At 35.8% G+C, this 69,195-nt stretch overlaps 1 protein-coding gene across 1 annotated transcript; it reads right to left on the reverse strand.

Moving 5' to 3' along the window:
• Positions 1–27,154: 27,154 nt before the first annotated feature.
• CUNH6orf58 (chromosome unknown C6orf58 homolog) lies at positions 27,155–43,733 on the reverse strand. The gene is made up of 6 exons (XM_017533315.2): positions 43,395–43,733; positions 42,119–42,205; positions 40,458–40,642; positions 39,623–39,723; positions 28,628–28,866; positions 27,155–27,406 (listed from the first exon to the last, which is right to left on the reverse strand). Exons 1-6 carry the CDS (start codon positions 43,693–43,695, stop codon positions 27,327–27,329), a joined length of 993 nt encoding a protein of 330 aa, XP_017388804.1. The 5' UTR covers positions 43,696–43,733; the 3' UTR covers positions 27,155–27,326.
• Positions 43,734–69,195: the final 25,462 nt, after the last annotated feature.

The following is a 69,195-nucleotide window of genomic DNA, read 5'->3' on the forward strand; positions in this document are numbered from 1 at the left end:
CTGCAACCTCTGCCTCCCAGGTTCAAGTGATCCTCCCACTTCAGCCTCCCTAGTAGCTGGGACTACAGATGTGCACCACTACACCTGGCTAATTTTTGTATTTTTTGTAGAGATGACGTTTCACCACACTAACCAAGCTACTCTGAACTCCTTGGCTCAAGGAATCTGCCTGCCTTGGCCTCCCAAAGTGCTGGCATTACAGGTTTGAGCCACCATGTCATACCCTGAACAAACTTTTTGATATGACATTCAACTACATTTTTGACATCGGGAAATTTAAGATTTCGATCTACAACATAAACTAGACTGGATATCCTTGTATCCTAAGTCTGTAGGCCTTAAGATGCCTGAGTCTTCAAGTCTCCATTATTTTTGTATTTTCAAATACAGTTATTTATTTATCTCAACCAGATAGGAAAAGTCATCCAAGGTAATGTTTAGTCTATAGAACAATCTGCCTATCTAGTATGGCTGCCCTGGCTTACTACTTGTGTAGGCCTATGCCTAAGTGTTCTGTATCTTTCCTTCTTACAGATTGACTGATCAATCCATCCTCACTTCTTCTCCTCAAAATCCACAACATCACTAAATATTTTCCCCCATATTTTAATAACATTTGATTTTTATGACTATAATTTTACTTATTTCAAAAATCTATTCTATATATGTTACCACAATTTCAATTGCTACAGAAAGTTATTAAATGCAAATAAAACTTATTCTCTCCATCATCACCTCCTAACCTTCTTATGCTGATTCTTGACTGATACATACAGCTTTATGTTTGAGGCTCACTCCTACAAAAAATCTTATACACATTAATGAATATAAATAAGAAAATTAATAATTTGATAAAAGCTTTGGTGTTTGCATAAATAAATTATATATATATCACAGCTCTGTGTTACACTATTTTCATTAACCAGGTATCTTTGGGATATTAGTAAGTTGGCAAATATTTACACATGTCATTGTCATTAAGTAACACGTAACTTTCTATTAAATGAATTTATATTTTTCCACTTTGAGGCAATGCAAAGTGTCATATAATGTGACTTTTATTAGCTTAACTTGTTGGAAAAATGACACAGTAAAATACTTAAAATGAATGTATGAATCAGGTATTACCAAGTAGCAATTAAAGACTATGCTATAGCTTATGTTCTTGCCAAAACATAAACAAAAGACAGGACAATGTGAACCATTTATTAAGGTTTATACTTCTATGTAGACATCAAAAATGAATATTAGCAAACTTTAATTTGCAACAGTCTAAAATGTGAAAAATGGCACTTCATTTTTTACAGGTTTTCACTTCTTTAATTATCACTGTATTTATCATCTTTTATTCTTTTTAGCTACTTATGTGTCTTATCAATTTAAATTTTAAGGCATAATATATAATTTAAAAGAGGAAAACATTTTATGTTTTATTAAAGAATGTACATGAATATGTTAATTTGATACTAATTAAATTGAATTTTGTTGCAAATCATTTCAACATTTGAGATCAAAATAGAAATTTTTCCTACAACTTTTAAACATATTTATTATTTTTCTAGAAACATTGTTTCTTACTATATGGAAATTCTCGATGAAGTTAAGAGTTGCAGGAGAACATTTTCTAGCGATTTTGAAATTTATCCTTCATTTTTTAAATTAAACGTTTCTAGATCTATAATGAAATAAAAATCCACAAAGGTAATTTATTGAGGAACAATTCTCTCAAAAATTTGTCCTTGGCTTTTCATGTTTAGGTAATTTTGTCATTATCTATGCCTGCATTTTAAAATTAAAACTAACATTGCTGCTAATTTGCCTAATTAATAATTATTGAGTTAGCATCAATAATAAGTAAACTGTTTACTATCCAATGTTGATTCAGTTGGGTAACTGACAAGTGCTGATAAAATAAAGTCATAAAACTTGATTGAGCTTTTGGGTGTTATTCTGCCTAAATTAATTTTATGAAAGTTGGAAGAATAGATTTTATGGCCATGAGTCAAAAGGCACTTTATTTAAATAAAAATTTGGATAATAAACTTGGATTCTAAAACACTTAAAAATGAACTGATAGTTTAGAATGTACTACTGATTTATCAGTATTTTGAGAGGTTGTTAGTGATATAGGATTTTTTGCGCCTTAGTTCAGCTAAAATCTCGGTTCTTGTCACCTGATTTATCAGTATTTTGAGAGGTTGTCAGTGATACAGGATTTTTTGCTCCTTAGTTCAGCTAAAATCTGGGCTCTTGCCTCACAACCAGAAAGAGTTAGGAGGGTGACGAGAGTGGATTTATTAGACAAAAAGAAAACTCTCAAAAAAAAGAGGGGTCCTGCAGGCAGGTTTTCCATCTCAGAAAACTAAACACCAGGCTACCACACAAGAGCTGAAGAGGCCCAGTTCCTCCCCAGCATAAAACAGGAATTCCTGGTGGCTCCACCCATTCTCCCAGTGCGCATGCGGGCCCTCAGTCTAAGCCACTCCACGTGGATTTATTTCCCTTACTGCTTATGAGTTAAGGGATGGAATTTTTCACCATGGGTATGTTTAGGCAAGCCCCTAATGCACAATGACCTGGGCCGTGTTTGGCTGTCTTCTGCCTGTATTATCAGTTATCTCAAGGTTCCAAAAATTATGTTATGAATATCTGCTTTTTAGCACATACTTTTTTGGAGTATTTCAGAGTCACAGAGGGCAAAATTTCTCTCCATTAAGAAGACACAGTGTCCACTGACAAAACGGTAGCTCTCCCTCTTGCTTGTCTTCTTGGTAACTTTCTTTCAATAGCTATTACAAAGATTGTTTACATGGATTTACAGAAAGTCCTATCCACAGGCAAAATACACAAACACACTATTTGGAAAAATAAAAGGGTAAATGAGCCTAAGGGTAAATAGTGTCATAAAATAATGCAAGTGCTGATGTCAGAAAGACGAGTTTGCATTGACATTCTGCCAGTTTCCACCTGGTGTCAGCTGTTTAAACCTGAGCAACTTAGGAAATTTGTCTTTACTTCAACATATTTATTGAAAAAATTAACATTATTGAAGAGTTTACAGATTTTGATTACAAAAAATGACTAGTTCAATAATCAGAAGGTAGTGAGCATCCAGTGCAACACATACTATACAGTAATTGTTACACAGAGTACACATGTTTGATGAACAAGATACCAATAAGATATCAAAAATTAATTATTACTATAGCATTCAACTCCAGGAATCAAAGAACATGAAACATACTTATATCAAATTATAGCAACTTCACTGCTAAAAGAAACCTAACAATTTTGAACCATTTGTATTAGTTTCCTTCTGCTGCTATAACAACTTAACACGCACTTGGAGGCTTAAAACAATACACATTCAATATATTACAGCTCTGGAGATCATAACTCTGAAATGGGTTCACTGGATGAAAATCAAAAAGTTGATGAAGTTAAGATCCTTTTGGAGGCTCAAGAGGAGAATCAGTTCTCTTGCTTTCTGTGGCTTCTGGAGGCCGTGCTCATTCTTTGGCTTATGATCCCTTTCTTCAAAGCCAGTAGAATAACTAATTCTGACTTTCTTGCCTCTCATTTTCACTTAGAAGAAACACCATGATTATAACTGGCCAACCCAAATTATCCAGGATGATCTCCCACTACAATATTTAACTTAATCACATCTGCAAAGTTTCTTTTGCCATGTAAGTTAACATATCATGTGTTCTGGGTATTCAGGCATGGCTATCTTTTGTGGGCCATTATTGCTACTACCAAACCATTCATAAGATTATCTCTGCCTTGTATATATTCAAGGATGATATAAGAAAATGGTACATAAGTATTTGCACTATGATGAACATATGATAAATTTTTGAGTGTCTCATTACAAAGTAATATTCAGTCGACTCTTGAACAACACAGGTTTGAACTGCATGGGTTCACTTATATGCAGATTTTCTTACCACAGCCACCCTGAGACAGAAAGACTAACCCCTCCTCTTCGTCTTTCTCCTCAACCTTACTCAACATGAAGATGATGAGGAAGAAGACCTTAATGATCTGCTTCCACTTAATGAATACCAAATATATTTTCTCTTCCTTGTGATTTTCTTTACATTTTTTTCTCCAGCTTACTTTATTATAAAAATGCAACATATAAAACATATACATGAATGTTATATGTTATATATAGGTGTTAACCATTTATATTATTGATAAGGCTTTTGGTCAACAATAGGCTTTTAGCAGTTAAGTTTGGGGGAGTCAAAATTTATACATAGATTTTGACTGCAGGGGGATCTAGCAACCCACATTGTTCAAGTCAACAGTATGTGTTTTCTACTGATGGCTTTAAGACAATAGGAATTGTTCTTTTTGTATTAGAAATGGTAGTTGGCAGTATCTTAATTAATAATTAAAGATTACAGTAATTTAGTTTCGTGAAATGAATAAGTAAAGCAAATTAGAAAACCAAAGGAGATAATTTATAATTTATGTGAAGAGTACAATAATGTTGCTTGGAAACAACAGGATGAAAAAGCAAACAGTTTCCACTGAATATTATAACCAAAAGCTGAAAAATCAGGAGCCAAATAAAATGCCCCATTTTTCTTGAGCTTTATGAAAATTCATTTTCATTTCTCTCTGTGCCTTGCATTTATTTTTCTCCTGATTTATATAGATTGGCTTCCTTTACTCTATTTGCATGTGATTCATCATTTCTTCCCATAGCTCTAGAGTCCACATCAGTTTATAAGTTATGGGCTCACAGCCTAAAACTGATTCATCATTTTCAAAACATACATTCCCTGGAGGTACATATGATCTAGTTGAATGTGGCCTCTGAATTAGTTTCCCTATATTTGGTGTGCACACTGGCTCCAACAAGCTGTGGAGAACTAACACACATACAGTCACAGACTAGAAAAATCGGCAGTACTGCCTCACTTTATTCAAAGAATCTGTGGACTGTTTTCAGGAAGTAATATACAAACTGAATAATTATGTCCAAACTGTTCACGGATGCCCATCCAAACGTGAGGTTCAAATCAAATAATGGAAAATTATGAAGTGAATTATTGGTTGGGACAAATTATTTTTTAAACTTCACAATGAGAGTAAAGTTTATAGGATATGCAGCCTAAAAATCTATGAAAGATATGTTTAAAAATGCTTTTTATGTGTCTTGTGTTCTCATATTTGAGCCATTATTTTAAGAAAGATAAGTTGCTAAGTAGAAAATTTTAGAGACTGGAATTCTCACAGAATCAATCTCCTAATTATCCTGTGTTTATATTGATAGCTAACTTATGCTTACAGTGTATAATTGAGTCCATTTTTTTTAATCTAAACAATCACAGTCTTTAACTTGTATGTTTAGGTCATTTATATTCAATCTAATTTTTATATGTTTAGATTGAATCTAACAACAACAAAGAGGTATGTCCCTTAATTATTGCCTTCAATCTTTCTGCCTTGTTCTGCAATGAGTACTTTTCATTATTTCCTTTTATCTAAATAGCTTGCTGTCATTCAGGTCACTTTAAAAATCCACATTGGTTGTCTAGGGACTGTAGCATTTTACCTTTATATGAAAATTTTTACTTTTACTTTTACAGATGGAATAAACATATTGCCATCATATTTGCTTTACATAGTCAATGGCCTGCTAAAGTTATTTATAAGTATGTGAACTTTATATTTACTTTGCTTTTTATTATATTCAGCATTCTTCATTTTTTTCAGTATTTGCCTGGTACTAAAGTTCTTCTTCCTGAAGAACTTCTAACATTTTCTTGTAACATGTTTATGCAAGAAGCAAATTATTCATTTTGTTTTTGATATTGATGACGTTCATGGTAGCAGTTGTGGTGGCATTTGCCTTGGTTTTTCACTGCAAAATTATTTCTCATGTGCTTAATTTTTCTTTCTTCTTTTTTTTAAATACATAGGTTTTACTTTATAGTCTAGTGATCTATATAGTTTCTGATGAGATATCTGTTGAAACACTGTCACCTTTTCTGTGTAACTTGTCTTTTGTTAACCTTTAATGTTTTCTTTTTATCTTTGGACGATGTCAGTTTGAGTATGATATACCTAGCTATGTTGGAAGAAGATATTTATCCTGCTGGGTGTTCTTCAAGAGTCCTAGCTCTGGGGAATTAGAATCTTTCATTATTTTTGGAAAAGTCTCTTTATCAATATTTTTGAAAATATTTCTGCCCTATTTTATCTCCTTTCTTCTTCTGAGACTTAAATTATACAAATGTTAGATTGTTTAGTATTATCTTACAGATCCTTTGTTCTCCGTTCTGATTTCGTACTATTTTTTTCTCTAATTTTATTTAGAATAATTTCTATTGACCTATCTTTTGAGTTCACTGATCTTTCCTCAGCTACGAGGAGTCTGCTGATAGACTCCACATAGCTATCTTATGCTTACAGTGTATAATTGAGTATAATTGAGTATGCTTACAGTGTATAATTATATAATTATATATAAATATACAATTATATATTTATATAAGAAATAATATATTTATTATATAAATATATAATTGTATATTTCACCTCTATACTGTTTGAGGGTCTTATTATTAATTTCTGACATTTCTTGATTCTCTCTTATAGTTTTATGTCTCTGTTGAAATTTTCCATCTATTCATGCTGCTATCTACCTTTTCCACTAAAATCTTTAATAATTTAATCATAGCTAATTTCACTTCCCTGCCAGACAGTTTCAACATCTGTGGCATATATGACTTTGGTTCTGTTAATTGTTTTTGTCTCTTGACAGTAGATTATTAATTTCATAACGTTTTTATGTGACACAAATTTTGGTTGAAAGCCTAGCAACACATGTAGAACAGTAAATAGTAAAAAATATGCTTGTAAGGGGCAGGTGTCTAATTCTGATGGGCTTTCAATTTGGAAGGGATGAGAAAATCCTGTGGAGATTTGAGCTGGCTTTGTGTTTTGCTGCTGTGATTACACTCAGTGCATCACTAGCTTAATCTGTCTCTAGTGTTCTCTGATGCTTAAGGTGAAATCTAGCTTGCTGGAAAATTGTTCTAATGGCCATTTTCCACCCTCAACTTCAGGCTTTTTCTGCATCAGCCTTGCCTCAATGGGGGTCTCTCTCCATGAGTTTATCTTCTCCCAGTGTTAGAAGTTTGTTACTTGTTATTTGATGCTTGCTATCGTGGAGTAGGTAGTCAGGGTCATCCTCTATTTTCTTGTTCATCTTCAGTTCTATTACTTCATCCTCAGTCATACTCAGGCTCTATGTATCCAACTCAGGACTTTATCAATGACTGTGTCCCCTTCTGGAGGTACGGGATTTCTAATTATCTAAATTCCGTTTGGCTTCCTGCCCTTCCACCAGGGTTAGGATTTTCCTTTCCTGTACCCTTTTCTCAGATGAAGTAGGTTAATTGGACTTGCTACCTCATTAGTAGCAGTTTAAATACGTTGTACCATCAAGGAGATGTAGGGAAAATGATCTAGGTGGGATGCACCCTTTCAGCTTCTCTCTTTTCCGCCAGGTATATAGCAAGAAGGAAGCTTTTTTAGTTCCCCATATACCCCTGAACTTTCCAGCAAATACCCAGTAAGGTCCATGGAGCAGAATATTCTACTGTTACTTTAAGAAGTTATTTTATGTGTGTGACTCCCTCATGCTGTTTCCTCATGCTAGCTCACACTCAGCAATGTTCCGTCCAGACCTCCCTGCTGAGTTGGCTGAGGCTTTGTAGAGCTGCACTATAGTTCAAATTGTGTCTTTGTCCAGTTCTGCCTATTTCCTCTCTTCCTTCCAGGGTGTCAATCTCTATAAATACATAGTGCACCAAACTCCATCTCAGTATATAAATCCAAAAGACCCAACACAATATTTTCAGAATTTCAATTTTAAATTTTTAACTTATTGTCCTTGTTTAATTTGGTGGAATAAAAACATATTTGCTTGTTCTATTCCATAATGAATAAATCTAACTAAAAAAATTAATATATATATTTTTGCTAACACCAGGACCCATTTAGAAATCAAATTACTTAGCACAGATGCTTCTTGAGGGGCTATGTCCCAAGAAATCCATTATAAGTTTAATATATTGTAAGTCAAAAATGCATTTAACCTAACTTATCTAACAACATAGTTTAGCCTAGCCTACCTTAAATATGCTCCGAACACTTATATTAGCATACAGCTGGGCAAAATCATCTAACGCAAAGTTTATTTGATAATAAAGTATTGAATACTATACACAGATGAGCATTTTGTAGACATCATGGGAAACAAAAACAGAACACAATATTCAATAAATTGAATACTGGCAACATAGTACACTATAAAATGTCAGTTGTTTACCCTTATGATTGTGTGACTGACTGGGAACTGTGGCTTGCTGCCACTGACCGTCATCAGGCGAGACTATAGAGTCATATATCGCTAGTCCTAGAAAATTTCAAAATTCAAAGTACAGTTTCTATTGAACATGTATCTCTTTTGCACCATCATACAGTTGAAAAATCTTAAGTCATCAAGCCATCATAAGTCGAAGACAATGTATATAAGAAAGGAATCTAAGGGAGTAAAAATTAAGTAAGGGAGAAAGAAAGTTACTAAGAAAAAAGCAAGGAAGAAAGAAATAAGGAAGAAAGCAAAGAAAATGATTTATTTTAGGTATTAATGAAATCATTATTAGCTGTCAATTGCAGGAAAAATCTCTGAACACTCACTGATACCACATGTATCAGGGAGGTAAGTACTAAATAAGAAAACACAGCTAGGCAAACTTATCAAATGGTACAGAATTCAGGAGACTAGACTTGCCTTTCAATAAGTCATTAATTCAGGAAGTTATTGATTTATTGATCAATTAAAATGAATATTGAATATTTATTGAATGCTACAGTGTGACTCTAATTACGATGGTTTTGTGGGGAAAATGAATGAATAATATATGATCCCTTGGTTTACAGTTTAATAAAGAAAAGAGATTACACAGAAAGTTTTTTTTAATATTTTGAATGTATTTTATATATAAGAAACTTTATCTCATTTAATTTGAAAAACATTCTTTATTCAAGAAATACTAATTTTTACTTCCTTTGTGAGGGACAGTCTTAAACCCTAGTTCTATTGTACCAGGAAAAAAAAAGATAGAAATCTGTCATTTCATTGAGATTACATTCCCATGATAGGCTTAGTAAATATACGATGCTAAGGGAAAAAGGATTTGAAGAAAAACAACAAAAAATACTAGAAGATATTGAACCATCTTAAATTTTGAAAGGTTTGTTAGTGAGATCTTGCTGGGGAAAGTTATTTCAGCAGAGATCTGAAGGAAGAGAGAGAAAGAGTCAGGAAGATAACTGGACAAAGACTATTTGAGGCAAAGAGGAAGCACAGCAGTTGGAAATTAGAAGCTGGTCTGGCTTCCTCAGCAAGATCATTAAACCAGGCAAAAAAAAAAAAAAAATAGTTGTAATTAGAGCAATAATAGGTTTGGGTAGGCCCTTGTAACCCACTGTAAGAGCTTTTTTTTCAAACTTGGAATAGAATGGAGAACATACAGAAGGCTTTTGAGCAGAGGAGTGACCAAATCTAGCTTCGCTATTGAAACTGAACGATAGAGGTAATGGCAGAACAATATTTTAACTGCAATTATACTGTATATTTTATTTATATCTGTATTCATATTACTGTTTGTTGTTATTGCTTATGTTCCGTTTGCTACCTATTTTTGTTATATTTCTTTATATTTAATGTGTTCCTATGTTGTACATTATTATTATATTTTATATATTATGTACATGTATTAAGATGTATTTGCATGTATATTTATATATTATATAGCATAAATATGTATTGTAGATGTATATGTGGAAATTCTTTGAATCTATGTAAACACTTGGTTTCGCATCCAAATTTAAAACATTCATTTATTTTTTTAATATCTCTCTATTCATGTTTTCCATTTTATTCATTGGATTTCCGTGCTTTATTATTTATTTTTATACTCCATTTATTTCAGTCTTGGCAAGTGGAAGCTCCCTTTACAATATATCCATCTATTTTTGAACACTTTATTGCTTTCTGGCAAAACAGTGTATTTTATACTTTACCTGTCTTATCCTTAGAATTATCCATTTCTCTAAGGTACTCTTGTTTCATTTATTGAAAAATAATATTTTGAAGAAGTCAAGTTCTATGTGGTAGCTGTGTTCATGACTTATAGGATATTCCTGCTCATAGACTCTCTCAGTAGATACATACATTCACCTCTATATTCATATATCTATGTATCTATCATTTATTTATTTAGAACACGTCATCTATCTGTTCTATGTATATTACAAGTTATGAGTTCACACCAATATTGCTAGTTCCAATCCAATGGCACAGCAATTGGTTACTGTAGTTATCACACTTTTCAATGTTTAAAACTTCATTCTCTAACAGTGAAAGAATGTGGCTTCCATTAGCTTTAAATATGCACTTGTTTCATTTTTCTGTATATAAATCCATCCATCATCTGTGCCATAACCTCCTCATCTTTATGGATGGCTTCTCATCCTGTTTGGACGCCAATATCTTATACTACATGGCCTCTATTGCCGAATTTCCTCTTCACACTGCTTGTGTGTTGACTCCTCATGCTGGGCTTCCCCTCTCTGACGCTACCTTCCTATCCAGGTTTATACTCTGTTTTCCCACACAGCCTCACCTTTTGTGAACACAACTTCTTCACCTCGCTTAGGCTCTGGATCTCCATGTTTGGTCACCATGACTCCCTTTCCACAATTTTTTACTCTTGTCTACCAAATGGATTTGGCACTGAATTGTTCAGAAAAAGAAGGGAAGAGAAGGGAAGAAAAATATTTATCATGGAATCACTTATGCCATCCTTCCTCCTTTTATACCTTATACCTGATCCATCAAGAAATCATGTTGGTACTACATTCAGATATCCAGAATACAACCACTCATCACCATTTCTTCTATTGTCAAAGGTAACACTATAGTTTTCTTGAATTCCACAGATATTACTATGGAAAACTTGGAAACGTTGGCCCATTCTCAGAAAGGGAGATGTTACCAAGTTAAAGTTCATTTAACATAGGAGATAACACTGTTGTGCTTGGAGATTTAAGTGAACACCTATGATTTGTTGATAGGTTTTTACTTGTGATTTTTAATTATTTTGGAACCACAATACCCTATTGCAATGACTTAGAGAAGGGTCAATGAACTCAAACGTTTTACTTTTAATAAATGATCCATAATCTCCTGGCAGCTGTGATTGTTCCCTTGAAATATTAAAAAGGAAACAAAGTCTCATATATTGCCCAAGGAGAGGCCATACAGTTTGGACAATCTGTCTGCTATCTATTCCCATCAGCCTTCTGTCCTCTTATAGAATTTCTTCATAACATACAAAAATTATATCATACATATGTGTGTGTGTGTATATATATAATTTCAAGTATCATTTTTTCATGTATATGTAATTTCTAGCAGGAAAGAATATGCCTCTGGATCAGAGAACAGAACATTTATTACTGACAGATTGCCTTAGCATCAGTTACTCATGCTTAGTTTCACGGGGTAATGCAATAGGTGACAGATGTTCACTCTGGCGTGCAGTAGCATTGCATCACAGGAGATGAACCCTGAAGTAAACTTGGAACATATATGGAGCAGCTGGTGTATCATTCTATTCTGCATGTGTGCATGTGAGAGACAAAGTATTACATTGGGCTGGAACACGTTTTAACTCACAGAAGTTTCTTATTATCCAGCTTCTGAAGCCTAAATCTGTTAATGGAACACACTCGTTCTCCATCAGGCCTTGTTCGCTTGTTGATGAGGAACTGTGATCCCCTGTAGAGGGAGAGGCATTCTGATTTTGGGTATTCTCAGCCTTTTTACGCTGGTTTCTTTCCATCATTGTAAATTTATCCACCTGTCATCTTTGTAATTACTGACTTTCAAATTAGGTCTCTGAGTGGACATCCAACTTGTTGATTCCTAGGACCGGAATCTGAGCAACCCACTGCGCCGGGCAAAACAGCGGCGTTAAGATTCGTGGTGCCTTTCTGTTCGGAATCTTCAGTCTAGCTTCCTTCTTGAGTCCCTTTTTCAATCAGCTGAATGGGCGACTCTGCCTTCCCGGAGCTCCAAACGTCGGCCAAAAGGGGACCCAGTCCCGTTTAATCTGCACCAAGAACCGCCGCGCGGGCCACAAGAGTCGCGCTGGCGACCCATGGTGCTACTGCACTGGGAATCTCCAGGTCCGTGAGCAACAAAAATTCGTCTAAAAGTGTGGCGTCCTCTCGTTCTCTGTGCTTTCACTGGGAGCTGCAATCCCGAGCTGCTAGTGATCAGCCATCTTGGATCTCTCTCTGTAAAAATACTACTTACACTTTATTACCTTTTGTATCTCCACACTTTTGTACAAATTATTTTCTTTTCAAAAAATGCAATTTCTGGCTGCCAGGCAAAGCAAAATAGCCGAGTAGATCTCTCCAGCCATCTTATTCCAACAGTGACATCAATTTGAACCACTATCCACAAGAACCTTCACAAGAGCTAAGGGAACCTGAACATGCGAATGAGATTATGAAGCCCCCTAGATGGCAAAGATGAATACAATTACTGTGGGATAGTAAAGGAATTGGTTCTCAGTGACCGTGTTGCTTGTCCCCTCCTAGCCATTACGGAAACACATGCAGAAAATCCCCCTGGACTCACAGTTTCTACAGTGAAAAAATGAGCTAGATAGAGGTGAACAGTAGGCTTCTCCACTATCCTGGGTCCCTCAGTGAGAGATTCACTGTGCATCAGCCCACAGGGAGCATTGCAAGTACTGATGGGGACGAACCACTAGAAGTTGGTTCTAGTCAAAGGGAGGGGTGGGGCTAGTGGCAGCCAGCAGCGGAACTTGGCAGTGGCTCACCATCCCAGCCAGAGGAGATCCCACACCAGAGTGGCTGTTTATGGGTGCCACACTACGGGAAGCACCGTCCACAGATGCTCTGGAAACTAAAACCTGACTGGCTCTCCCAAACAGCCTGGAGGGTCCTATATAAATCTATCAGCCCATCCAGCTGGAACACATTTTAGTGGTAGAATCATTGTGAGACTTTCATCTAACCTGGTCATCAGGTGCCCTCTAGTGGTTATACAGAATACAGAGGCCAAATTGCTCAAGCCCACTGAAATAGAAAGGTCACAAACTCAGACGCTGAAGAATAGATGAAGAAAAAGTGCTAACAAACCACCCCCCCAACACACACACACACAATGTACAACCAAGAATACTGTGCTTAGCAAAAGTATATTTGAGAAAAGTAGGAGAAATAAAAACTTTCCCAGACAAACGAAAAAGCTGAGGAAATTTATTGCAATCAGGCCTGACTTAAAGAAATGCTAAATGAAGTTCTTCAAACTGAAACCAAAAAATGCTATGTTTAGCACAATAACATCTGAAGGTATAAAGAAAATTCAGAATATTCTAATAAGACAATTGTGGAACATAAATCACTTACATTCATCATAGGAGGGTTAAAAGACAAAACAAATGAAAATAATTACAAAACTTTGCAAAAAGATAAGCAACATAAAAATATATAAATTAAGACATCAAAAATGCAAAATGTGGGAGGTAATGGAGCTAAAAAGTAAAGCGGGTTTCTTCTTACGATCAAAATTAAATTGTTACCAATTCAAAATAATCTATTATAGCCATAAGACATTTTTAGTAAGCCTCGTGGTAACTGCAAAACAAAAACATTTAATAGATACACGAAAAATAAAAAACTAGATCAAAACGTATAAATAAAAATATCAATCACAAAGGAAGACAGTAAAAGAAAGAAACAAAGATTCTACAAAACAACCAGAAAACACATAACAACATAACAAAAGCAAGCCATCACCCACCAATGATTATCTTTAATGTAAATGAATTAGATTATCTAATTAAAAGACATAGACTTGTTCAATTGATTAAAAAATAAGGCCCAACTTCATGCTGCCTATAGAGATGCACTTTACCTTCAAGTGAAGGCATAGACTGAAAATGAATGGGTGGAAAAAAATATTCCATGCAAATGGAAATTTTTTTAAAAAGCAAGAGTAGCTGTACTTATATCAGATAAAATAGACCTCAAGTCAAAACTATAAGAAGATACAAGGCCATTTTATAATTATAAAGGGGTCAATAGAAATAAGAAGATATAACAATCATATCTATATACATGCAGTTAACATTGGGGTGCGTAAATATATAAAGCAAACATTAATAGATCTAAAGAGACAGAGAGCAACACAGTAACAGTAGGGAACTGCAATACCCAACTTTTAGCAATAAATAGATCATCTAGGCGGATAATCAGCAAAGGAATATCAAATTCACACTGCACTCTAGACCAAATGGACCTAACAGACATTTACAGAACATTCAACAGATATAGAAATTCACATTCTTCTCAAAGGCAAATGGAACATTCTCTAGGATGCATCACATGTTAGCCATGGTAAAACAAGTTTTAAAAAGTTCAAAAAAATGAAATCACATCAAATATCTTTTCTGACAATAATGATACAAAAATAGAAATTAACAACAGGAACTTCCTGGAAAACTGTATAAAAACATGGAAATTAAACATCATGCTCCTAAAATACAACTGGTCAATGAAGAAATTCAAGAAGAATTCTAAAATATTCTTGAGACAAATGGAAACAGAAACATAGTATACTAAAAATAAGGGAAACAGCAAAAGTAGTTTTTGAAGGGAAAATTATAGCAATAAACATCTATATCCAAAAAGAAGAAAGATCCCAAATAAACTAACAGTACACTTCAAGAAAAGAAAAAAGCAAGAACAAACTAAGCCCAAAATTAAGAGGAAAAAAATAAATAAAAGACAAAGCACAAATAAGTAAAATAGAGGTAAAAACTATAAAATCTCAATAAAACAAAGATTTGTTTTTAGAAAAGGTAAACAAAATCAACAAATCTTTAGCCAGTCTAAGAAAAAAATGAAAGACGTCTCAAATACAATCAGAGATGGAAAAAAAAGCATTACAATTGATACCACAAAAATACAAAAGATCCTAAAAAACTACTATGAACAATTATACACCAGAAATTTGAAAAAACCTAGAAGAAAGGAATAAATTCCTGGACACATACAACCTACCAAGATTGAATCAAAACGAAATAGAAAATCTGAACAAATAAGAAGTTACAAGATTGAAGCAATAATAAAAAGTCTCCCCATCAAAGAAAAACCCAGGATGTGATGGCTTCATTGTTTAATTCTACAAAACATTTAAGAAGAACAAATATGAATTATTCAGCAATTATTCCAAAATAAGTGAAATGGAGGGAACTCTCCAAACTCATTCTAAGGGGCCAGAATTGCCCTGCTTCCGAAACTGGACCATGACACACACACACAAAATAAAACTACAGGCCTGTATTTCTGATGAGCATAGCTGCAAAAATTCCTTGACAAAATACTAGAAATCAGGATTCAACAGCACATTAAAAAGATTATTCATCATGATCAAATGGGATTCATCTAAGAAATGCATGGATGCTTTAATATACACAAATCGATAAATGCAATATATTACATTCACAGAATGAAGTATTAAAAACCCATAATCATTTCAAAAGATGCAGAAAGAGCATTTGACAAAAATCAATGTATCGTCATTATAAAATCTCTCAACAAATTAAGTATTTTAAATGATTCTTCATGAGAGAAAATCTCTCAACAAGTTAGGTATAGAAGGAATCTATCTCAACATGATAAAGGCTATATTTGATCAACCCACAGCCCACATTATACTGAATGGAGGAGTAAAAACCTTCTCCTTTAAGATCTGAAACAAGAATGTCCATTTTCATCACAACGATTTAACTAGCACTGGAAATCTTAACCACAGCAATTAGGGAAGAGAAAGAAAAAATAAGGCATCCATATTGGAAAGAAGAAAGACAAATTTTCCCTCTTTGGAGACAATACAATCTTATATAGAGAAAAAAACTAGACTCCAACAAAAAAAGACTGTTAGAACTAATAAACAAATTCAGTAAAGTTGCAGGGAACAAAATCAACCTACAAAAATCAATAGCATTTCAAAACCTTAATACTGAACTACCTAAGAAAGAAATCAAGAAAGCAATCCCATTTGTAATAGCTACGAAAATACCTGAAAATAAATCTGACAAAGGAAGTGAAAGGTTTGTGCAATTAAAAATATGAAACATTGTTGAAAGAAGGGTAAAGAGAATACAAACAAATGGAAATATATCCTATATTTGTGATTGGAAAAATTAATATTATTAAAATGTCCATGCTACACAAATCTACAAATTCAATGCAATCTTTATCAAAATTCCAAATTCATTTTTCACAGAAATTTTTAAAAATCCTAAAATTCACATGGAAACATAAAAGACTCCAAATAGCCAAAGCAATATTTAGCAAAAATAAGTAAGCAGGAGGCATCACACTCTGATTTTTAAATAGACTACAAAACTATAATAAAACAGTGTAATGTTGGCATAAAAACAGACACAAAGACCAATGGAACACAACAACAAGTCCAGAAATAAACTTAGACATTTAGAACAATCCGATTGTTCACAAAGCTGCCAAGAACACATTGAGGAAAAGACAAACTCTTCAATAAATGATTCTAGGAAAATCAGATATCGACACACAGAATAATAAAATAAAATGTGATACCTATTTCTCATTGTATACAAAAGTCAAATAAAAATGGATTAAAGACCTTATTGTAAGGCCCAAAACTATGAAATAACTAGAAGAAAACACAGCAGAAATGCTACATGGCATCAGTCTGGGCAAGAATTTTTCAGACAAGACCTCAAAAGAAGGAGTGACAAAAACAAAAACAAACAAATGGGGCTACATCAAACTAAAAAGCTTCTGCACAGCAAGCGAAACAATCAACAGAGAAACAGCCTACAGAATAGGAGAAAATATTTTCAAATTATACATCTGACAAGGGATTAATATCTAGAATTTATAAAGAACTCACACAACTCAATAAAAATAATAATTATCATCTAATTAAAATAATGGGCAAAAGACATGAATAGTCATTTTTCTAAAGAAGAAATGCAAATAGCCAACAGGTGTGTGTGTGTGTGTATGTATACACATTTATAAAGAAAAAGAAGTTTCATGGGCACACAGCTCCACATGGCTGGGGAGGCCTCACAATCATGGCAAAAAGTGAAGGAGGAGCAAAGGCACATCTTACATGGTGGCAGGCAAGAAATTATGCGCAGTGTCTTTATAAAATCATCAGTTATCATGAGACTTATTCACTATCATGAGAACAGCATGGGCAAAACCTGCCCACATGACTCAATTACCTCCCATTGGGTCCTTCCCATGGCATGTGGGGATTATGGGAGCTACAATTCAAGATGAAATTCGGGTGGGGACACAGGCAAACCATATCAGATGGTATTTCTTATGGGACTTGAAACCTTGGGAAACACATAATAGTGTGATGGATTTCTATCTCCATAGTGGTCTTTGTTTTTTACCTCGATTGGTTCTAGATAGGTTCTGGGGTTGACTGGCAGGGGAGATCCTGATTCTTCTCAGTTCCACATGCCAATTATTCTAAAATCAACCATATAATTGGAAATAAAACACTCCTCAGCAAATGCAAAAGAAGGAAATGATAACAAACCGTCTCTCAGATTATAGTGCAATCAAATTAGAATTCACAATTAAGAAACTCAACATCACACAACTACATGGAAATTGAGCAACCTGCTTCTGAATGACTCCTGGGTAAATAATGAAATTAAGACAGAAATCCAGAAGTTCTTTGAAACCAATGAGAATAAAGACACAATTATCAGAATCTCTGAAATACAACTAACAGTGTTAAGCAGAAAATTTATAGCACTAAATGCCCACATCAGAAAGCTAGAAAGATCTCAAATCGATACTCTCACATCACAATTAAAAGAACTAGAGAAGCAAATCCAAAAGCTAGCAGAAGATAAGAAATAACTAAGATCATAGCAGAACCAAAGGAAATAGACATATTAAAAACCCTTCAAAAACAATTAGTGAATCCAGGAGGTTGGTTTAAAAAAAAAATTAACAAAATAGATAGACTTATAGCTAGACTAGTAAATAAGAAAAGAGAGAAGAATCAAATCGACACAATAAAAATGATAAAAGGGATATCACCACTAACCCCACAGAAATACAAACTACAATCAAAGAATAGTATAAATACCTCTACACAAACAAAATAGAAAATCTGGAAGAAATGGATAAATTCCTGGACACATACACCCTCCCAAGGCTAAACCAGGAAGATGTCTAATCCCTGAATAGACCAATAGCAAGTTCTGAAACTGAAGCAATAACTAATAGCCTACTAACCAAAAAAACCCCAGGGCCAGACAAATTCACAGCCAAATTCTACCAACAGGTATATTAAAAAGTGCTCAACTAACCATCAAGGAAACACAGATCAAAACCACACTGAACTATGAAGTACCGTAAATATATTAAATATTATAACTTTATCTAGACAAATATATTATTGTTCTTTTAGGAAAAGGAAAGGAGATTGTTTTGATGGTTATTTTTTCAAGAGAAAATCCAGCCTGCTAGTTTTCTTTAAAATGGTCTTGTGGAACTTAGGTGTTTCTATTGTATGCATCATTGAGCTAGATTTTGCTCTGTGAGTCAATTTAATAAACTTTCCTCATTTTATGGTGGATCAAGTCCCTTAACATTCATTGATATGTCTATATGTTTGTTTTTAACTTTGTAATATGTTTTATTTTGTAATCTTACTCTCTCTCTCCGTCCTCACCTCCTCCTTCCCCCTTCCCCCACCCCAACTTCCCACCCCACCTCTTTCCCATTTGCTTAGGTCTATCTTTTGGTGTGTAAAATATGTTCATTCTGTTCTAGTGGTTACATTTACAAAACACTCTTTAAATGCCTTTGGTCAACTCTTTGGTTTGACAGGTTTAAATGACATCATTTAACTCCCAATTAGGTGATGATCAATGAGGATTTTCTGATTTCCCCTTTCAGGTTTGCTTCTCCTTCATTAATTGCATTAAAGATTATGGATCAGAATAATATTTAAAATTATTCTTCAGCTGGGCACTGTGGCTCACTCCTGCAATCCCAGCACTTTGGGAGGCTGAGGTGGATCATCTGAGGTCAGGAGTTGAAGACCAGCTTGGTCAACATGGAGAAACCCTGTCTCTACTGAATATACAAAATTTAGCTGGGCATGGTGGTGGGTGCCTGCAATCCCAGCTACTCAGGAGGCTGAGGCAGGAGAATCACTTGAACCCAGGAAGGGGAGGTTGCAGTGAGCCGAGATGCGCCATTGCCCTCCAGCCGGGGTGACAGAGCAAAACTCCATCTCAAAATAAATAAATAAATAAGAAAAAATTATTCTTCATACTTGTTCTTGACATTTTCCTACATAATTCAACATATTTAATGTTCACTATCAGTCATTCTGCCAGTTTTACCAATATTCTTTATTGAAAGAGGTTTGTAATTTGGTAAATTCCTCAGAAAAGGCTAAAGATGAAACGGAGTATCTTCCAGTCTATACTCCCTAATAGATGTCAGAATCTGACATCTGCCCACTCTTTGCACAACAGTGGCCTCTAAGCAAAGTTATGTAGCTGATTGGATAAGAGATGCCAGTTGAAATAGGAAAACAATTTCATAGCTTTCTTCCAGATAAACCAATTCTATCATGTAAATTTAGATTTTGACATAGGTAGGTTAGTCATGTGGGCAAATTTAGATTTTGACATAGGTAGGTTAGTCATGTGGGCAAATTTAGATTTTGACATAGGTAGGTTAGTCATGTGGGCTATACTCTTGTAGACATATGACCTTATAAATAATATAAATTCCTCAATTTAAAATACATCTGGAAAGCAGTGATGATGAGTCAGGTGTAACTGCAGCACCAAAAGACGGACTGGATATGGCCAAAGATAAACAAAGAAAATAGTCAAAAAGAAACACAGAGAAGCTGGCATGTGGTCCCAGGTATAACAACTTATTAACTAATATTATCCATTTTTGACAAGAATGCGACAGAAAAATTGTGTGTCCTTCTCAGTGCACCATTTAGAGATTCTTAATGTGTTTTTACTGAAGATATTTAGCTTGGTCATTAGTTAAGGTAATTATTTTCTTCCTTTTTACTGAAGTGCTTTTTTTTTCTCAACAATGTGTACTGGAAATAATCCCATATAGTCATCATTATTTTTTTACAGATGCATAACATTCTCTTTTTTTAATGCAACCACTTTTCTATTTGAGTGTATATATTGTTTTCAATATTTTGCGATTACAAGTAACTGTAAGACATATAAATTTACATCTTTCTATTTTGTTATTGATGTAGGTATATCTTCAAGATCAATACCTAGAAATATGGTTGCTGTGTCAAATGATAAGTGCACATTTGGTTTTGCTAGGTCTTATCAACTTTCCTTACTGAAGGGTTGTACCAAATTACATTCCCATCAGTAATATATCATAAGACCTGGTTCCACCACAGCTTCACCGATGGAATGGTTATTACATATTCTAATTTTTATCAATCTGATAACTTAGAAATAGTATTTTAACATTTTAATTTGCATTTCTATAATTATGAGTGATTTTAAACATTCTTATGAGGACTTTTTAAAAACTTTTTTGAATTTCTTTTATGTCATTGTTGTATCTTGTTGGTGAATGCCTGTCTGTGACTTTTCCCAGTTTTTCTATCAGGTTTTTAATATTTGTTCTTCAAGCTTTTTGTTTGTTTGTTTCTGGTTTTGTTTGGTGTTTCTTTTTGGAGACGGGCTCTTACTCTGTTGCCCAGGCTGGAATACAGTGGCACAATCACAAATCACTGCAGTCTCTACCCCTGAACTCAGGTGATCCTTCTACCTCGATCTCCTGAGTAGCTGGGACCACGGGTGCATGCCACCATGCCTGTCTAATTTTTTTGTACTTTTTGTAGAGATGGGGTTTCACCATGTTGTCCAAGTTTATCTCAAACTCCTGGGCTCAAGCAATCTTCCCGCTCTGGCCTCCCAAAGTACTAGGATTACAGGCATGAGCCACTGATCCCAGTGAGTTTTTTTGCTTTCGCCCAATAAATTCCATTCCGCCTCACCCTTCAAAATGTCTGTGAGCCCAATCTTTTCTGGTTATATGACAAGAACCTATTTATTTTCTACAACATTTTCGGCATCCAACGTGGGACCCAAGAAAGGGGGACCCAAAACCTCTCACTTTCGCTTCTGAGCCTTTTGGTCCTATGGCATTCCTCTTCTTTTTTTTTAGGACAGTAATAACATCTATCTTTTTTTCTTTCTTTCTTTCTTTCTTTACAATACTGGAGGTGGTCCACACAAACCCAATTTCTACAAGTAGTTGCATGGATGACTGGGTGGGCCAGCTCCCTGCACCCCATTTTCCTACCAGCTGGGGTGCATGGCCATGTCTTCCATGTGTGTTCGATGTCTAATGGCCACACAGAGCAGTAATGAGTCATTTGCTGCCTGGGCCCCATTGGGTAGCTGGCATTCCCCACCATGCATCTGTGGACTGTCTCCCTCCCCAAGTCCAATTCTGTCACACAGCAATGAAGTTTCTCTCCCTGGTGGGGGAACCACTTGCATAAGAATAAGATGTTCTTCCCACTCATTTTATTTCTCTTCTCCACCCTGTCAGCAGTTAACACAGCCCTTCATTTAAGATGTCTTATCCTTTTCTTTACCCTGCCAGCAGTTGACTTTTAAACAATGTGATTTTTTGGGTTTTTTTTTTTTTCCTTTTGGAAGATGTTTTGCTGGGCTGGAAATGATAGGGATCATGGTTTATGTGTTCTGCTGAGTTTTAATTGTGAGAAAAAATTTGTGGGGCAGGTCTTAAGCTGTAGGCAATTGGTGTGTTTTGCATGTTTTTCTTTATGATCCATAGCAATCTTTGCTGCAGGCTTCCATCTCATTTTACATCCTTGTTGGGGGGTCACCCGTAGACCCATGGCAATGCTTTGTTTAGTCTCCATGCAGCCCAAATTCAATCCTCACTTAGGGAATGAGTGCTTTCAGGTTGATGTCTGTATGACTTTGCCATCTGCTGGTCCTTTTCTTCTCCATGAACTGCCTTGGATTTTCCTTTCTCTGGGAGTTTAGTAAAGTTTGAAAGCCAGAAATATTGGTTACCTTTTGGGTACTAAGGGAATTAAAAGGATTTTCTTAAGGAGTGCTAAGCTTAATTAAAAGTGGACATCAAGTTATAGTTACATTTAAAAGGTCTTCATATTTTTATTTTTGTGGACCTTGTTTTGCTAGTAAAAGGTATGTTTCTCAGTTAACTTAATTATTTTTCCTCAATTTTGCCTTGTCACTCTCAATGCATGCAGGAGAGGGGAGAGAGTTTTGTTTTCTTGATGGAACCGCAGAAATTAAAAGCAGTTAGATCCCTCTCAAAATCTGTTTTTTCCCATCTATGCCTGTTTATTAAGCCTTAAAAGCTGCATGTTTTCCTAGCACTGTGTTTTAAAGGGCTCCACTCAGGGACCAATAATCCAAATAGGACATTGGATAATCCACCTAGATGCCAATAATCCAAAAAGGAGATTGGCCTGTCTGTGTAGTTATATGTGTGTCATGTGTGAGATCTATGAAAAGAACCCTAATTAATTGGCCTAAAGGAAGATAAGCACTTGAATCAAATATTTTTTTAAAGGAAAGATAAAAGCTGTGGTACCTTTCAATTCACATGACTTTAATCTTTGGGAAATAAAAACAGCCCTAAAGATTTTTGGTAAAATGCCGATGTCATCAAAATATAAATAGGTTGACTAAATTAGGCAGGTGAGATACTAGGTTGGCTACATGTTTTAAGGTTCTAAACTGCATTTTTGGTTTTTGAGAACCTTTCAATTTGCCACTTCACAATTGATAAGGCCTAGGGACATATGAAACCAACCATCTTCTTAATTATGCCAGAAGGAGTCATACCTTGGCTCCACCTAGCACATAATTAAAACAACCTACCAGGTTTTACATTAAATTTTTTTTTAAATGCACTTTTGGAGGCCAAGGCGGGTGGATCACGAGATCAGGAGTTCAAGATTAACCTGGCCAAAGATGGTGAAACCTTGTCTCTACTAAAAATCCAAAAATTAGCTAGGCATGGTGGTGGGTGCCTGTGATCCCAGCTACTTAGGAGGCTGAGTCAGAGAATTACTTGAATCCAGGAAGTGGAGGTTACAGTGAGCTGAGATCATGCCACGGCACTCCAGCCTGGGCAACAGAGCGAGACTACAAACCAAGAAAAAAAATTTTTTAATTGCTAAAACTTATCATTATTACATGTAATTGAGACTACTGGAAATAGATTTCCATGCAAGGTGTGTAAGGAAAGTAAAATGTGTTTTTAATAAAAGGTTATAAAAAACATAAAAATGTAAACTTGCCTAGGGTTAAATAATTGTTTTAAATTAAATAAGAATAAATGTTCAAACAAGTGATGGAAGGATTATAAAAAACTGGTTTTGACTGGAAGCATATGCTCCCCTTTAAGGAGTCAAGCTCAATTTGCAGAGGTGATAAAAGCCTCTTGGGAAAAACTGGCCTCATACTCTTTTCTACACAATCTCTGTACAAAGTTCCTGACCTGTGGTCACTGAAAAATGTCACCTTCTAACAGTCCCAGGAGCTCCAAGTTTATCTTGGGACTTTAAGAGAAGAAGATCACCCAACTCACAGGTATTTAAGATAGAAATCCATGGCTGGGCTCAGCTTTAAAACTTATTATTAATTAATAAAAACATATTATTAATCTCTTATCTTAGATTCCTTGTGGAATACAGTTCCATCAAAGCCAATCTAAAAGGCCCATGTAGAGATAATTATTCTTGCTGCACTTTATGCAAATAGTCAGGTCAAGCATAAGACTAAAGTCTATTATGCAAATGACTCAGTCCTTTCATGATTTGTTTTTTTAACAAAAATGAGGACTGGAGAGAGAGAAAACTCATCATATATTTGTCATTAAATTCTAAACTCATTAGCTCATTAGTTTTTTTAAGTTTTTGCCTACATTTTACACTAACCCTGCTTGTTCTTGTGAACCAACCATCTCTGACTGCAGCTCAGAAGGAACAAAAGGAAATGGGTAATGTAAAAATTTGGATCAATATTCTAGTTCTGGACAATTATCCTGCAAATCCTGCCAGGTGATGGGAATAAATAGGGTGCCCATAACTCGGAGGTTTCCTTTTTGGGAAAGTAAGATAAAGGGAGCTAACCAAAGCCAACCACAATGCACTCAAATCCTAGGAAGCACAAATGTGGCTACCAGCTATTTGAGCAGGTCACAAGACATCCTTTTCTCTCCCTTGTTGGAGGAAGACTCAATTCCACAGCTTCACCTTAGACTTTGGCTTATGATAAGAAGTCTTTGCAACCCCCACGAGACACATTTTTGTCCCAAACTCAATTACCAGCTTCGGGTCAAAGCCCTAGAAAAGAAAATTGTATCTGAGGGAGCCAAAGCCCGATGATAACAGAAGTTAAAAGGCACAACACAGGTGAGTGTGACTGATTCCTGCCAATTAAGCCAACCCTCTCATTCCATGGATAAAGGCCACGCTAATATCCATGGCATAAATGAGGTCTAGGGAATTCAAGGCTACTGACAGTAGGGGTGATAGGGCACACATGCATAAGAGGGGTACTCCCATCCCCTACACCCCCCTATTAACATAGGTGAAAGCTGCTTTAACACCAATGGGTGGCACCCTGTTGAGGTCATCAAGACTTGTGAATACAAGGACAGAGGAAAGAAAGAGGAATGTCTCATTTTCCCTCTCTCATGTGCCCTGGGTATTTGCTAGGAAGAGAAAGGAACCAGGGAACCAGGGACACCTGCTCCCCTCTGTCTAGATGAGTAGCTATTCACTCATCTTTAGTCTGTACCCCTTTTGAATGCATCCTGAACCTCTGGGACTCCTCTGAAAAAAATCCTTCTTTTTTTCCTTTATTTTCATCTATCCCTTTCACTGATAGGTAATTGTGTTTCCAAACTACAGGACACTGCCCTCAGATGCATCCTTCAAAATGGGAAGAGTTAATTTCCCAAACCTTAAACTGGTTGGCTTAGAATTGGGCTCAGGGGAAGGGAACCCAGAAGCCTAACATGCTAACGAAAATGTAAAAAGCTTTTTGTTTTTTTTTTGTTTTGTTTTGTTTTTTTACCAGTCAGGCTTTTGGCCTCCCTCTCCCTGTGCAAACTGGTGAAAGGCCTCAGGATTTTTGAGCTGTCCTTAATCCTCCCTTCTTCTGTTTGGATATATGTTTTCTAATATCCAGTTTGTCTCTTCTCACCTCAGGCTATCAAACTCCAAACGATCATGCAACCAGAGCCTTGGTCCATGGCTCCTTTTGCCAAGAACCCACAGATAGGCCTCTGAGGGAGCTCTGACTGCCATTTCCCCAAAATAATGCCCCCTGTCAGCAGGAAGCAGTGAAGATCAGCCTTCATCCTTATCCTTATTCTTATACTAAGGGCAGTTAGATGTCCTTCTTTAGTTGAGGGGTAACTGTACTTTTTTAGAGGGGGGGATGATAGAGATAGGAGGAAGCCAAGGGTCCCCCATTCAAGTGCTGCCCTTAAACCTAAAACAACCCAAAGGCTGAAAAACCAGACTGCTGGTCTTGGAGAATCTCCGATTCAATCGGCCTGCGCACCAAGGGGATGGGATGGAGCCTTGGGAAGTTCGTGCTGTTTGCAGAGGGTAGGAGTCTGGCCTCCCTTGTTCCAGTGTGGTAACCTGGGATTTAATCTGTGAGATGGGGGTCTGTTAACAGGAACCCCTATCACTTTCCTTTTTTTGAGTTTTTGCCTTTTTGCCCAATAAATTTCATCGCTCCTCCCTCTTCAAAGTGTCTGCAAGCCTAATCTTTCCTGGTCATGTGACAGGAACCCAGTTTTTTTCCTACAACACTAGCCACCTACTATTTATGCTTTTATTGACTCCCCAAAATAATCTAGCAATGTAGGTTTTATAGTCTTCATTTTAATAATAAGTAAACTGAATCACAGACAGTGCTAGAGAAATTGTCCAAGCTCAACTCAACTGGCAAACCAGAGTTGAGATATTTTGTTTTTGTTTTTGAGACAGAGTCATCCTTTTGCCCAGGATGGAGTGCAGTGGTACAATCTCAGCTCACTGCAATCTCTGCCTCCTGTGCTCAAGTGATTCTCCTGCCTCAGCCTCCCAAGTGGCCAGGATTACAAGCACATGCCAGCATGCCTGGCTAATTTTTGTATTTTTAGTAGAGATGAAGTTTCACCATGTTGGCCAGGCTGGTCTCGAACTCCTGACCTCAAGTGATCCACCCACCTCGGCCTCCCAAAGTGCTGAGATTATAGGTATCAGCTACCACGCCCAGCCATTGCTGAGATTTAATCTACATCTTTCCTACTCCAGTACTGGTATTCAAACCAATTTGTTTGGACAAATTCCAATACTGGACAAATTCAAACCAATTCTCCAATTTCATTTCCCAATAGTTAGTGGGTAGATTTAGTCTGCGGATGAGACCCTGGGAAAATCTTTATATGAAAGCTTCATGTCAGCTCTGGAAATCACCACCTCCTGGCCAATGTATTCTTATTAATTATGTATTTTACATATAATGAATTCATTACCAAGCGTGCGTGAAAGGAAAGAAACTCTGCTGTATAATTGCTATAAGCTAGCGGTCAGCAAAAACACAGAAAAAAACTGACACATGAGTTAGTGTATTCTATTTTCCAGTTCTGTTTTATGAATTTTAAAAATTTAAACTGCCTGTCAGTATTTTATTTCAAAATGATCTGGATTTTGGTTATAAATCAGCAACATATTTCAGTCTAAATGTCATGAAATTTGAAAACAGGATAACAACAACAAAAAAGCTACATAAGTTTAATATGTTTGTTAATTTCTCAGTTATTTATTGGTAGCAAAATGCAATCTCCTTTTATCTTAAACATTTTATTTATTAATGAATTTAAAAATCGTGAGCAAAATAATCATTGTTTCAATTTGAATGCAATTAAGTTTTTAATGCATGTGCAAGATCTTAACAAGCATAAATCAAAAATAATAAAACTACATGGTCACGATTACATTAATTTTTCAAAATTACTGTGTCAATTTAGAGTTTTTCATTTTTAATTCATTAATCATTTCCTGAAGTTTCAAATTAAATGTTTCAGGAGTTATTTCCATAATCTCTAGAGCTAGATTCCAAGGGACCGCTATATTCACTAGGTTTTTCTGTACAAAGATAACCTGTAAAAGATACAAAATTATTATTTGTAAACTCTTGAAAAATTTGTTAAGTACCTTTTGGCAATATATGGTTCATAACTTTATTTTATTTCTACTAATGTAGTGGTAAAATCATAAATTATACAAAGAAAAGTAAACATGGCATGTCATTCATTGCATTATTGGTAATACCATTTGGCAATATCGGACTTATCAACTTTATTACATGTTTTTTTCTATGAATTTGGGGGTAAAATAATAAATTATGCAAGAAAAAATATATGAAATGTCATTGTTATATTTTTGGCAATAGCTAATAATAACACTATACATCTATTAAACAGAATGAGTTGGATCAACTCATTTTAAGAAAAAGGCTGCCCCCAAAATTTTCACAGAATGAAGGAGACTTGGTCTGCTGCTCGTTGTGTGAAGGAAAGCTGCCTACTGACAGAGAATGCTGTACTAGCACCAAAGGAAAAACTTCAATTGCATGAAGTCTATACATGTTTAGATGTTTTTGTTACTCTCACTGATTCAGAGGTTTTTAAAAATATAGATTTAATTTATTCATGCTTCATTTGCTCCATTTATATCTTTCAGACTTGATGTTTTTGCTTTGAAAAATACTAATAGAATAATTATGTTTTAAGTTTGGCTCAATGGTTCAGTGCATGTATGGCAAATAGGAATGATATGGTCATTTTCAAAGTGGTTGATAAAGAATCCTCTGTTTTTTTCACTCACTAGAAGATCTAGCATTTGAAGGTTGGAAATAAAAGCCTTCTTCCATGACTAATAGTATTGAATGAAGGGAACTCAGGTAAGCCAAATTGCTAGTAATTCCATTAATCACGGCAGGTTTTCTTTTGAAATGTCTTCATTTTCTTTAAATTTAAGAGCAGAAAAGAAGGATTTTACTTTAAAAAAAAATCTGATGAGTAAAATAAGGAATATATATGGGTGTGTAGAACAAAAAAAAAAGTGTTTCAGTTGGTTTGCCAACTTCAAGTTCAACATGGACTCCAGATGAAGGGACAGGCCATGAGTAAGAAGATTAAAATGTATGCTCATTAAGTGGTTCTATATATCAAGAGTGATTATTGCTAAAGAAATACAATAGATACTCACAGGAAATTATAACTTTAGAGTGCTGTAATGTATATATCACTGATTTGTTATTTCTTCCTATATTTTTCAACATAATACTGATTTTGAAAAGTATCTTTTTAAGATTCTTACCTGTAGATTTATCCATATTGCCAAGCATATTTAGAAGAAACAGGACTACATTCTGAAAAGTAGTAAAGTCACTGATGAAAGGGGCTACATCAGCAGTAACAAGAATTCGTGGTGGCAGGCCCTTCTGGAAGTTATATGTTCTAATCAAGGTTGTGGGAAAGTGGGCTGCAGCTATATATCCCACAGCCACTACCCAACTTCTCTCAAAATGTGCTTCTGTTTTAGAATAATAATCATATCTAAAAGACAAATGGAAAAGTATTTAATTACATTTAGTCACCTCAGAATTTCAACCTCATTGCCTTCGGAAAAAATTGGTTCTTGCCAAAAAACTGAATTCATAATTTTATAATTTAGAAAATAGGTTTGATAATGTGATGACTTTATTCCATCCCTCAGGAGATGTGAAGATGGCTTATTAAAATTCTAATTCTAGGGAGAATCGTCTCATAAATTGTTTACATTTTATATTGCATTTTATTTTCTTTCATTAGGCACATTATATTTGAATATCACCTAATAACCAAAAGTAAGGCCATTTTTAAATCATAGTCTCTGGCAATGTAGAGATAAATATCGAAGGTCTAAGACAAAATTTTTGCTAGACTCAAATATCTTTTGTGAAACTGTCGATTTCTTGAAGTCAGGAGATTCTAGAAACAGGGCATTCTAGAAAAGCAGATGTCTGATTTTTACTATCTAATTTCTAAATAATTGGAATTTTTCTACCACTGGGAGCCTCTGGTAGAAAAAAGCCTCTGTAATTGTTAGAAAAAGACTATAATTATTAGAAAAGCCTCTGTAACTATTTGTCCCCATAATAGGTGAGAAAGTTTAGTTTCTCCTAAGAAATGGGGACAAGTAATTACAGTAGAAAGATTAAAGGTATATTCAGTAGTTTTATAACTATAAAATTCATGTCTTCTGTTTCTATCAGCTGTCTAAGCATGCTAAACAACCTGTAATTTTGCAAACAGACTTGTTCTTCCTGAGACATTGTATATTCACCATATGGTTCATCAGGAACATTCTGTTTTAAGTCTCATCATAGTTACCTTCTTCACAAAAGTTTCCAGCCCACCTGAGGTGGAATCTACCACTTTCTTCTCTTCTATATTCCCATAAAACCATATCATCCACATAGCTGAAGATTTGCTCTCTAGTTATATTCTAGTATGATGTCTAGAAATTAGATTATCTGATTTTATTTTGACAGCAACATAGAAGGGATCCATTAAACAGAAGGTGCTTGCATTATGCCTGTCAAAATTAAACTATAACATAACCCAGATAATACTTGCTGTCTGTTTGACTCACATGCTTGTGGGATCCTCCCTGCCCTATACTTGAAAGTGGTACGGTGGGCAGAGTTGGATTGTTGATGACAGAAGTATTTGGTCTGGATTCAATGCCCCTTAATACATTATAGTCACCTACCAAACAAAGCTGAAAGGAAATGTGAAGTCATAAAGATTCTGAGCAATGGCCACAGAGCCCTAGTAATGGTGTATTTTTAAACAAATTTCAAGTGAGTCAGAATCACTGGGAAAGGAGAAAAGAGATGAGGGCACCAGTTCAATACACAGAAATCACAAGAGCAGTGAAGAAATTCAATAGGAACCTCTTTAAATGCATCAGCTGAATGATTTGTTGGTCAGTTCACCTAACAATCAGATAGAATGTGGTCACTAAAAAAGAATTAAAGTACATTTGAAATGGTTCACATAAAGTTGAAATGCAGGTATACATAAGTCAGTCAATCCAAGGATCCACAGCCACAGGATTTTATATGAGTATATGCAGGCTACAAAATATTCAGTATTGTCTCAATTAAATACTCCTTAATATGTATTTGCCTAAAGAAAGTAACAGATGAGCTTTTAGGGTTGGTTCACAGCATGTAACAGACTGCAACCATGGCCCCAGTTCTTCACCAATCCCTACAACTCTGTCTTCTGCCATGTAACTTCGAGTACTGGTTCTTCCTACATTGGGCGATAGGCAGAAATTCCCACTTCTGATTCAGTCATGCAACTTGACTTGGAAAATGCAATATTAACTATTTTGACATAGCATAAACTTAAAATGCATTTTTCACAATTTGGTTTTTCTTTCTTGCAATTCTGCCATCACTGTGGGAAACTCCTAGGTTTGTCTCATGTAGAATGAGATGTGGAACAGTGCTGAGCTTCCCCAGTCATCCCTGCTGGAGCCAATCAAAATCAACCAACATGAGAGTGAACCCATGAAAGATCAGCAGAGCTGCTTAGCTAAACCGCAGACACCTGAGCAATAAACACAGTTGTATGACACTGAGGTTCAGTGATTTTTGATTGGGGTGCTTTCTTTCAAACAAAGCTAACTTAACTCAGGGCCACACACATAGTAGATTGCAGGGCCCTGCCTTAAACCCTGGCAATGTGCCTTTAAGCCCATGTTCTTTACTACTCCTCTCTACTGCTTTTTGTCATGGTGATAACAGTTACTTTATATTGAATATTTCTCATTTGCCAGTAGTACATTAAGCATAACTTATAGATTTCTTAATTAATCCTCAAAATTGCCTTATGTGGCATGTACTATTGTTATTGCTATTTTAAAAATAAGAAAATTGAGTTTCTCCCTGTTTGAATTCCTAGGTCAAATGAGCCAGTATTTCAAACTCAGGTCTGTGGAACTTCAAAGCAAAACATCTTAATTTGTATATTATTATTTTATTTCAAGGAACAATCATTAGCCTTGAGTCTTTTAATATGAATTGATAGACCTGACAAACCAGAGACCTGATAAACAGGTAGATTAACAAATCAGAACACATAAGCAGGCATTTGAAATCTTCCATAATAATCATATTAAAAGATGTACCTTTCACCAATATAAAGCTTTGAAAATATTCAAATTGTCTGAGGAATTTTTATCAAACTTTCAGTGAGGTGAATTAATAGAAAACATGTAATTTTGGCTTTCTTAATAGTGTGTCTATATATAAATATATCCATAACACACATTATATTCTGAACTGATCCCAATTAAAGAGACAATAGAAGGAAATTTTTAGGTAAAAGAGTTTTTTAGTAAAAATGCTGCTTTTAACAAATACTTGTACTTTTGCAACCTACGATGTCGCCTTTAAAATGACACAAGAAGCGCCGGGCGCGGTGGCTCAAGCCTGTAATCCCAGCACTTTGGGAGGCCGAGGCGGGTGGATCACGAGGTCAAGAGATCGAGACCATCCTGGTCAACATGGTGAAACCCCGTCTCTACTAAAAATACGAAAAATTAGCTGGGCATGGTGGTGCGTGCCTGTAATCCCAGCTACTCAGGAGGCTGAGGCAGGAGAATTGCCTGAACCCAGGAGGCAGAGGTTGCAGTGAGCCGAGATCACGCCATTGCACTCCAGCCTGGGTAACATGAGTGAAACTCCGTCTCAAAAAAAAAAAAAAAAAATAAAATAAAATAAAATAAAATAAAATAAAATGACACAAGAAATAAACTCAGAACTTGTGGGGAGCAACAAGGTTTTAGAAGCTGAAAATCAAAAAGAACTAGTTGAAAAGATTTAATAGAATCCAGAAAACTAAATTCTAAGCAACGAGAAAGGAAAATAGAAAAATAATGCTGATATAATTTGTAGAATTCTCCTCGATTTAAGTCTCAGTAATACCCGCTGGGAGAAAGGAGATTGCTAAAATCAAGGAGACTAAAAGCCTTTAAAGAAGCAATCGTATATAAAGATGTCTTCCCAGATTTCAAATAGTAGATAACTGGCACTCCTCGCCCTGAAAAGGGTAGAACAGAGGGTCCTTGAACTGTGTGAACTAATCATGGTTGAAGGTAGGAATACCACCTTGGAAACGGGATATAAATGAAAATGATATACAAAGACACCCTCCTCTTGCTTTTTCCTTCTCTTCTGACTTCAATAATACTGGTAGCCAGGTCTTCACTTTTGAAGCAGGTGACTGAAAGTGTCTCTTCTGGAAACTGGGTGGGCTCAAGAGAAAAGACTTAAAGTTATTGGAACCATACTGTTGGGACAGCCAAATGCCTAGCCAGATAAAATGGGGTGGCCCAGAGAATCCCTAACCCACCCCACAAGTGTTCATATCAGCTGCTTTTGTGCGGATGAGGAAACCTGCCCAGGCCCTTGTCTGAGCATTTCCCCAAGTGCACTGGGGGGACGGGGTGAAGCCACAGGAAATTTGCACCTTGCACAGGGGAGGAGCCTGCTTTTTTCAGCTGGAGTATTGGCCCGGTGTTCAAACTGCGAAGTGGGAAACCTGCCAGCAGGACTCTCTCTTGGTTTGCTGAGAGTTATTTTTCCTTTTTGACCCATAAGTTCCATTCCCCTCACCCTTCGAAGTGTCTGTGTGCTTGACTTTTCCTTGTCGTGTGACAAGAACCCGTTTTTTTCCTACAACAGTGTCAATAGTTAAAAGATTACCTAAACAACCCAGCAAGATTACTCTAGAGGTATGTTTTTAGTAGAAAACTTCCACTCACGCAGTCAGATCTTCTAAGTGATTCTTTTTAAATATGAGCAGACACTCTACTATTACTAGATAGCTGAGGAAAACCTATAATGTGAATCGGAGACATCAAAACAAACAGACCTCTAGCAAGCCCCAGAAGCACCAAGTAACCAAGCAAAGGTCCTTTCCAGGGCTCATTGTGCACATTGATTTCTTACAGCAGCTGGGGTTGTGAGTGAGTTCTTTCTTAGATTCATGTTGCAAGAACTTGTGTTTTAGTCTCTTTGAATTCACTGGAGCATTTTTTTTTTATCTGAACTACATTTAAAAGTCATGACAGAAACAGGAGTGGGTCCTATAGAGAGGCCTCAGGTATCTGACTGCGTCAGAGACTGGACTGTGTTCAGTAGATAGGTCTGGTTATCAAAAGATAGGAAATTATGGGTTCATCTGGATCCAAGGATTCTGGAACTCCTCTATCTGGAACTTCAGCCAATTTAATATTATAAAAAAGAAAGAAAAAAAACTATGGACCCAGAACCTATGCTTTTATAGAGAAATGGGTGCATTTTACCAAAAGTAATTTAGAATTACATTGGCCACAGTGAGGAAACTCCTTACAAAATGCAAACAGGTGCTTATCTTCATAGTTACAACAGCTACAGGGACAAACAAGACTTATTCATACCTATTTTAAAATTCAAACCAAGGGCTCCCAAACTAAAGAAACTTGTGCATTGAGATGTTTGCTTTTATCGTAAGCAGCCAAGACATTAGAAAAAAAAGTCTATGTTTATACCAGCCATCTGATGAATCCACTTCCTTTGTACTGTTTCCCCACTAAAAGAAACCACAAGGGCTTCACTTTTGGTATATTGATCAACGATTCCCTCAGACAGAAAAACTCTCTGAATGGTGGATTTTTGTGGGAGCGGGGGTTCAAATCAAATCTGAAAAGTCCTTGTTTTCAATCCTAACTGATACTTTGACCATTTTCAGAAAAAACATTTGTAAGAATTAGCCCTCTCTGTTTTTTCAGTTTGACCCTGCTTCTCCCATGTTGACTTCTCAGTCCACTGAAACCTTGCTTCTAAAACCCTTGCTCATTATATGCTCTGCCAATTCTGTTTACCCCTTTCTTACTGTGATAATCTTCACTGTTTGCCCCAAAACTCTTTCTTGGAAAAACAACCATTTATTGGTCTGTCATTCAATTGTGAAAAAAAGCTAACCTAAAAGATGAATTAGTCTGTGACTATAAGATTAGAAATTTCTGTGCTGAGTACAGGCATAAAAAAAATCTTGTCTAATAGAAAAAAAAATCACATCTATAAGGAAAATCTCAATTTGTAAAAGTGTCTCCTTCTCTACAACAGGAACAAAAGGAGGACTAGGTCCCTAGAAACTGTTACAATGGAGAAGGCATTGGTTTAAATCTACATAACAAGCCTTGCCTTTGTTTAAGGTACTCTTTCTGGCCATTGTGTCTTAACTGGGCCTTTACACTCTTATTTGTTGGTTTAGGAAAATGATGTTATTTAAACCTGAAGTCTAAGCTCTTTATCTCTGAGATGTAAATTTTCTACCTGGCCTTATGTAGGAGACATTTCTTTGGAAAAGCAAATTTAGACAGAGAGCTAAAGAAAAAAAATGAACTATTTGGAAACTTGTAAGTGAACATTTCTAAAGCTTTTATATTTCTTTCTCTCTCTCTCTCTCTCTCTCTCTCTCTCTCTCTCTCTCTCTCACACACACACACACACACACACACACACACACACACACAAAGGAGGGTTTTGGTTATATCAGCAGATAGCCTTGCTTCATTGGCCAGAAAAAGACAATTTTGGATCCAGATATTCTTTAATAAATTAATGAGCTTGTATTACTGTACCTGGCATGTGTCTAAAACTTTTAGAATAAAATCATAATGATATAGACAGGAGGCAGGGAAATATTGGCTAGAAGAGGGCAATTCCCCAGCAAAGTCCCCTACCATAAGCCTGGTCCCACGACCCTAAATGAGAACTTCACATCTCTGTTTTCCCACCCAAAAGTTGCTCTTCCTGAAATTACTCTGGCCCACCATGCCTCCCATTCTGTACCCATAAGAACCCCAAACTCCACTGGCAGAGGAGCAGAGTGGTGTAGTAGAGAAGAAGAGAAGAAGCATATGTACATTAAAAAGACAGTAGGATGGTCGAAGAGGAGTTGTTATCTTCCCACTCCATTTCCTTTCTAGCTCCCCATTTATCCCACTGAGAGCCGCTTCCATCACTCTATAAAATCTCTGCATTCACCATCCTTCAAGTCCATGTGACCTGATTCTTCCTGGACACTGGACAAGTACCTGGGTACCAGGAGGGCAGGATGTAAAAGGCTGACACCCTGACTCTCCACTGAGCTGGTTAACACTTACCCATCCACAAACAGTAACTACTAAAAGATCATCAATTGTAAGACACCCCTAGATGGTACCGTGGGGCCAGAGTCCAAAAACACTTGCCCCAGCCTCCAGGCCCAGAACTGGCTCACTTGCGTGCTCCCCATCCCACAGGGTATTTGAACATGGTGGCCAAATAAGCAAGCCACACCCCTGTCAAAAGTCCTGCAAAGGGATCCAGGGAACTCTCCCATCTCAATAAGATCTGTTTGCGTCTATATGTTTATGTATGTCTATATGTATAATATATATGTGATATTTTTCTACTTTCTTATGATAGTGCCAAAATTAAATTATAGAGGAGCTGTATTTAATTGACTTCAAGAAAAAAAGTGCTAGAGAGAGATCCAAAATAGCCGAATAGGAACAGCTCTGGAGTGCAGTTCCCAGTGAGAACAATGCAGAGGGTGAGTATCACTGCATTTCCAAATGAGTTTTTGCTGCCCAGAGACCAGGAGATTCCCAGGCTGAAAAGCACCATGAGTTTCCAGCACGGCTGTTTCAGCCAGTGCCACAGGTCTCTGCACAAAAACTCACACAAATCTGGGCAGCCATTTCAACTGGCACCTGGAAGGCTTGGGAGACAGAGCCACCCATTCAACTGAACAAAAGGGGACTGAAACAGGGAGCCAGGTGATCTGGCTCAATGGGTTCCACCCCCACAAAGACCAGCAATCTGAAATGCTCTGGATTGAGAGTTTCACAGCAAGTGCAGCTGGACCCAAAATGGTCCCATTACCAAAGCAATCGCCATTACTGAGGCAGACTGCCATTACCGAGGCAGTTCTAACTGTACCTCTGTAAACAAAACCACAATGAAGTTCACAGCAGCTGGGCAGAGCCCATGGCAGCTCAGCAACACCTCTACTGGCAGACTGTGACTAGATTATCTCCTTGCTGGGCAGGACATCTCTGAAAAAAGGCAGCAGCATGTCAGAAACTTATAAATAAAACCCCATCTTTCCAGGACAGAGCACCTGGGAAAAAAGGTGGTTATGAGTTCCTCTCTAGCAGACTTAAATGTACCTGCCCAGCAGCTGTGAATGGAACAATGGAGCTCCCAGCTTAACACTTAAGCTCTTATAAGGGACAGACTGTCTCCTGAAGCAGCTCCCCGACCCCCATATATCCAAAGAGACACCTCATAAAGGATAACTCAAGATGACATCTGGCAGGTACCATTCTGGGACAAAGATAACAGAAATAGAGACTGGCAGCAACCGTTACTGTTCTGCAGCCCCCACGGGTGATCCCCAGCCAAGCAGGGGCTGGCATGGACCTCCAGCAGTCCTGCAGCAGAGGGGACTAACTGTTAGAAGGAAAACTAAAAAACAAAAAGAAATAACTTCAACATCAACAAAAAGGACGTCCACTCAGAGACCCCATCAGAAAGTCACCAACTACAAAGACAACAGGTAGATAAATTTATGAAGATGGGAAGAAACCAGTGCAAAAAGGATGCAAACACCCAAAGCCAGAACGCATCTCTTCCTCCAAGGGATCACACTCATCACCAGCAAGGGAACAAAGCTGGATGGAAAATGAGTCTGATGAATTGACAGAAACAGGCTTCAGAAGGTAGTTAATAACAAACTTCTCTTGAGCTAAAAGAACATGTGCTAACCCAATACAAATAAACTAAGAATCTTGAAAAAAGGTTAGACAAAATGCTAATGAGAATAAACAGCTTAGATAAGAATATAAATGACTTGATGGAGCTGAAAAACACAACACGAGAACTTTGCGTCATATTCAGGTACATCTATCAAATGTAGATTAGGTCTTTTCACATGATCCCATATTTCTTAGAGGCTCTGTTCATTTCATTCTTTTTTCTCTAATCTTGCCTTCTCATTTTATTTCATTGAGTTGATTTTCAATCCCTGATATCCTATCTTCTGCTTGGTTGATTGGGCTATTGAAACTTGTGTGTGCTTCGCAAAGTTCTCGCTCCCTTTCCTTTTTTGCCCATGTTTCCTTTCTGTTCATATATGGCAATATAATATGATAGTCAATATTTCATAATCAATTACTTCTACATGGAACTTAACAGTATTACATATGTCATATTAAACCTAAATCTTTGCATGATCTTAGAGATATTGTGGTTCACCCTGTAAGAAAGTTCATTGATATTCCAAATACAATATCTAGTTCTTCCTATACAGCTAGGCTTTTAGACTCAAATATTCAGATTGCCTGTTTAAATCTAACAGTAGGCAAAACCTATAGTGAGAGTTTTATAGTTAAGCCAGAAATTGAATTTGAAAAACAAAAGGAAGATAATTCAACATTTTTAGGCAAATTTATAGCCCTAATCCTTTGGTTGCTAGTATCTTCTAACCATACAATGATTAAAAAATGAGGCCTTAGACAAATATTACTAATGCTCTCTACTGGTGACTCATAATGTACAAAGCATCTCACACAGGAGGCTGTCTATAGTGTCCCTCCAGAATATATTTTTATTTGTGGAAGATTTAACAGCCAACCATATATGCTGGCATATCCATGTCTCAATAATGGCAAAATAAGGAGCCACTGGCAATTAAGGGATTCTGAGGGTACTGCTGTCACTCCATAACTAATTGGAAACTGGATATTGGTCTGCAGCTCTTAATTTGAACTATGGAATAATATAGAGGAATTTACCGGCAGGTATAAATTCTTCTTAATAGGCATTGTTGGGTACAACAGTCCTCCCCTGGCTTTGCATAAATGTAAATGAGGTTATGGTTAGAAATACGTCTCACAGATTAGTTACTATAGCTGATTCTACTACAGAGGCTATAATTGTCCAGCAAACTTCTTTAGATTTTCTTGCTGAAGGTATATTAGGTAACTAGATTGCTTTGGACTACCTGCAGGGAGGAACATGTGTACTAGCTAACACCTCCTGCTGTACTTTTAAGTAAATTCATCTGGTAGGGTAGAAACTCAGTTGTAAGAAATCAACAAACAAGTTACTTGATTAAAACAAGTAGATTTTTCTTCTGGATTATTATTTATATGTTTGATTTAGGTTGATTCAATTCACAGAGGCTAAGGAGTACTCTTCAGTCTCTTAGTATTAGCCTCCTGATAGCCGTCATAATAATCTCCCTGATGCACCTTAACTTCCCCAAGTCTTAAATCCTTTTATGCAGCTATTCATTCTATGTGAAATGATCTCACTACAGTAAGAATCATGAAAATATAAAGAGAACATAAATAATCAGTCAACTGTCCTGGTGTTAAGAACTGTGAATTCCATACCAACACCAAATAAGTCCATTATGAAAGTGAAAGAGAGTGGTGTCAATGCCCAAGATTTGGTTGACCTCTTAAATTTGAAAGGCAGACCAAAAGGTGGGGAATTGTTAAATTAAGTTTGGCCTAAAATTGCGACAATATGTAACAAACTGCAGCTTAATGTAGTTTGTAAACAAACTGCAAACAAATTTAGGAGTATTTTCTTGTAACAAATATGAGTCTCAGCCAATCATGGCAGCTGAGCTTCAGCCAGTCACAGGCTGCCAACTAATCAAACCATGCCCATATAAGGCAAATTTCTCACCACACTATATCCAAATAAGGCAAACGTTGAGCTATAACCAATCAAGGTGTTCCTACATGTCACTTTCTTTTTCTGTCTTTAAATACTGCCTGCCCACATCACTGGGTAAAGCTCTCTGAACCTCTATTGGTTCAAGATGGTGCTGATTAATGAAACAATCAATGCTTAAGTGAATTCTGCTACATTTATCTTATCTACAATTGTTCTTGTAACAGTGTCTATCATTAAATAATAAGTCATCTACATATTTACATTTCATTTTGTTTTCTACAGTTAGGAAAATGTGTTGCATGTTGCTCGTTTTTTCATACATGGCTGTTTTTCTCAAAATTTTCCCCTTCATAAAATACTTTTTTTAGCCTGATCATGTTAAAATATTTACACATATTTACTATAATCTCCAATGGTTAGGCTTATTATTTAATATAAAGATTGATAAACACTCTAGAAGAAGAAAAATATACAAATAATGCCCAAAATTATTTAGCATATTAAATAGAGATACATTTGATACACATTCTTACCTGTCTTCAAAGCTTTTGATAGTATCTTCCAGGGTTGAAGTATGTGCAGTCCATAAGTACTTCAACAGATCATCAAACTTACTGAAAGGTGACTGCAAATGCTAAGATAAAGAAGTCAAATTTATTAATAATTGAGCAACTGTAACAATCCTTCTCCCTGAAATTTAGTCATGCTCAGATATATAATTTAGCAATATTCTACATAAAAGGAGAATTTTATTTCTAAGAAATAATATGTATATGGCCTTAATGCCTAACACTCTTTAAAGAACACAAAAGTATTCATTAGTTTTAATAATAGTACATGCATCTAGAAATATTGAACTTCAAGTATTTTCAGGGTCTATATTTTATAGTGATCAGAAAGTCTTTATTTTTTCCTACCAACATTGTTAAAATTACCATAAAATCTTGAGTAATAATATCTTGTTAAAATGTTTCATTAAATCTAAACTAATGCAATAATCTACTGAAGTGCAAATAAATATATTTTTCTTCATTAATTTTAGTCAAATTTCTTCCAATATCCTAGTCAGCATGAAGTTTCAATTAATCAGAATAGCCTACCATTCAGCAAAGTATGCTGTATGCTCACCACTTGTGTATAATATATTTGAGCCAAGAAGAATGGATAGATTTATGGTAACGCTATATTGAGGCAGTAGGTGTTAATGACTCATAACACTACTATAACAGATATTATTAATACAACATGCATAGCAATTTACATTTGCATACTAAGAAGGATATTATGTAATGCACAAATAATCCTAGAAAGAATTATATGACAAAATAAATTCTCTTCCCATCTCCTAAGAGTATTAAAAAAAAAAACCTGGTAAAAGGTGTTCCACTTGTTCATTGTCTCAGGGAAGGATGAATGACAGCTAGAAACATTATAACAAAACTTCCTCTGATTCTTGGGTGGGGGCAAAAGACTGACTTGGTCTGATGATATCCCCATTATACCAGAATCAACCGCAGCAAGAAAGGGCAATGAAGACAGAAAATAATTCAAATCTGTAAGAACAAAAGACTTATTGTTACCACAAGGACTAACAAATTTCAAAGAGGATATTTTGATAAAAGCTAAGCACTAGGGAAAAAAAATTGACCAAAAATCCCCCTAAGAATCAAATATATAACTTTGATTGTGTTTCTGTTAATAACCCTATAATCATAAATATATATTGGCTAAAGTAGTTGACTATGATGTTTTAATGGATTGCACAATATTCATTTTTCAAAGCATTAAGTAAAAATGGAAGAAAGCTATCAACTTTTCCACAGAACGGTACAAAACCTCCCATTACGGTTTTATTGTGAATTGTATTTGCATTTTTTTCTAAAATATTTTAACATGATTATAGCTTTGGTAAATGAATGTTTTCTATTATATATATATATATATATATATATATACACACACACACACATATATGTAAGTTTAATTTGTAACCATGATATCACTAAGTTTTTGTCTTATTTTATGCCTTTAAAGCAAAAATTTTAGATAAGTTTTGACAGTAGATCATTGGATAACTGGACTGATAATCAAGTAAGGCTATTTTTAAATTGTTTAAAAATTTGCCTATATATAACCTATTCCAGCAGGCTCAAACATTTTCACTAGTTGGATATTAGGCTTATGCAGATTTCCACTAGAAATCTGTGATGTCGAATATTTTATTCTAAACAGGCATTTGTGAATGGAGTCATATGCCCCAGTGTAGCAGGCTGATCCTCCAAACTACTAAACCAATCTAAGAATAACAAACTCTGATTTCTAGATCTTTGACCACTACTATTTGTGGGTCTTTGAAAGGAAAAATTAGGGGCAGTAAGAGGAAAATGCCTAAGGTTACATATGATGTGTGTCGTTCTGAAAAAGTAAAATTTAATGTGATCATGTTTCTAATTATTGAGAAATACCTCTAAGGATTTGTGGTATAAATTGGTTTCATTACTAAAGCATAAAATTTAATGAAAGAATTAGAAAATACCTTCTGGTTATTTTAGCATTAAGTATTTGATTAAAGCCTGAGATTACTGATTGGTATAATGAATTGCAGTAGGTATTAATCTCTGGCATATTTATGGGTTTCCATATTAAACACATCTGGTCTGAGCAAAATGGAAAAGCATCATTTGTCTTGGTGTCTTATTTCTCATCCTTCCTTATTCTGGAGATTCTTTGTCATTATTTGGACCTCCCACCTAATCGCCAGAGCTGGCCCCTCAAAGGCCATCGCTTTTATAGAACCTTATTTTAGTTCTGCTGTGAAAAGCTGGATATGTCCTAAGGAATCATTATTGACATTGTGGCTGTTAAATCCTATAATGTGACCTAGAGGCTGTAAGATATATGGTGAAATAGGTTCCCTTTTAAAAAAGGAACAGGATTGTTTTAGTTCTGTCTCTGTCCTTAAGATTTCAGGTTTGAATGCTTTCTTTCGGGAAAGGTTAATATCTACTTTGCCACTTAAACGAACATACCAGCCCACCAGCTGTCCACAGAGATGCACATAAGATCTCCAGATTCATAGCCACAGTTTGTCCTTCGGGTTGGATCAGCTAATCTCCCTAGAGAAGAGAGGATGCACAGTTGTATTTATTATACATATTTTGAAACTGGCTATAACTGTTGCTTAACCAGATAAATATTTTTTGTAGATAGAAAAGCATTTATTTCTGAATGATATGTTTGTATTCCCATCACTCCTTTTTATCTTTTATTTTTTAGATCCCAATCAATTTCTTTTCTTTAACACCACCACGGTTTTCTACTTTGAATTATAGGTCCAAAATATTGTTTTCTTTGTAAGGATTTTCTCTTCCACTTCACCCTCTACCTCCTGATCAAACTATGAAATGATATGCATACAGATGAAAAGAGATGGTCAAGCATCAAAACAAACCACTGATCCACCACTTACTAGCTTGGCTTTATCTAAATAGCCTCTAATGCCTTTGTTTTCTCATCTATGACATGGGGATAATGATATTAACTACATTATAAGGTTGTGATGTGAAGTGAGAAAAAGCACCAAAAGTGTTTCACCTATAATATGCATTATGTAAATATTAGAAAATAATCATTTTCTTGCCAAATGAAATTGTTCTTTTCTTAATCTCTCTCACACAATAATTTCTTTGTTGTCTGTGTTATTGGTATGGAGTAGACGGGCAACTCTTTCTCATGAGCTTCTATCAACCAGAACAAAAGTGTCTTTCAATTCATGCATATTTTATCCCAAAATGTAACTTGTCTATACACTGTAAAGTACCTTATTTCCAAGAGGAAGCAATCATTTGCAGAGAAAGATCCTCATGAACAATGTGATGCTTCTTTATAACCTCATATCCATAGTCATAATTAGAACTTGAAGAAATTCAAACTAATTTGACATCCCTTTGTATATCTCCTTGACGGTTCTATTTATCTCATTCCTTAGAAAGGAGTGTGGCACTTAGTAGAATTTCAATAAATATTTGTAAAATGCCAAGAGAAGAGATGTGACGTCTTTCACAGTTGATAACTATGCCTTGTGCCTCAACGAAGTTTCTAATAGTAACACACAACCCACAAAAAAAAAAAGGATTTGTGAAGAAGGAGAAGAAAATGTAGGAAAACAGTGATTATAAGGGAAAAGAGAGCAACATAAAGAATCAATTTTTACAAACATGGTAGGGTATATACAGAGTCTTATTTCCCAAATACTTCACAGATCTATTGGTAAATGATTACAATGAAAACAAGAGTCATTCTTACCTGTCCTATATTGCCAGCCATACTGCAGAGGCAATCCCCATAAAATATTTTGTTCATTTTCTGGTGCAAACTTTGCAAAATACCTGGCTGTCTGGTTCAATAGGATTTTATACATCCCCATTCTCTCAAGGTATACCCAGGGATTAATAATGTACATACTGTTCTCTACCCTGTAGTCACTGAGCTGACCAGGACTCTCCTTCCACAGAGGGGGCTCTAAATCTGAGAGACTGGAAGGCCCTGCTAAAGAAACAGAAAAGCAACCAACTAGTACACAAACCCAGAAAGGAAGAAAAGCCATTGTGCCAGACCTGGGGATTGAGATTGTGCCAGGGTTTTTATTGGAGAACGGAAGAGGAAGTCATGATATTTGCTTACCTCACAGCTTATCAACACTTTGCATTTTTTTTTTCTTGGATATGGTGAAAATGTAGAGGAAATTGATGTATTAGTAAACATTTAGGATAATTAAACTTTCCAGCCTCTTCTGTGTCAGAATACTAGGTCAGAACCTAAATACAAGGTTAGGCTCATTTATAATGTATTAAATAAAACTATTTATAAACAAAAACCTTCCAGAAGTTTCCCAGGCTACATTGTGACTATAAAATACATCACAAATGGCATTAGAATGCTTTCCTCTCATAAAAAGACTTTAACATCCTTCATGAAAAATATTAAATAACTGAAGATGGAAATACCAGGATTTATAATAATATTCAAAGGTGTACTAAAAAATATGTGTGAACCAGTTATAATACAACTTCCTGCTTCAAGAAACTTAAAAAATGTCTAATCAGCTCAATTCAATAGTGAAAGTCAGCCTGCTGGAAAAAAAAAACCTGCTAGTTAATTCTTAATATCTATTTTCATTCCTTATTAGTAAAAGAAGCTTAGAATTTTAGCTGGGAACATGGTCTCCCAGAATTAAGGCTAAATTTCTCGTTTCCTTGCACAAGCAACCATGTGACTAAGTGTGAACCATTGAGACATAAACAGAAATAGTGTCCACAATTTCTGGGACATGTCCTAAAATGGAGGGCACATGTCAATTCCTCTTCCCTTCCTCCACGTTGTGGCTTGGATTATTGATGTGATGGTCAAAATTCAATCCTGACCCCTAAACACAAGGCACTGTCCTAGGGATGACAGAATGCAAAGCTGGAGGTAGCTTGAATCCCAGAGGGCTGTGGAGCCAGGAGATGTCCTTGAATTCCTACACATGAATTTTACCTGAGCAAGAAACACCCTGCTCCCTTGTTTCAACCACTGTTATTGGGGTTTTATTCACACATAGTCAAAAGTCTTGCTTAATTAATAGGTAATGCATCTGAAAAGCTCAATTATTCACATAATTAGATCCATATGCGTCATAGCAGGTCAATGGTACTGCTCACTCCTGGCATGGTCCACATTAAATATCCTACTGCATGATTCCACTCTTTTTCTTGTCATATTATTTACCCAATAGCCATTTGATAATTAATAATTTAATTTTTCAGATGTATTAACATAAAACGGAATGATAGGAATTGCCCTTATGTTCCAGATAAACAACACAAGCATTCCGGAAATTTAAAAAGTATATTAAATCTTTATAGGAATAAACACATGAATATGTACTACAAGATGTTTTTCTCTAAACCAAATGACAGGGGTATTCTCAATAGAGAAATCTTAAGAGAAATCCCTTTAAAGTCAGAAATAAAAAAACCACCACCAGCATTATAATCATTTAACTTTTCTTTGAGGATACCAAATAATAACAGTAGTAAAGATAAATAAATTAGAGTTATAAAATTGAGAATGAAGATGTGCTACTGCTGTTCTTATAGATGATATGACAGTGTTCAAAAAATATAAAAGACTAAACTGGAAGGGTAACTGCAAAGAAAAAATTTACTAAAGTGGTTAAGAACTAAGTTACTATATATAAATCAACAGCTTTTATATATAAAAGCAATTGGAAAATGTAATGGGTGAAAATGGAAGAAAAGTCCTTATTATAAAGTCAACAAAAGGGCCAACATATAAGTGTGTAATTATGGCAGATCTGTTTGGAAAAATCTTTAAGACTACTAAATGAAATAAACAGTTTTAAACTCATACAATGTTTCTCAATAGACTCAATATTATCACCATATTAATCTCTAAATTTGCACAAAAAATGAAAAATATTAACAGGATTTTTAAACGTACTTTCTAGAAGAATTTTTAGAAAAACAACTGATACTACAGTTTATCTAAAAAATAAATTATGAAGAGAATAGAAAAACTCTAAGAATGATCATGGAAAATAAGAGTGAGAGGAAACTTTCCATAACAGATATTAGAAGATTATTACAAGCTCTCAAAAATTAAAGCAACACACCACAGTCACTGATGTAATAGTGTGACCAGTTACACATTTAAAAAAAAAAAAAAACAGAAATATTGAACTGTTAGAGAAAGATTTTAAAAGAATACCAAAATATAAATAAGAATTTAGTCAAGAGCTATACTGTAACTAGATCCAGACATTGCTTATGTGTCTACTGGTGGTGTAGTTATTGGAATCCCCATAGACAGTGGAAAAAAAGTAAGAGTACATCTTGATGTAAAGATATTTGTTAAATATATAAAAGAAATAATGTCAATAGTAAAATTTGGATCTTCTCATACAAAAATTATTAGAAGAGGAAATAAGTTAGAAGCTTACAAATAAACCTCAAGTAAACATCAAAATATCACAGCATGCGCTGATAGTTACATAACCTGATATTCACTCTTATTTCTTTGTAAGAACACCCTTCATACTTAGCACAACATAGTCTTCCTCGAATAAAGATTATATTATTTAGTCTCACTGCTGGATGTAGCTATGTGATAAAGCTCTGGCCAAATTGTTAAGTTGCAGCTTTCTAGGAATCTCCTTTACACCTATTTTTGTTATTTCTTCCTCTGCCGGCTGGAATGTAAATGTAACTAGAGACTGGTGCTGTCTTAGATTATGAAAGAGCAAGAAAAGGTAGACGGACAATAAAATAGAAGACTTTTAGTTTCTAGTATTCATATAGCTCTATATTGTCTACTTCTGGATTGCTGGCTCTATGAAACAAATAAAATTTTAACTTAGGGCAATATATTTTTTGCTGGATTTGTACTGCTTGGAGAACCTAATCTGAACAGACAGTCTAATTTTGTCTTTTAGCATTTCTGTGCCTCATTTTTTTAAACTATAAAGTAGAAATAGTGTTACATGCTCCTAAATCTACTTATTATAACTCATTTTCGAGGTACGTTTGTGATATTTAGGAAGATAATTTGTATTAGATATTGAATAAACATATGTTTGAGCCACACACACACAAACAATTACTCAAAGTCGAAAAGACCAGTGTGAAAGAAATACTAATATCCTAATTTACTGATAAGAAAACTAAGATTTATCAGGGTTAAGGACTTACCCAAAGTCATACGGGTTGCAGGTGAGAAAGCCTAATTTTGATCCCAGGTCTGCCCGATGTCAAAGCCAGGGCACTTGTAGGCTATGTTGTGTTGTGCCACACAATATAATGATGAAACTAATATTATAGGGAAATTTCAACTTAAGAGAAGAAATTGTGTTCCAAAATCTGCATTTTATGGCATTTGCAGATATTTTATTCATTTTCCTAGAGTGCTGATTGCAATTGTATATTTAGATGGCCATGTTGAGGCAACTGTCAGGAGTTTGAAGACAGAGGATCCATAATGTTATCTTAAGCTTGTCACTAGCAGTGTAAATTTGAGGACTCTAAATTTGCTCCTTTACAAAAAGAGAATAATATTCTCTTTTTGTAAATAATATTCTCTTTCCTATTACACAGAGGAATTGAAAAACTCAAAAAGATGTAGGTAAAAGGGGTAAAAGAGTATGAAAATATTTTTAATGCCTTTTCATTAAAATTAAACAACCACTCTGGGATATGTTTGATACAGTTCTGTATTCTTTTAAATATGTGCCTTGACTTTTCAATGATTTGGCTATATTATTGAATAAATATGTACCTTGACTTATCAATGATTTGGTTATATTACTGAATAAATATGTGCCTTGACTTATCAATGATTTGGCTATATTATTGAATAAATATGTACCTTGACTTATCAATGATTTGGCTATATTATTGAATAAATATGTGCCTTGACTTATCAATGATTTGGTTATATTATTGAATAAATATGTGCCTTGACTTATCAATGATTTGGTTATATTATGAATAAATATGTGCCTTGACTTATCAATGATTTGGTTATATTACTGAATAAATATATGCCTTGACTTATCAGTGATTTAGTTATATTACTGAATAAATATATGTCTTGACTTACCAATGATTTGGTTATATTATTGAATTACTTCAGTGCAGTCATCATCCTCTTCCTTTTCCCATCCTCAATAACAGTAGAAAAGCTTAGATTCTTTTGTATGCAAAACACAAAGCTCATGGCCACATATGTAGAGTCGTAGGAATCAAAAACTTTTTAAAAATTGACAAAAAGAGAAAAAAAGCTATATTTTATGTTATTTTCTAACATAAAATAAACATTCTTGGCAAATATCACAAAACACTTAACTGGCTGACACTTAAGAAGCAGTATTATATTACAGCTAATTTTCAGGGTTATATCACATATATTTATACAAGCGTTTTAATATATCAGAGTAATTATATTTTTCCTGATTAAATATACTATGGGTATACTTTTTTCTCTAAAAGTGGTTCCTATTTACTCCAGTGTAATAAGATTTTCGTGCGTTCCTTATGGTATGAAATACTGAGAATGAAAGCAAAAAAGAAACCACCAAGATGACACCTTCTTTGGAACAAGGATATGAATATATTTGAAAATCACAGACTATGAAGCATATTTATCAAATAATATAAAATATACTACACATGAAAACAAAGACATTTACTGAACTGCTTGATGTAATACAGGTAATGCATTACCTTTTTGTCGGGTTTAGAGTCACAACATGGAGTATAACTAGAGACATGATTTTAAAATATCATACTAGAGATAGGGTTTAAAATCTTCATTGAAAGATAAATCAGGCTAAAGTGTGATCTAATTATCTGTAATTTTTCCCCTTTGAGAGAGAACACTGTCAGATATGACACTTGGTAAAGGAGGGAAAAGAAGTGGAAGTCACCAGATAATACAACTAAGAGCTGATGAGATGAGGGGTTTTACTGTGTGCTGCCCCAAATATCTGGATCCTGATAATTACCCAGACTAAATTCAAAATATATAGATTCAGACAGTTAAGGAGAGATGTGGTTGTGGAAAAAATAAGTATGAATTTGACAGAGATTTATTAGGGGAACTGTGTTTAATCAAGGCTATAGCCTTTTCTAGTTCATTCTTCCTCTGTTCTTTCTTCGGATATTCCTTAACTGACCCCATTCAAGATAAGCATAGTCTTAGCAAGCAATGATACGACATAATAGAAATTGGAAAATATATATTAATAAGATGAAAAAATATTCTTAAGACATATTTTGGGGGAAAATGGGGAAGTAATACAATCAAAATATAAACAACTTATATCACAAGAGAAATTATACTAGAAGACAGAAAAAGAGTTTAGACACAATAAGAACATATGGGCACAGGGAGAAAAACGTCACACACTGGGGCCTGTCGGGGGCTAGGGGGTAAAGGGAGGGATAGCATTAGGAGAAATACCTAATGTAGATGACAGGGTGATGGGTGCAGCAAACAACCATGGCACATACATACCTATGTAACAAACCTGCACATTCTGCACATTTATCCCAGAACTTAAAGTATAATAAAAAAAAAAAACTAAATAAAAATAAATTAATAAAAAAAATTTCAGACAATAATTATGTATGATCTCAGAAATTATGGACAACAAAGATCACTAAGATAAAGTGTTCCCAAAAGGTGATATAAGCTCTCAAAAAAATTACAGCATATCAGAAAAGATGATAAATAGACTTGATGGGCTCTAGAGATTAAGAGAATATAAAATAGTTACAGGAAACAACAAGTGACAATCATAAATGATACAAATAATGTCGGGTACTTAATATGCTATCCTGAAGAAATCACTCAAAATGAAATAGAAAACGATAAATATTGGAAAAAGACATGACAATTATTTAAAAGTTTACATATAGGGAAAGAAAAGGACAAGTACATATAATTTTTCTTTCCTATCTGAAGAAGAGCATAAGAAAAAAGTTGAATAAAAAAGTTCAAGGAAGATTTCCTGAAATTAAGAACGTTTTGAAGTGGCAGCAAAAAGAGACACGGAATAACCTGCATTGAACCATATTCTGGTGACACTACTGAACATAACAGATGAAGACAGAGTAAGCGGAATCCAGGCAAAGTAAACAAAGCACACAGAAAGGCAGAACAAACAGAGTCATTCATATTTCACCAGAGCAATACTCAATACTTAAGACAGAGTAATTTCTGCAGAGACCATTGAGGAAATAAATATCTCCTATGAGTTTTATTATAATAATAGCAATCCCCAAAAGTTTCCAGAAGAAGTATGTCACGTTGAAAGGGTTATGAGTCAGAAATCTACTAACTCTTCAGATAAAGCACTGGGAGGTAGAAGAAAATAAAGCAATACTTAACAAAATCCTGAGAAGCTAGAACTAGCTAGCTAGAACTAGAATTGAATACTCAGACAAACTGACAGGTGTAGGGATAAAATACAAATATTTTTGATATGCAAGATCTCAAAAAATTTTCTTCCTCTGAAACTTTCACTGAAAACTCCTGGAATACAAGTGCTACCAAATAAACAGGCAAACCAAGAAAGGGGTAACACTGATTTGAGAAACAGGGAATGTGAAACAGAAGAGATGGAATTTCCAATATATTAATAGGGGGAAGTTTCATATGGAGAGAGCAATCATATTTTTGATTATGAGGATGGGGAATTCCAAAAAGAGTACTTTCAAAAATATTAAATAAAACATACATTACTTGGTGACTGATGACATTGGAAAAACTTTTAGAGCTCTATAAAAGTTAGTGACTTGTATTCAGTACAGAGAAAACTAAAAAAAGAGAGAGAAATTTAGCAATTATTAACTTAAGGAAGAAGAAAAAGTTTGCATTAGAAATAGGATTATGCTCTGTAGGTCAGGTGCCAATATTTACGTAATTATAATAATTAAACGTTAGATATTTTTTCACTGCAAATTTTAGTTAGCAATTCTAGGAATATAGGATAAAAAAAAATGTGTGTGTGTAGTTTGTAGTAAAACAGTGTTAAATCTTTCTTAGTATGAAATTCAGAGATAGCATCTAAAGAACAAATATAATAAAACATTGGTATAAGAAAACCATTAAGAAATATAAAAGTGTACATATTTATGTATATATATATGCATACACACTTGTGCATATATCTATATTACTTTAATTGAAAATATAATTTAACAAAAAATTTGGCTCTGAAAATGAGACAAGCAAGAAAGTAGCTACTAGGTATACAGAATGAAGAATTTGTTCACATTTTAAATAAAGCATTTAAAAATATTTAAATATTTTTAAAAAGAAGCCAATGCCCTACATTTTTTCACGTCCTTAGTAAAAAAAGCAAACAAACCAAAAAGCAACCAATTAAAGTCCCTGGAAGTTGACCTAAAGGCGCACAGCAAATGGAGAAACATTTATTTCAAAAAAATCTATTAAATATTTATGAGTGAGAAGCTAAAAGCTTTGCTCCGTGTGGGCGCAACCAAAAACCTTCCCCCTACTTATGGTGTCACTGGAGAGGGTTAGGCCTCCAACATCTCTCATTACTCACCTGCTCCTCCTCCCACCACTCTGTTTTGCAGAAGCTGTAAACAAGTGGGTGCCACTGAGGGAATGTGTTCTCTTTCCGGGTCCATGAGGGGGCATAGCTTTAAGGGCAAGAATTTCCTAGCACCATGCCCCGCTCCCATCTCTCTCCATCCAGGAACTTCAACAGTTTATGTTTGAATTTCCCGGGCGCCGGGAAGAAACTAAAAGTCAATCACTCCAGCGGAAGTTCTAAGGAACTCTTTTCATTGGCCCAGGGTCTTGGAGAAGGTGGGGGTTTCTCTTGGGATAAAAGTCCCTGCTCCCCCACCTGCGCCGGATTTCCAGCTTTCTGGAATCTCCTCCCACACGGTGGGAGCTCCCTCCGGGATTTTCACCTATGCAATCCCCTTCCACACTCTTCGTGGAAGACTTTCCCTTCTTTCCTTCTCTACCCAAATAAAATCACCTTTCTACAACACTTTTTAGGTTCGATATTCACTTTGCGAGCATAAGGTGCAGCTGAAGCGGCCCCACCACTTATTCTTTAAGAGGTTGAAGGCCAAGAAACCACAACAGCCACAAAAAAAAAAAAAAAAAAAAAAAAGCCCACTTACACCACTGTTGAAACTAAAGCTTAAGGGTGGTGGTCCAAGTATATTAATAATAAATGATTTTTGCAGAAGAGATATATTTATGGTAGAGTTTACCTGGGCAAAATATTGCCTTTGTTGCAAGATTGCATTACCATGCATTTTTCTTAAATTACTCGACTCTACAGTAGAGAGGATAATTAATATAAAAGAGACTCCCTTTCACGAGGGCTCTCATAACCCATCCAGTCCTCACTTACAGGGCATAAGTACTATCCAAAGCCTAGAATACTGGTTCCCAATCACCTCAACACACTCTGAGGCAGAGATTTCATGCTGAGGGGAGCAAGAGAAAAAGACCAGGGGCTACAATCTCTACCCAGAATCCATCTTGTAAAGCAGGAGTTTTACTCCCAGAGAGTGAATTGCTACTTCCACTCTTACCTCAGATGCCGTGGTTCAGAGGCTATACCCAGAATGGTTCAAGGATGGTTCAACATGCCAAAATCAATTAATCTAATACTTAATATTAATGAAATGGAAAAAACATCTGTCTGGTCATTTCAAAAGAAGTAGAGCATGCATTTAACAAAATACGAATGTTGGATTGCTGGAACAGTGTCCTTCTCCTCTCTATATCCATAGGATATATCCCATGACATAAAGTAAGCCTGTAGTAAATGTTTACGGCAGGAGTGATGAATGAATGAACATGTGAACAGGGCCAAAGCCGCAAATCATCTAGATCAATACATTACCGAATAATATCGAGAGTAATCAAATTACGGACATGAGCATGAGGCACTTTACAAATGTCTGCCTTGCTGTGATATAGCATGCAAGCGGCTAAAAGCTCTCTGTTATCTGTAACCTAAGATTCTGGAAGCTCAATGTTGGGAAAGAAATTTCACCATTCTAAATTTCCAACTCTTAAAACTTAATTGGTGTGGTATTTGTATTGAGTAATGTTGCTTAACAATGGTCACCAAATGCTAACCATCTGTAATCCACATAGGATGTAAATATCACTTGGGATTAAATTAACTGAAATCTTTTTAGTTTTCTTAATTATATTATTTATTGTTTGACTCTCAATAGATATTTATTTTCTGCTGCAATTTTGTTTTGTCTTCTATTGAATTCATTATATCTTCTATCCCTCAATCTATCATAATTTTCTTAAATTTACCTCAGAAAAAAAATTGATGGTTTTTTTTACAAGTATGCAATAATTATGCCATAAAATTGTGCTGACACTGAAACAGAAGTGACCTAGGGATCATTTGAAAACATTGCTATAATATTTTTGTACATCAATTGGTTTACTACCTTTTAGACTGAAGGCTTAAAAGGGAGTCTCTTTTATATTAATTATAATTTCTACCTTAGAGTTGAATAATTTAAGAAAAAACACCATAGTGATGCAATCTTCCAACAAAGGCCAATATTTAACCCAGGTAAAATTTAACGTAAATGTATCTCTTACGCAAAAATCAATTATTGCTAGTATACTTGGACCACCACACTCTAGCCTTAGTTTCAGGCTTTTCACTATCACCACTGCTGCCTTAAACCTCCACCTCAACCACAGCATTCCTTGAAATACTTTCTTCTCTAGGAATTTCTTTAAACTTTACTTTTTCAGTTTCCACTGCTCTTTATTTCTTTGTGTAGGTTAGGTTTCTGCCTGGTATCATATTTCTTCCACCTGGAGAATTATCTTTAATGTTTTTTTTTAGTTGTTCAGTACTTCTTTGCCTGAAAAAAATAAAAAAATATGTCCCCTTAATTTTTATTATGGGTATCTTCTCTAGATACAGAATTCTGGGATTGACAGGATTTTGTTCATTTTCTTTGTGTTTTCAGCATTTTAATGATGTCATTTTATGGTCTTCTGGATTACATAGTTTTTGGCATACTCTTTATTTTCATTCACTGTAGGTAATGTGTCTTTTTTCCTTCACTCTACTTTTAGGATGTTCCCTGTTTTTTGCTTTCAGCAACTTGAATATAATAACCATATCATCTTTATATATACATCTTGTTTGGTGCTATCTGAGCTTCAGGACTTGTGATTTGGTATCTGTCATTAATTTTGGAAAATTCTTAGCCATTATTTCTTCCAAAATTCTCCTACCCCATTCTTTTTCATCTCTGTCATGTTTTTTATTTCTGCTATTAAAAGAAAAACTTTTGACCAGGCATGGTGGCTCACACCTGTAATCCCAGTACTTTGGAAGGCTGAGGAAGGTGGATCACCTGACAGCAGGAGTTCGAGACCAGTCTGGCCAACATGTTTAAACCCCATCTCTACTAAAAATACAAAAAAAGTTAGCTGGGCATGGTCACGCACACCTGTAATCCTAGCTACTCAGGAGGCTAAGGCAGGAGAATTGCTTGAACCCAAGAGGCAGAGGTTGCAGTGAGCCGAGATTGCAACATTGCACTCCAGATTGAGCAACGAGAGTCAAACTCTGTCAGAAAAAAAGAAAAAAGAAAAAGTTTTGACAAATTAAATTTAGCAGAATTTAGTTGAGCAAAGAATGAACCAGGCAGCACTCAGAACTGGAAAAGGTTCAGAGATCTTCACCCAACAACTTGGGCACAACTATGTCACATCCTTTTTCTGTCTATAGAAAAGCATACAGAAGCAGCTTGATTGATTTCAGCTCAGCATTTGCCTTATTTGGGCATGTTCTGATCAGTTGGCAGCCTGTAATTAGCTGAATTTTGGCTGAGACTCAGCTCCTCATTAAAAGAATATACTCAAGTTACATTGCAGTTTTTATATACTGAGTTAGGTTGCAGTTTACTACAGAGAAATTCAAAGTACAGAGGTAGCTTTAGAAGAAATCCATTTAGTTTAGTACAACTCTTTATCTTTGTATTTCACATTTGGTAATTTCTAGTGAATTATTTTTAAGTTCAATGACATTTTTGCCTCAGCTGTGTTGAGTGTATAAATGAGCCTGTCACAGGCATTTTTTCTCTGTTACTGTGCTTTACATTGCTAGCATTTCTATCTGATTTCTTACAATTTCTATCACTTCGCTGAAGTTACCCATATGATCTTGTCTGTTGACCTCCTTTCCAAACAGAGCCTTTAGCATAATAAATTTAAATTCCCCTGTCATATTTTGAGTCTAGTGCTAATTCATTTGTGTCTTGGGAACATGTTCGTTTCCTGGACTTTTCATATATCTCATAATTTTTTGTTGAACATTGATGCCTTGTGTAGACAATAGAAAATGAGATAAATAGATTTTTGCTTGGATCCAGGTATATCTTTCCTTCTGCTAGATCTTTCTTTAGTACAGTGGTTTTGTGTTCATCTAACTGAGCTGGATGTGAAAATTTTTGTTTCTGTGGTTATACTCGGTGAACCACAGCCTCAAATTCCTCTCCTAGAGCTGGTTTACCGGAGAATTTTTCTTAATATCTTCTTGTTGTTCAGGATTAGATTTTCCCACTGTGATGAAATTCAGAAATTACATCTCTTGCAGCTTGCCAGCACTATTTCATGGTTATCTTTACTGGACACTTGTTAGCCTGGTGAAGTGGGATAGAAAGGTCATTCCTGATGCTCTGAGTAAGTCTCCATAGTAGGCAGGCACTGGTCAAGAGTCTGCCCTCTACAAATGCTACTGACTCTCCTTCAGTTGCAGTCCTGGGCCTGCTATATACCTTCATTTTCCATTAAAGGTAAAGTTTTTGGTAATCCTCTCCCAGCTGCAAACAATTTTCATCTGTGTCCTAAGATTGACATTTGTGTTACCACCAACAGCTCTACAGATTAAGCCTTTTCTACCTGATAGTGGGAATAGGAGGAAAAAGATCCTAATAGAGTTTTGTGCTTTGCTTCCAGTAATTACTTTTCCCCTTTGTGCCTGTACAATAGGAGAAACTTTCTCAGGACAGGACCTCACTCTGTCAACCAGGCTGGAGTGCAGTGGTGTGATCTCAGCTCACCAGAACCTCCGCTTCTCGGGCTCAAGTGATCCCCTTGCCTCAGCCTCCCAAGTAGGGAGGGACTACAGGCATGCCACCATGTCTGGCTAATATTTGGATTTGTTTGTTTGTTTGTAGGGCAGGGTTTCACCATGTTGCCCAGGCTGATCTCAAACTCCTAGGCTCAAGAGATTCACCCAATGCCTTGGCTTCCCACAGTGCTGGGATTACAGGTAGCGTGAGCAACCACACATGGCCCCAGTATTTTTTACTAGGGAAGTTCATGTAAGGTGAAAGGAAAGAAGGAAAAAGAAAAATCACTCCCTGGTGTTTGGATTGGCACAAGGCTTGCATGATGTCAATTTAATTTCCAAGATCACTGTATATACCTAATGGTAGGGGTGAGGTATAACTCTTCCTTGATTTGCCTTTAACTGGCAGCTATCTCCCCCTTTCCTCTTGAACTTATGTCTTTTGCTAGCTTTGGTGTTTTCTCTCCTCAGAATTCAATACAACCTGTCTTTGCACAAAGGTAGGTTAATATTTATTGTTCCTTTTCTTGTGTTGTTAGTTCTAAGTTTCCAGTTCATTAAATTGATTTCTCAAGGAACACATACAATGATATCTTGCCTGCCCTTTATTGTTCAAACAAAAATTGTTTCCAAAGTCTTCATGTTCTTTTCCTGAATCATAATCAACAGCTAGAGGCATACCATTCTGTCAGCAAAAATGATTTTTTTCCAAATTTTCAATAAAATGATGGTATCAAATATTCTCAACCACACATGACTTCTTTCAAATACCTGAACTTAGAGTCCCTTAGACTCACCTTTTGTTTGCTACACTGAAAATTTGTAGAGCTTCTTCCATTGTGTTCTCTGCTCCATTGTAAATATTGAACAAAAATAGTCCTCATTCTCTTCGCAGATATTCTGTTTATTTACATCTCTTTGACTCAACTGACAGTTATTATATGTTTTCCTTGACACACTGTTTTCCCCAGTAGGCAGCTCCTGGGCATGCTCATTCACTTACAGCTCATGAATCATGGGGCAGATTTAACAAGATGCAAGCTAATCCCATTAAATGCCCCATTCCTATCATGTTATATGTCCATCATGCTACTAACTCTCACCTCTACTTTCTGGTGATCGCCAGAGATTTGTAATAATACTCTCCCTAGATTAAGTCAACAATTTGATACCTCACTCTGTTTTTTATTCATATCTTTATTTTTTTGTGTAGGTTAGGTTCTGCCTGGTATTGTATTTCTTCCATTTGAAGAAGTCTCTTTAAAATTCTTGGATTGATAGGATTTTGTTCCTTTTCTTTGTCATTTCAGCATTTTAATGATGTCATTTTATGGTCTCCTGGATTGCATAGTTTTTGGTGAGAAGTCAGCTATACTCTTTACTTTCATTTCACTGTAGGTAATGTGTCTTTTTTGTGTGTAGCCACAAATTACTTACAGCTCCAGTCATGGGAAATAACACTCATTTCTCTGCTTCTTCAGATATAATAATGTGCAATTTGCTTTCATCAGTAAAATGTGGTAAAAGTGATGTTGAGTAACTTCCAGGCCTAAGATTGAGAGGTCTTATAGTTTCTACTCTAACCCTCTTAGAATATAGACACCATGTGAACAAACTCCAGTTTGTTGAGGAAGCATTAGTAGAGAACCAAGTGACAGCCAGACAATGACAGCCTGAAGACATGAGACCATCGTAGGCCATCAGCTTCAGTCTAGTCATCACGTGACTAAAGTTATATTAGTGAGCTTAGATGTAACCAATAAACTTGTCCATCTGAGCCCAATACAAATTGCTGACCGACAGACCCCAAGCTCATAAATGTGTTTACAAGACACAGAATTTGGGGGCAATTTGTAACAGCAGTAAATAATATACACAAACAGCAAGGGAGTTTGAAAATGAGAAATTTTTTTTAGATTTTGAAAAGGTAATATAAATAAGCATTGTGTAACACTCTGATTAGAGACTGAACTAGGATCCTGTAATCAAACACATGAAAGTTTTTGCAATGAAATGTATGAACAGCCACAGTTAAGGAGCTAAAGATTATAAATCATTATGGTTTGTTTATGTTATACTGAGCTGATAAAAAATAGTTTTTTAAAAATTCATTTCATGAAGAATAAAATTTGAAATTTGAAATAATCACTTAGGTCTATAGCTTAACTGAAATACATTTTGTTATCCGTCATAAAAATTACATACAAATCTCCCTTTATAACAACATTCACTGATTCACATGATGTTACTGCGGATTCATCTATTATAATGGTGACAGCTGAGTCTACTAGGATCTTCACAGAACAGTCAATAGAAATTTAAGAAATTTTATTTGCTGCATCACAGATCTTTAGAGCTTTTTTTATTTTGCATACCTGAAACTTCACACACTTTTACTATTATCTTCCCATTTCCCCGTTCTCTGAACCCCTGGCAAACACCATTTTACCCTCTGCTTCTATAAGTTCAACATTATAAGATTCCATATTAAGTGAGATCATATGGTATATGTTTTTCTGTGTCTGGCTTATTTTACTTAGCATAAGGTCCCCCAGGTTCATTCATATTGTTGCAAATGGTAGGATTTTCCTCAGTTTTTAAGGCCAAATAATATTCAGTTGTATGTGAATGTTCATATAAATGTGATATGTGTCTGTATGTATACATATACATACCACGTTTTCTTTATTCATTTATCTGCTAGCGGACATTCAGATTATTTCCACATCTTGGCTATTATTAATAATGCTACAATGAACATAGGATTGCAGATCTACTGTGCAGTATAATGCCTATAGCTAACAATACTGATCATACAATTAAAACTTGCTAAGAAAATTGATTTTTTGTTAAGTGTCCCTACCACACATGAACAAATATAATGACACTGGCTATAAAAGGGGCAGGAGAAAATTTTGAGAGTTGACAGATATATTTATGGCCTTGATGGTGATAATGGTTTCCTGGGTGTATACTTACCTCCAAACTCATAAAGTTGTATGTGTTAAATATGTAGAGCTTTTTACATGTCAATAACACCTCAATAAACTATTTTTAAAGAACTCATTTGTCATATTTAATTTATTTTTCTACAGGGGGTTCATATATTATACTCTTCTTCTATGAAGAAAATTCATATTTCCTTCTTATTACATAGTTATTTTAAGACTTCTATAGATTTCTCTAGTACTTAAACAAATTGCTGTAATTAACAGGACATTAGTATCTTTCAAAACTCTGGTGGAATTCATGTGCATCCTGGTTTCAAGGTTAAAAAAAAAAAAAAGTATTCTTGGGCTTCCACTCTGTCTACCTAATTTTTCTGAAAAGAAGCTCATTTAGGCAGGCACACACATGCACACACACACACACACACACATACACACACACACACACACACACACACTTTTAACAGAGAGCCTGGCAAAGGTTTGTAAAAAGCTCTTTTTTCTAAGACATACTTAAAAATTAATAAGTTTGCTCTAATACGCTGGCATGGAAGAATGAAGCAGTGTATACAGAAGATAAAGAAACACACACTGATAGAAGATTAATTGCTACAGTTATAGGAGAAATTATTCTGATAGCAAAGTTGAAAGGCAATAACATAGTAATTAACAAAACAATATATGACCATCTCTCCCTTATTTTCTACCTTGATGAAAGGATTCCTTCATTTTTCCCAATCTATTCCCATGCATTTTGTTGTTGGTTCTTTCCTAACTTTAAAGAGCCCAAGTATCTATTAGCAGATTTCATTTCTAAATTATCCATTTCTATAGGTTCTTCTTTTAACTCAGATTCAAATTACTACTAATTCCCAGTAATCTTTTTTAAAAAGCTAAATCTTTTATACAAAGATAGATAAGGCCAGGGATGGTGGCTCACGCCTGTAGTCCCAGCACTTTGGGAGGCCGAGGCGGGTGGATCACGAGGTCAAGAGATCAAGACAATCCTGGCCAACATGGTGAAACCCCTCTCTTCTAAAAATACAAAATTTAGCTGAACGTGGTGGTGCACACCTGTAGTCCTAGCTACTTGGGAGGCTGAGGCAAGAGAATCACTTGAAACCAGGAAGCAGAGATTGCAGTGAGCTGAGATCACGCCACTGCACTCCAGCCTGGCAAAAGAGTAAGACTTTGTCTCCAAAAAACAAAAAAAAATACATAAATAAAACTACTTCTGAAAAAAACATAGATAGATTAAAAAAAAAGAAGTAATGAAATATGCAGCCTCATAACTACCATGTCATTGGTACTTTTTCTCTGACCAATAAGACTTTTAAAGATCTACTCATATTAGCTCTCACTGTTACATTATTTTACATTTACATACCAAGGCAAGTCTCCAAATTTTAACTCCAAAATAGTTCAGTCAAGGGACACTTGCTAACTCTAAATTGTTAATTCAATATTTTCTTTGCAGTTACTAATCTGCCTGATCTTTATTATATTTTATAATTTTTTATCATTTGTTCCTTGAAACATTCTCCATTCTTGATCTGGTTCTCTGAGTATACACAGTGAAATACTGTGTATTGTGTATATGAAATTTACAGTATTTTCTGTTCCTTTTTGTTAGGCATAGCATATTCCTTTTCCCATGACTCTCTTCTTTAGTTATTCAAAGTAATTGTCCTGAGTTATCTCATACTCTTCCATAATTTGTGTTATTTATAATGGTAAATTTCCAAACCTACGTCTTTAGTCTACCATAATATGCTTAAATCAGGACAAATTATTTAATTACAGACTTTATATTTGTATGACATACAAAGAAATCAACTGAAATTTTTCCCAGAGTAAATTCAGTATATTCCCACAAATCTTCACATATTTCTTTATCTCCTTTCTTGTTTAATTAGCTGATATCAAAACAATGACTAGGATTCATTCATAATAGTGCCTTCATGGGAATAGTTTCAATTGGTGGAAATTAGGACAGATTTGGTCAAGTGGAGAAAATTAAGTTGACAAGGTAGGCATAAGTCAGACTATTTAAACACACATGTCATTTGAATTAGTCTGCTTTCACACTACTGGTAAAGACATACGTGAGACTGGGCAATTTACAGAAGGAAGAGGTTTAATGGACTTAAAGTCCCATGAGGTTGGGGAGGCCTCACAATCATGGCAGAAGGCAAGGAGGAGCAAGTCACATCTGACATGGATGGCAGCAGGCAAAAAGAGAGAGCTTGTTCAGGGGAATTCCTCTCTAAACCATCAGATCACAAGAGACTTATTCGCTATCATGAGAACAGCTGCCCCCATGATTCAATTACCTCCCACCAGGTCCCTCCCACAGCACATGGGAATTCAAGATGAGATCTGGATGGGGACACATCCAAACCATATCATTCTACCCCTATCACCTATCAAATCTCATGGCCTTACATTTCAAAACCAATCATGCCTCCCAAGTCCCCCAAAGTCTTAAATCATTTCAGCATTAACTCAAAAGTCCACAGTCCAAAGTCTCATCTCAGACAAGGCAAGTCCCTTCTGCCTATGAGCCTGTAAAATCAAAAGCAAGTTAGTTACTTCCTAGATACAATGGGGATACAGGCATTGGGTAAACACAGCCATTCCAAATGGGATAAATTGACCAAAACAATGGGCCTACAGGCCCCACGCAAGTCCAAAATCCAGCAGGCAAGTCAAATCTTAAAGTTCTAAAATGATCTCCTTGAACTCTGTGTCTCACATCCAGGTCATACTTAAGCAAGAGGTGGGTTCCCATGGTATTGGGCAACTCTGCCCTTGTGGCTTTTCAGGGTACTGCCTCCCTCCCAACTGCTTTCATGGGCTGGTACTGAGTGCCTGCAGCTTTTTCAGGTGCATGGTGCAAGCTGTCAGTGGATCTACCATTCTGTGGTCTGGAGGACAGTGGGCCTTCCTCTCAAAACTCCACTAGATGGTGCCCCAGTAGGGTTCTGTGAGGGGGCTCTGACCCCCACATTTCCCTTCTGCACTGCCCTAGCAGATATTCTCCATGAGAGCCCCACTCCTGCAGTAAACTTTTGCCTGGACATCCAGGCATGTCCATACATCCTCTGAAATCCAGGTGGAGGTTCCCAAACCCCAATTCTTGACTTCTGTGCACTGACAGGCTCAACACCACATGGAAGCTGCCAAGGCTTGGGTCTTGCAACCTCAGAAACCATTGCCCAAGCTCTATATTGGCTTCTTTCAGTCATGGCTGGAGCAGCTAAGATACAGGGCACCAAGTCCCCAGGTTGCACATGGCAAAGGGACTCTTGGCCCAGCCCATAAAACTACTTTTTCCTCCTAGGTCTCCAGGTCTGTGATGGGAGGAGCTACTGTGAAGACCTCTGACATGACCTGGAGACATTTTTCCCATTGTCTTGGGGATTAACATAGGGCTTTTTGTTACTTAATGCAAATTTCTGCAGTTGCCTTAAATTTATCCTCAGAAACTGGGATTTTCTTTTCTATTGCATTGTCAGGCTGCAAATTTTCCAAACTTTTATGCTCTGCTTCCCTTTTAAAACTGAAGGCCTTTAACAACACCTAAGTCACCTCTTGAATGCTTTGCTGCTTAGAAATTTCTTCCATCACATACCCTAAATCAATTCTCTTAAGTTCAAAGTTCCACAAATCTCTAGGGCGGGGCAAAATGCCACCAGTCTCTTTTCTAAAACATAACAAGAGTCACCTTTGCTTCATTTCCCAACAAGTTTCTCATCTCCATCTGATACCACCTCATCCTGGATTTCATTGTCTCTATCATCACCAGAATTTTGATCAAAGCCATTAAACAAGTCTCTAGGGGGGTCCAAGCTTTCCCACATTTTTCTGTTTACTTCTGATCACTACAAATTGCTCCAATCTCTGCCTGTTACTCAGTTCCAAAGTTTCTTTTACATTTTCAGGTATCTTTTCAGCAATGCCCCACTCTACTGGTACCAATTTACTGTATTAGTCTATTTTCACACTGTTGATAAAGACGTACCTGAGACTGGACAATTTACAAAAGGAAGATGTTTAATGGACTTAGAGTTTCACATGGCTGGGGAAGCATCACAATCATTTGCAGAAGGCAAGGAAGGTCAAATCACATCTCACATGGATGGCAGCAGGCAAAGAGAAATCACTCATTCAGGGTAACTCCTCTTTATAAAACCCTCAGATCATGAGAGACATTCATTATCACTAGAACAGCACAGGAAAGACCTGCCCCCATGATTAAATTACCTCCCACTGGGTCCCTCCCACAACACAGGGGAATTCAAGATGAGATTTGGGTGGGGACACAGCCAAGCCATATCATCATTCAAGAAATTTGACCTTATCTCTACAAGTAATGGGAAATAATTTGGGTATTAAAAATATTATTAATGTTATTTTTATTGATAAATTATTGTTGCATACGTTTGTGGATACAGTGTGATGTTTTGATATATGAATACAACGTGAATGAGTAATTCAAGCTAATTAACAAACCCATTACCTTGCTTCCCTATCATTTTTTATTGTGAGACACTTGAGATTTGCTCTCTTAGTTATTTTTGAAATATACAACACGTTATTATCAAGTATAGTCACCCTGCATTGCAATATATTTCAAACCTATTCCTTTTGTTTCTCTGAAACTTTTTATTCTTTGATCAACAACTCCCTATTCCCTCCCTTCCTACCACCCCCAACTCCTGCTAAACATCCTTCTACTCTCTACTTGCATGAATTCAACTTTTTTAGGTTCAACCTATAAGCGAAATCATGTTATCTGTTTTTCTGTGCCTTGTTTTATTCACTTACGTAATGTCCTCCAGGTTTATCCACGTTGTCACAAATGACAGGATTTCCTTGTTTTTTTTTAAGGCTGAATAACATTTTGTTGTGTATATATGCCACATTTTCCTTACCCATTCATTTGCTGACAGAGAGGTGGATTCTATATTTTGGCTGTTATGACTTATACTACAATGGACACGGGAATGCAATATCCCTTCAATATATTGATTTCAGTTACTTTGGATATATAGTCAGAATTGGGATTAATAAATCATATGGTAGTTCTATTTTTAGTTTTTTGAGGAACCTCTATTATTATTTTTCATAATGGCTATAGTTACTTACATTTTCACTAACAATATACAAAGGTTCTCTTTTCTCAACATCCTCTCCAACACTTGTTTTTATCATTTTTATAAAGACCAATCTAGCATATATGATATTTCATTGTAGTTTTAATTTGCATTTTCCTAATGATTTGTAATGCTGAGCATTTTTTATGTGCCTATTGGTCATCTGTGTGTCTGAATAATGTCTGCTAATGTCATTTGTTAATTTTTTAATTGCATTATTTGTTTTCTTGCTATTGAGTTGCTTGACTTTCTTATATATTTTGGATATTAACCTTTTATCAGTTGTATAGTTTGCAAATATTTTCTCCCATTCTTTGTTTCTTTACATTGTTAATGGTTTTCTTTGTTGTGCGGAAGCTTTTTAGTTTGCTGCTATTTGATTTGCCTGTTTTTGCTTTGTGGTTTATGCTTTATGTGTCATTTCTCAAAAATTGTTGCCCGGACCAATGGTATGGAGATTTCCTCTACATTTTCTCGCAGTAGTTTTACATCTTCAGGTCTTATATTTGTCTTTAATCCATTTTGAGTTGATTTTTGTATATTGCATAAGACAAGGGTCTAGTTTCATTCTTCTTCAAATGGATATCTAGTCTTCTCAGAAATCATTTATTTGAGGCTATCCTTTTCCCATTGTGTATTCTTAGCACTTTTGTCAAAAATCATTTGACCAGAAATTCATGAGTTTATTTCTGGATTTTCCAATAGTACTATGCTGTTTTGATTACCATAGCTTCACAATATGCTTTAAAATTAGGAAGTGTGATGCCTCCAGCTTTGTTATTTTCATTCAAGAGTATTTTATTTGGCATTGTTCATGGCTCCACATATATTTAAGGATTGTTTTTTATATTTTTGTGAAAAATTATTGTGAAATTTTGATAGGATTAAATCTATAGATGTCTTTGGGTAGTATAAACATTTTTATAATATTAATTCCTCGAGTCTATAAACATGGGTATCTTTCCATCTATTTGTGTTTGCTTCAATTTTTTTTTCATCAGCGTTTTATAGTTTTCAGTATACAGGTCTTTTATTTCTTTGGTTAAATTTACACTTAATTATTTAATTATTTTACCATTATTGTAAATGTGATTTTAAAATTTGTTTTAAATAGTTTGTTATTAGTATATAAAAATGCAAGTAATTTTCATATGTTGATTTTGTATGCTTTGACTTTAGTGAATTTGTTTGCAAGTTCTAACAGTTTTTTGGTGAAATCTTTAGGGTTTTCTGTATATAAGACCTTGTCATCAGCAAATACAGGCAATTGGAAAGAAATAAGTTCTATATTAAAATTTTTATATTAATATTTTCTATATTAAAAAAGAAGTAGTGAGAGTGGGCATTCTTAGCTAGTCCCTAATCTTAGTGGGAAAGCTTTCAATTTTTCACAATTGAGAATGATACTAGCTACAAGTTTGTCACATATGATTTTAAATATGTTGAAGTACATTTCCTCTATACCTAATTTGTTGAGAATTTTGATCAAAAAAGCTTGTTGAGTTTTGTCAAATATTTGCTTCTGTAGCTATTGAAATGATCACATATTTTTTATTTTTTAACATGATGTTATTGATTTGCATGTATTGAACCACTCTTGCATCCTGGGTCCTCTAAAATAATAGCATACTCTGTTTCTCCTTCCTAATCATTGAATAATTGCTTTATGTATTTAGGAGCATAAATATATGTTGGTGAATTAACCTCTTTTTATCATCATGTAATGACCTTCTTTGTCTACTTTTTATAGTTTTATTTAAAGTTTATTTTGTTTACATAAATATAGGTAACTTTGCTTCATTTTGGTTTCCATTTTCATGGAATATCTTTTTCCATCCTTTCATTCATAGTCTACGTGTGCTGCCACTAGAAAAGGGTATCTCTTGTAGGCAGCACATAGTTGTATCTTCTTTTTTTATGTATTTGGCCATTTTGTATTTTTGTTGGAGAATTTAATCTATTTACATTCAAGGTAATTATTGATAGGTTTAAGCTTGTATATTAATCTGTTCTCACACTACTAATAAGGACATATCCAACACTTGATAATTTATTAAGGAAACAGGTCAAATTGACTCACAATTCCACACCACTGGTGAGGCCTCAGGAAACTTACAATCTTGGAGGAAGAAGCAAACATGTCCTTCTTCACCTGGTGGCAGCAAAGAGAAGTGTTGAGTAAAAGGGGGAAAAGCCCCTTATAAAACAAATCTCATAAGAACTCACTCACTATCATGAGAACAGCAGCATGGGGGTAACCACCCTCTTAGATCAATTTCCTTTCACTGTTTCCCTCCTATGACACATGGGGATTAAAGGAGCTACAATTCAAAATGAGAGTCGGATGGGGACACAACCAAACCATATCATTTTGCCACTGGCCTCTCCCAAATCTCATGTCCTAACATTTTATAACACAATCATGCCCTTCCAAAAGTCTCCCAAAGTCTTAACTCATTCCAGCATTTACTCAAAAGTCTAAGTCCAAAGTCTTATCTGAGACAAGGGAAGTTCCTTCTGCCTGTGAGCCTATAAAATCACAAGCAAGTTAGTTACTTCCTGGATACAATGGGCGTAGAGGATGTGGGTGAATACACCCTCTCCAAAGGGGATAAATTGGTCAAAACATAGGGGCAACAGACCCCATGTAAATCCAAAACCCAATAGGGCAGTCATTAAACCTTAAAGTTCCAAGATGATCTCTTTTGACTTGCTGTCTCACATCCAGGTCACACTGAAACAAGAAGTGGGCTCCCATGGCCTTGGGCAGCTCCTCCCTTGTGGCTTTGCAGCGTACTGCCACCATGGACTGGTGATGAGTGTCTATGGCTTTTAGATGTACAGAGCAAGCTCTCAGTGAATCTATCATTCTGGCTCTGGAAGACAGTGACTGTCTTCTCACAGCTCCACTAGGCAATGCTCCAGTGGGGACTCTGTATGGGGGTTCTGATCCCACATTTTCCTTCCACACTAGCCTAGCAGAAGGTCTCTATGAGGACGCCACCCTGCAGAAAACTTCTGCCTGGACATCAAGGAATTTCCATACACTCCCAGAAACCTAGGCAGAGGTTCCTGAACTTCAGTTCTTGACTTCTGTGCACCCACAGGCTCAACACCACATGGATGCCACCAAGGCTTGGCATCTGCACTATCTTAAGCCATGGACTGAGCTGTACTTTGGACCCTTTTAACCAGGCTGGAGCAGCTGGGACACAGGGCACTAAGTCCCTCAGCTGCACACAACAGGAAAACATCTGAAATCTGCTGAAAGCTTTGAATGTGATGTGTTTCTTATCTTTTGCTGTTTTCAGTATTCTTTCTTTGTCTAAATTTTGACAATTTGATTATATGTCTTGGTGAACTTCTCTTTGGCTTGAATTTTACTGGCAGTCTCTGAGCTTCTATATCTGAATGTTATCATCTTTTGAAAATTTCATCATTTGAAAATTTTTCAACCACTATTTTCTTAAATATGCCTTCTAGGCCTTTATATCTCTCTTGTCCCTTTGAAACTCCCTACTATGTGGTGGTTAGTTTTTGCTTCATGGTGTCCCATAATTTATGTAGGTCTTCTTCATTCATTTTCATTTTTTTTTCTTTTTACTTCTCTGATTGGATAATTTCAAATATCCTGTCTTTGAGCTCATTACTCTTTCTTCTGCTGGATCAAGTCTGCTATTTAAACACCTATTGGATTTTTCTCAATTGTTATATTCTTTGTCTCTAGGATTTTTATTTTTTATTTTTTACTTTTCTTGGTTAAACTTCTAATTTTGTTAATGCATTGCTTTCCAAATTTTTTTATTTTTCTATTTAAATTTTCTTAAAGCTTTCTTTCTGGATTTCTTTATAGGTTGATTATTTGAAATCATTTTTTGGTCATTTCATAGATCTCCATTTCTTGCAGGTCTATTATCAGAGCTTTATTAGTTTGTTTTTTTTCTCTGTGGTGGTATCATGTATTTTCCTGATTTTTTGTAATACTTGTGTCCCTATACTGATATCTGTGTTTTTTAGCAAAACAGCCACCTCTCCCTGCCTTTGTAGGTGATTTTTGGTGGTGATAGACCTTTACTAGCCTAGCCTGGGATTCTGGAGGAATCAGCTAATAGCAACCTCAGACAGGCTAAACGTGGTGTCAGGTTTCCTAGCTGGGCTTGGCCACTTTCTGTGCTCTGAGGTCTAATGGTAGTGCTGGTTGTACTCTGTGGTTTGGTGAGACCACTAACTGGACTCTACTGTCAAGTGGGGCTTCTTGCTGGACTCTGTGATTGTCTCTGAATGGGCAGGGTTATAGATTTTTTTCCTTGGCTGAGTGATACTGTTGCTCAGAATCTGTAGTTATACAGGATTATATTCTGGGCTCTGAGACTAGGTGAAGTTGCTGGAGTAGCTGCTTAACCATATAAGATGAGCAGGGTCAGAGGCCACGTTTCTTAGATATGCATGGACTTAGTTTTGCTTCCTAGACTATGGTGGGCTTAAACAGAGTACCAAGGCTTTTTGGAGTCACTGCTCTTCAGCTTGGGTTGAGTGGGGTCACATGCTCTCTCTGTGAGTACCAAGGCTATATGGAGTAGCTGGCTAGGGACTCAAGCCTGGCAAACTTGTGGACTGTGTTCCTACAGCACTATGCTGTTGGCTAGTCATGGTGTAATCCTCCTGGTACTCCCAATGTTTCCCATAGGCTGAGACAGGAGTGACCCTATGAAGGGTCCCAGAATTGTGTGGAAACTGAATGTCTACCTCCAACTCATTTTTTTCACTGTAGAAACCATGGGTCAATGGGAATCCTCTGTGTGTGGCACTGTACTGCCTTGGGGTATGGCTGGTATAGTCAAAGAGAAGCATTCCTCTGACCTCCTGAACATGTTTTCTCTCACTTCTGTAGTCCCAGCATATCTCTCAGCCCCACTCCTGAGTTCTGGGATTCCCCACAGTTATTCTTGTCTGTGGGCAGTTTGCTAGTTGGATTTCTGTGGGGAGAGGGTGGAGGTGGAAAACTTCTATTCTGCCATCTTGCTGATGTCACTCCAGTTTTGGAATTTTTGACTGACCTGTTCAAGTTTTACTTTAGAAGGATATTTAATAACTGATGAATGTAATTCAATCTCAACAAATCCAAAAGTTATGATTTGGGAACTTGGCCAGAGATTCTAAAATTCCTGATAGAAAACAATCATGTGGGGCCGGGCGCAGTGGCTCAAGCCTGTGATCCCAGCACTTTGGGAGGCCGAGGCGGGTGGATCACGAGGTCAAGAGATCGAGACCATCCTGGTCAACATGGTGAAACCCCGTCTCTACTAAAAATACAAAAA

This window comes from Cebus imitator, unplaced genomic scaffold (assembly GCF_001604975.1).
Source record: "Cebus imitator isolate Cc_AM_T3 unplaced genomic scaffold, Cebus_imitator-1.0 Scaffold81, whole genome shotgun sequence".
Taxonomy (NCBI): Eukaryota; Metazoa; Chordata; class Mammalia; order Primates; family Cebidae; genus Cebus; species Cebus imitator.

Bases quoted from the DNA above. Each gene is read 5' to 3' on its own strand.
- CUNH6orf58 (XM_017533315.2), bottom strand. From the start codon at position 43,695: ATGGCTTTTCTTCCTTTCTGGGTTTGTGTACTAGTTGGTTGCTTTTCT. The intron at 42,206-43,394 runs GTAAGAATGACT...TCTCTTCTCTAG, and splicing joins TGGCTGGCAATATAGGACAG to GGAGATTAGCTGATCCAACC. The intron at 39,724-40,457 runs GTTTTTTTTTTT...TCTTTATCTTAG, and splicing joins AGTGGAACACCTTTTACCAG to CATTTGCAGTCACCTTTCAG.